We start from the raw sequence: 72,089 nt of genomic DNA on the forward strand, positions 1-72,089 counted from the left end.
GGAATATAGGGCGGTAGGCGGTGCCTCAGGTATGTGGGTCCCAACCCGCGTATAGCCTTAAAGGTCAAAACCAGAACCTTGAACCTGATCCGGGCAGCAATTGGCAACCAATGCAGCTGCCTCAGCACAGGCTGGATATGGGCCCTCCAAGGTGTACCAGTGAGGACCCACTGTGCGTTTTGCACTAGCTGGAGTTTCCGGATCTGAGACAAGGGTAGGCCAGCATAGAGCGAGTTACAGAAATCTATTCTGGAGGTGACTGTCGCATGGATCACTGTAGCCAAGTGGTCAGGGGATAGGTAGGGCACTAGTAGTCTGGCCTGGCGAAGATAGAAAAACACCTGACCCGCTACTCTCTTGACCTGAGCCTCCATCGTCAGGGAGGTATCGATGGTCACCTCCAGATTCCTGGCCTGGGGCACGATGGTAAGTTACGGTCCTGCCAAGGGTGGGTAAGCGCACTACCTGGTCCTGCCGTCTGCCTCCCAGCCACAGGACCTCCATCTTGGAGGGGTTTCAGGTGACTCTGCTCGAACCATTCAGTCACTGCTTCCAAACATCTAGCGAATGGTTCCAGGGGGAGTCCGGGCGGCCGTCCATTAGGAGATAGAGCTGGGAGTCATCAGCGTACTGGTGGCAACCCAGCCCAAAATTCCGTCCCAGTTGGGCCAGAGGGTGCATAAAGATGTTGAATAATGTGGGGGAGAGGACTGCACCCTGCGGTACCCCACAAGGGAGTCCGTAGGGACGCGAGAACTCTTCCCCCACCGCAACCCTCTGGGTCCGGTTCTGGAGAAAGGAGTGTATCCAGTGGAAGGCTGTACTCCATATCCCCATGCCGGTGAGGCGATGGACGAGAAGGTCATAATCCATGATGTCAAAGGCCGCCGATAGGTCCAAAAGGACCAACACAGCCAACCCACCTCTGTCCAGCTGCCGACGGAGATCATCCAAAAGGGCGACCAACACCGTCTCCACCCCGTGGTCAGGACGGAAGCCCGACTGATATGGATTGAGTGCCGAAGTTTCCTCCAAGAATGCCGAGAGCTGGTCAGCTGCAGCACTCTCCACCACCTTGCCCAGGAACGCCAGATGTGATACTGGGCGGTAGTTGGCAGGGTCCTGCGGGTCCAGCGTTGATTTTTTAAGAGAGGGCGAACCACTTCCCCCTTTAGCCACTCAGGAAACTCCCCCGAACTTAGGGAGGAGTTGATGATGTCTCTGAGCTGGCCTCCTATCCCACCTCCCTTGAGGAGCCAGGAAGGGCAGGGATCAAGGGGGCAAGTGGTCGCCCTGACCGAGCTCAGCAACTTGACCACTTCGGGAAGAGAGAGCAGCCTGAAGCCATCAAACCTCACTACCAAAGGCGGCCAACAGGTCTCCAGTTCATTTACTGTATTAATTGTGGCGGGAAGGTCGTGACGGAGTAACAAGACTTTATCCGCAAAATGGCTCGCAAATGACCCGCAGCCGAGTGCCAATTGTCTAGTATTTTGGTGCCCCTCAAGGGCGGTGAGTGATCTAACTACCCTGAATAATTGGGCCGGGCAAGAGCTTGCAGACGCGATTTCTGTGGCAAAAAACTCTCGTTTAGCCACTTTCACTGCCATCTCATATGCCCTCATAAGCGTGCGATAAGATGTTCTTGTAATCTCGTCACGATTCTTCTGCCACACTCGCTCCAGTCGTCTCACTTCCCTTTTTTTCTCCCAGAGTCCCCCGGTATACCAGGGGGCCCGTTTGAATCGAGGGCAGAGAGGACATTTAGGGGCGATCTCATCTATAGCAGCCATCACACGGGACTGCCAGTCCTCCACCAAGGCTGCTAGTGAATCACCAGGAGGCATCGGGTCCCGCAGAGCATTCCGGAATCCAATCGTATCCATAAGTCTCCGCGGGCGGGCAAAAATCTGCCCGCCGCTCAACTGGGGAGGGGGTGGTATCCTGAGCTGAGCCCGCAGGGCATAGTGGTCTGACCACGGCACAGCCAAGGCTGCATCCAGAACCACCTCTATCCCAGCACCAAAAATCAGATTGAGTGTGTGGCCGGCGTGATGGGTAGGGCCAGTAACAAATTGCGAGAGCCCCAGTGTTGCCATGGAAGACACCAGGTCTCCGCCAATTCCTGAGGATGGTGTGTCCGCATGAACATTGAAGTCACCCAGGATTTAAAGCCTGGGAAACTGCAGCGCTCAGGCAGCCGCCGCCTCCAGCAGGCGGGCAGGGCATCCGGCGGTCCGTTGGGCGGATGGTAAACTAGCCAGATGGCCAAGCTCTCGATCGCACCCCATCCAATACCGACACACTCCACTCCCCCGATTTCCGGCCCTGGGAGATCCCTGTAGGCGAAAGCCTCCTGGACCAGGATTGCCACCCCCCTCCCCTCTTGTGGGTCCGAGATTGGTGGAGGACCAAGTAGCCTGGGGGTGCCAGATCTCTCAGGGCCACCAGCTCTCCTTCCTTCACCCAGGTCTCGGTCAGGCACGCAAGGTCTGCCTTCGACTCCGCGAAGCAGTGCTGCAGAGTTGCAGCCTTATTCTTAATCGGCCTTGTGTTGCACAAGACCAGTGTCGGACCCTTTTCTCCCCTAGCCTCCACCCTCACATCCCTGGGGATGGGACAGAGGTTAGAAGGGAATCGAGCGCACCCAGAGTGCCGGCCGGGCCTCCACGGCCGGGCCCTAAACGAGACACCAGCACTCCCAACCCTTCTCTTGTCCAACCTCGTCCCCCAGCCATAACGCCCTTGACCCGTGATCGTTGGGATCCTGGCCCCAGTATGCCCCTCCCAGGGAAGAACTCCCCATCCATAGCCCCACTCTCCGCTCCCCGAGAGAGGATCCTACTCTACTCCTAAGCTAGCTTCTCCTTCCCTAGCTGCACTCCACCTGCCCTAACCCACCCAGCCCACTCTAATATAGTCCCTCCCAACCCCCCCCTCCCCTCACCCACCTACCCTAGCAGCTAGTGGGGTGGGTTTAGCCACCCAGCGAGATCCCGCCTGAAACAGGGGTTCTCTCTGCCCGGTGGGTCAACCTCCCCAACTCAGCTGAGCCTAATTCTATCCCTCATCCTCTCCCGGTGATGACCCCCCAATCACTCCCCTCCTCCCAGCACTGAACTGTTGCCAGAAGGTCAGTCAGAACAATACAACAGAAATAAAAGGGAGTAAAAAAGGAGACAGGTTTCTGTCGTGGCCACCAGATGGAGTTTAAGAGGCAAGAGCCAGAATTAATTCTGGGCGATATTCCGGTTGCCTCTAGGTGGCTGTCAAGAGACCTGGTCTCAGCTCCCTCAGTCTCGTTCCAGCTCTTAAAGGAGAAGCAGCAAGGCTTCTTTGTCCTCCAGGCTACACTTCCACCGGTGAGGGCTCCTTGGTTGCCCCGCAGGCACGAGTGGGTCAGAATGCCACCTAGGGTGCTTTCATACAGAGGTGGAGAAAAGACAAAAACTGGCCACAACTCAGCATACAGGAGTGAAGGGGACTGAGGCACACAGGGAACGCATTCACTCACTGCTGTAACTGCCCTTCTCACTCCCTTCTCTCTTGTCACATCAATGCAGGAGTGCCAACTTGAACACAATGCCATCCCCCAGAAGCCCTTTTAAAAATGTTTTTGACTGGCTAAAGGAGAGTGAATAAAGAGCTGACCATCACTAATTTGAAGAAATTGCTAAGCTCCTCCTCCTCACTAGATTGGGCACAGAGGCCAATTCTGCATACATGGAAAAGGCCAAGAGGGTGGTCTTATGGAAATAGGGATAATCACCACTTTCATATGATGCAGCTGTCAGCCAGGCCCCCTCCCAGGCCTGCTCTCCCAGGCCTGTGTGGATAGGGAAGAGCCATCCCTTCCAGGCCCAGCTTCTATCTGACCTACGGTAGCCCAGAGGGAGCAAAAATGCCCCAGTTGGCTTCACAGTGCTTCTCCATGCCATGGAGCAGACCAGGCCATTTTTTTTTATTTTGTAGAAAGGTGGGGAGGGGGAACCATTCCACCACTGCTTTGTTTCCTGTGGGACATATTTCAGTGCCAGAGCAGATCCGGCACTGAAATGTGTCTCCCGTGAGGACACAAAAAGCTGCAGAGCATGCAGCTCCGCAGCAATGCATCATTGGTTGCTCCTTCCATGCAGAATTGTCCAGAGAGAGTTTTTGCACAAAGGATCTGCCTGCAGCCAATGCACTATTTCCATTTTTTTCTGGAACAGAGAAGGTTTTGCTTTGTTTTTCTTCCAGCCCCATGAGCCATGCCCCAATAGAGCACAACATTGTGTTGAAGCTCTCAAATCGGAGGCATGCTGTATTCCACTGAGCCCTCCCCCCAGTCTAATCTGGACCTCAATAATACCTTCAACTTCTCTCCTTTACTTTGTCACATATAAGTGAATGATTATTCATTCACTCCATTTTGTTAAATACTGCACCTGGGGATATTGTTTTTCAGCCTATTGCTGGGTTATCTGAGTCTTATTGACAAATATTCACAAGGTGTACAATTTATCTGTAAAAACAAAGAACACAGTTCTATGCACTTCCCAACAGTCCTTGCAATATATTAACCATCTCTTTGCACAACCTTAACATGCACAATGGACATTTTTCCTTACATTTTAAAATAAAGGTATAATTTAATTTAATTTAAAGTAGAAATACCAGAAAAATCTCTTCAATTTGAAATGAAAATTCTACAATGGCTTTTAGAAGAAGAGTTGGTTTTTATACCCTGCTTTTCACTGCCCAATGGAGTCTCCAAGTGGCTTAGAATCGCCATCCCTTTGTCTCCCCACAACAGACACCTGTGAGGTAGATGGGGCTGAGAGAGCTCTGAGGACTGCTCTGTGAGAACAGCACTATCAGGCCTGTGACTAGCCTAAGGTCATTCAGCTGGCTGCATGTGAAGAAGTGAGGAATCATGTGGAGAAGCTGGTTGTTCTATTATTCATGTGATCCAAATCCCAAATATGTATGAGGCCTGACATGAACTTCAAGAACAAGTAAGCAACCAGGACACTTTCTAATCTTTTGCCTGCCTTATCTCTTTTCACAGGAAGGAAAGGGTGGCTCAAAAGTTGTCCTCCATCCTTATCTGATCTTATCCTAGGCATGCTTCATCGCTATACACTGTATTCACAATGCATTAACCTCCCTAGCCATTTTGGGGTGGAGTTACCCTTCTAATCCCAGTGATTTCAGTACTGTCCTGACTCCAGGACAGAAATGAGGAGCATCCACAGGCAGAGATTTCTGCATAGCAACACAAGAAGAGCCCTGCTGGATCAGACCAGTGGACCATTTAGTCCAACATCTTGTCTCACACAGTGGCCAGCCAGTTCCTCTGGATGGTCAACAACTGGTCATAAAGGCTGAGACCTCCCTCTGATGTTGTCTCTTGGCTCTGGGATTCAAAGGCCTAGTGTCTGAATGTGGGGGGTTCCCTCAGTCACCATGGCTAGTAGCTATTGACAGAATTATTCTCCGTGAATCCACCTAATCCCCCTTAAAGGTGTTTATTCTTGTAGCCATCACTACATCATCTGACATACCTAAGAGATACCTGTCAAATATAAAATCATGAGAAGAACCTCTCCCCCAGCCCTGAAAAAGGGTATAAAGAGGCCTCAGCCTACTCATTTAGATTCTGATAGGTTTCCTCATCTGTATTATTATTTGTCCTCTTATTTGGGAAAATTTAATCAACAGGAGTCCTTCGGTGATCATGACTCACATACTAATATAGTGTGTTAGTATAAAAATGTATCAGTCAGACAAAACTATCTCTAAATGTAACTCAAAATGCTCATAACTCAACATGTCTGGACATTTTCCTCTTGCTCATTAGGAGCTTAGAGGCTTTAAATCAAGGCTTCCTATAAGCCAATTAAAGTATCATGATTAGGATCACTTCTAGGTATTAAGGCTAATTAACAACCACATGCTACAGTACCCCTATTTTTCTTCCACTGAGGTAATAAAGAGGGATTATTTAAATGGGAGGAAAAGATTAACCACTCCCTTTCTCTCCCCCACCCCATACCTTCAAAGCAATCAAATGGAGCTTCTAATTAGCTTTTTTAAATCCTCAAAAGATCCTAGTGTTTCAGCTGCCCACCATGTTTTGTTCGGCCCTGTTAAAGAGAGTTTCTGAATTGTGAATAATCTGTTATTTTGCCTGACTTTTCAGCAGTTGCTATTTTTGCTCCAAATAGTTGCAGCTGTAAATGAAAATGCTTTTGCATATTCAGGAATGTTTCTATAACTCCATAGAAAGTGCAGCAGCATTTAGAGACACATAAGGCTCTTCTTTATCATTCATAACATCATCAGGAGGCCTGAAAGAACACAGACAGTAATGCAAGTAAGGCCCAGCTGCAAAACTACTATGGGATACTTCCAACCCTCTATTGTAACATTTCAGATAGGAGTTTTGAACTTTTATTTGTCTTCACTTCTTGGCCAAGTGACTTCTATGAGGGGAATGGGATCATACATTTAATATTTTCCACTTCCACTGTTTACCCTGAAAGTTGAAATACTTTTTGTCTATACCCAGGTAGCTGGGTCTAGGAAAGACACTGAGAACATGGAATATCAAGAATCAAACATAAATGCTTCTTACATGAACACTTAATGGGAAATTTGTTGCACACGTTCAACTTGTTTTTTTCTGGATTACTGAGGTGGATACAGTCAGACTGCTCAGAAGTGCTTGGAGCTTTCCTACCACTTAAGAAGCCTTCCCTTTGGTTAAGTGGCCCTTCAGTTGGCCTTACCCTAATTTAGCACTCAAAGAGCCTCACTTGCATTGCTCTGAAATCTTCCCGTTTCTTGAAAACACATGCAAATATATAAATTTTGAAAACACATGCAAATGTATGAAGCTGCTTGCCACTTCTTGCTGTGACCTCAGACTAGGAACCTTTTATGTTATATTTAAGGGCTGCCTCACCCTCCCTGGCCATCTACATTACATAAGGTAAAGGTAAAGGTATCCCCTGTGCAAGCACCGAGTCATGTCTGACCCTTGGGGTGACACCCTCTAGCGTTTTCATGGCAGACTCAATACGGGGTGGTTTGCCAGTGCCTTCCCCAGTCATGACCGTTTACCCCCCAGCAAGCTGGGTACTCATTTTACCGACCTCGGAAGGATGGAAGGCTGAGTCAACCTTGAGCCGGCTGCTGGGATTGAACTCCCAGCCTTATGGGCAAAGCTTTCAGACGGCTGCCTTACCACTCTGCGCCACAAGAGGCTCACCTCTACATTACATATATGCACCCAAATAATGCATACAGTCCTATCCTTCTGTGCCTTCTTCTCTTTCAGCGACTTCTTCCCAGTTTGGAATTGGCTTTATCAGTGCCTCAGGTTTCTCACAGCCTCTTGCCCCCACCCTTAGGTTGCCTCTGCAAGTTTTCCCCATCTTGGCATCTTTTTCAACTTCCCAGTCTCCACCACAGGTGTCACGTTCCTCTCTCTCTCTGTGCTATTGCTCCTCCCTCTTCATTTCCTCAGTCACTATACCAGGGGTAGTCAAACTGCGGCCCTCCAGATGTCTGTGGACTACAATTCCCATGAGCCCCTGCCAGCATTTGCATTTGCTGGCAGGGGCTGATGGGAATTGTAGTCCATGGACATCTGCAGTTTGACTATCCCTGCACTGGACTTTAATTTCTACTGTCCTATGACTAAGCCTCATTCTCCATGCAGCAGTGAAGTACCACTGCCACTCCACACTATGCCTTTAATAAGGCCTACTTACTGAAGACACTGGCTAGAATAAGAAAATTGAGGTGCTGCACCTGAAAGATTCCTCCTCTTCTTCAGCTGACCCTCTCAAGGTCCTGTTCCTCCAGCTCCTTCCAAGTTCCTTTCTTCAGGCAGCTCTTTGTCAACTTTTTGTTGCCTTCACCAGTAACTGTTGAATCTTTACACCCCATCCAACCTTTAATTTAGCCAGGCTCTCCTTCAACCAATTAAACTCCTCTATGCCCTCATCTCAGAAGTTCTAATGTTGAAAGGTACAGGCTGTACAATCTGGGTAGGTGATAAGAGACTCCTCAGGGCCAATGCAGTGAGAACAATGAAGTTTTCACAGTCCTGGGGACAATCTCTGAGTAGGTCTATATGGGAGAAGTCACTCCTTGAGGTATACTGGCCGTAAACACGTATAGGCTTTTAAAGAAATGTAAAGGTCAGTATGAGCACTCTGAAATAGGGCCAAAAGCACACTGGAAGCCAGTGTAGATAGAACAAGACTCCTTCCAACCCACTCCAGTCAACCATCTGGTTGCAGAATTCTGTATCAACCATAGTCTCTGGACAGTTCTCAAGGGGGGGGCATGTACAGTATACTACAGCACACTATAGGCATTTCTTGTCTCCTGGGGACAATCTGAAAGTCCCACCCCAGCATATATAAGCAGCCAGGAGGGACAAGAGTTGTACAAGATGGTGGTAGCTCTCAACATTTCAGGAGTCCAAGTCAGATGTGGTTTTATCTACAAAGTGTTTAGCAAAATGATCACACTTGGCTGCAGAGTAGTCCACCTCATCCTGTGTATGGTCTGTATAACTCTGTCTTTGTTATATGCTGATGCTTAGTTGCCCTGAGTCTTGTGGGAGAACAATGATTGTCTGCTCCCAAGGAAATCTCTCTCTCTCTCTCTCTCTCTCTCTCTCTCTCTCTCATGCTTGTTAGCAGCCCTTATCTTCAAAGGGCTAGCTTGTGTCTTCCACCCACTGGATGTCAGGTACAAGATGCCTGGCTCATGCAAATGTTTTGGATAGATTATTTATTATTGGTCTGGTAACCAGCATTTAGGGTGTAAGAAATCTAGGGCCATTCTGCACGACTTAAATATAGCAGAAGTCTTACCTTTGGTAAATGTCACAAATTCAACGTTCCGCATGATGTTGCACACAATCTGCAACACTCCTGCAACACTCCCGCAAAAAGCGCTTCGTTGTAGCGCTTTTCGGGGAATCGGGAAAAGTGGATTCCCCCTGAAAAAACTGCTACACTTCTGCGCACAAGCTGCAACAAACCAGCGAAAGACACGTGCATTCTCAATGTAGCGGTAGAAAGAAAGTCCCTCCCCCACTCTTGCCCCGAACTTCCAGAGAAGCGATCGCCATCACCAGCAAAAGCAACGAACGAGCAAGGCTTCTCTGGCTAAAGTCCCTCCACAGAAGTGATTTAAAGTAAAACAAAGCTCCCTAAGTTCCCAAGCACAACACAGCCCCCTGTTCAGCACTGCCCATAATTTCAGCCACAAATCACGCCCATGGGAGGGGGAGATGTTTTTTTCTACTTGAAGAGCATGTAAACGATTAATCGCCAGCTCCTACACCAGCAAGGTCTTTCAGATGCAACAATTGAACGCATATTTGTTGCAATGGGTGGGTTTGGTTTTTTAAAAAAAAGTTCTTAAAGGGAAAGGGGATTTTCAGGAGCATGAACACAACAGCCCATTGGCTGTTCCGTTTGATTGACGGCCAGGGGCGGGAAGAAGCGCAGAAAAAAATCGCTTCCTTTGTTGCGATTCCAGCAAGTCCGGAAACCTGTGGGGAATGAATGAAACGCTACTGGGACTTCTATATTCCACTAAAAATAAAGGTATGCAAAATGACGAAATTCCACTATTTAATATAGCGTTTCTACATTCTGTGAACATTTGGCAACATTGGTCCTTGTGTGGAATGGCCCCTAGTCTCAGTTGTGCTTATGCTCTCCAATTCTGTCAAGCTTTGCTGTGTATGTGCATGCTTGAGGCCCATCTGACAGAAACTTAGCCTGCATTTTCTGTGTTTGATGCTTCATGAAAAATTGCCCTGTGAGCAAACTTGGATCTCACATATCATTTCCTTGAGATTTCTTTGAACCTGGATCAAGATTTAACATCACCAGAATTAATTTCAATTCTAAAGGTAAAGCATATCACATTGGCAATGGCTTTTCAGTAAAGGGGTCACTTCTTCAGTTGTGCACAATTAATACTGGTGATGTTAAATTTTTATATTAAGACTACAATTGCAACCACTGAAGAAGTAATAGAAAGTGGGATTGAATACCTGGGACCCCATTCTGGTTGCAAAATTATTTAAATAACCTTAGACTGCACTTAATAAATCTCAAGAACATACCACTTTTTGCCTATTGGTTTTGTTCGCTTTTGGGTGTGTTTCTATGAGAAACCAACAGTGTTTCTTTATATGGAAGAGTAGTGCAAGAGTAGTGCAAAAACAACTGGGATACATTACACTTGAGAACAATATTTTAGAAATGAAGAATTGGAACTCCCACACCTTTATTAACCCTTTCGAGGCAAAAAAAACCTCCTGAACACCCTGGAATGGGCCAGAATGGGCATTAAACAAATAATGGGATGCATTACAGGCACTTAAGAAGAGACCTTTGCTAAATGGGGGAAGGGGAGTGGGTTATATATTTATTATCTGCCATCATGATGTTGTTGTTGTTAGGTGTGAAGTCGTGTCCGACCCATCGGGACCCCATGGACAATGATCCTTCAGGCCTTCCTGTCCTTTACCATTCCTTGAAGTCCATTTAAGTTTGCACCAACTGCTTCAGTGATTCCATCCAGCCACCTCATTCTCTGTCATCCCCTTCTTCTTTTGCCTTCAATTGCTCCCAGCATTAGGCTCTTCTCCAGGGAGTCCTTCCTTCTCATGAGGTGGCCAAAGTATTTGAGTTTCATCTTCAGGATCTGGCCTTCTAAGGAGCAGTCAGGGCTGATCTCCTCTAGGACTGACTGGTTTGTTCACCTTGCAGTCCAAGGGACTCGCAAGAGTCTTCTCCAGCACCAGAGTTCAAAAGCCTCAATTCTTTTATGCTCAGCCATCATGATATTTTGTTTTAATTACATTTTAATGAGTTTTATGGGATTTTATTGTACTTATGGATCTTTGTAAACCACTGTGAGACATTTGAGACCGGCAGCAGATAAGTATAAATATAAATTCTAGAAATGAAAAAGTGGAACTCCCACACATTTATTACCCTTTCCAAGCCAAAATGCCTCTGGAACACCCTGGAACAGGCTGGAACAGGCATTAAACAAATAATAGTGCAACAAAAAATAATGGAATATGTTAAAGGAACTCCAGAACAATATTTTGGGATTCTAAATGCAAATATAGTGTATGATTATTTGCAGCTCCTCTCTCCAGGATGCCCACCTATGTGCCAAGCAAGTTTTGTGAGGCTTCCAGGGAGAGGCGCTGCAAATCTGAAGCTTCTAGTTGTCCCAGGGTTTGTTCTATCCACTCCTGTGAGCAACAACTACCTAGCACTTATTTGCAAACCTCTGCTCAGGTTGGAATGCTGCCTTTTAACTGTGGCATTCTAGAGGTATTTTGTCCTGGAAAGGGTTAATCTGTGAACAATATTTCTGTGTTTTGTTTTCCAAAATATTGTTCTGGAGTTCCTTTAGTACATTCCACTTTTTATGTACTGTTATTTGTTTAATGCCCATTCCAGCCTGTTCTGGAATGTTCCAGAGGCATTTTGGCCTGGAAAGGGTTAATAAAGGTGTGGGAGTTCCCCTTTTAATTTCTAAAATATTGTCCTTGTGTGTCTGTAAAGCATCCTGATGGTTTTTGCAGTACTATTGTTTGATTAATGCCTGTCCTATATTCCAGAGGCATTTTGGCCTGGAATGGGTTAATTAAAATGCGAGTGTTCCACTTTTTCATTTCTAAAATATTGTTCTCAACTGTTTGTAATTCATCCCACTGTTCGTTTGTTTTTTACAGTATTTTTATTTGCTTAATGCCCATTCCAGCTTATGCTGGAGGCATTCTGACCTAGAACAGGTTAATAAAGGTATGAGAATTCTACTTTCTCCAGTATCTGTAATGCATCCCACTGTTTTTGTGGTATTTAGTTTAATGCCTGTTGCAGCCCATTTCAGGCAGTTTCAGCTTTTACCCTGCCCCTATTTTGTGTGTTCTGCTACCTGGAAACATAAAAGTTGTATTTTTTGTTTATTTTCTTTGTAAGTTGTGTGACTTACTTTTGTTGCTTACTTTAAGCTAATTAAAAATCTGGGCAAATGGCATATACAGTTCTAAATAGAGAAAATAATCACCACCATGCTAAACTGCTCCTTTACCGAAAAATTTGCCTCTCTTAACAAAAAAATTCTGGCTATGGGCCTGCCATTCCCCTGTGCTCAGAAGCAGGGTTGGGGGGGGGGGGGGAGTTGAATGCAGGCAGGGTTCTGCTAGGGCCCCAGAAATCCTTAAATCGGACTTGGACAAAGGCATATATTTGTCTAGACAACAGTTTACTTCATATATCTTGACAAACACCATTCGCTTATACCTTCAGACCAATTCATACTTCAGTTGGCAGGACAGCTGTAAATCAACACTGCCAGGGATCTGTTTTACAAGAGGAAATGAGTTTGGTGTTCAGAAAAATATACTGTGCTGTCACTCATCCATCTTTTAAAATCTCCCAAAAGTGCCAAGAATCTTTCTCCCTCCTACGCCTCCCTCCACAAGCTGAAACCGGAGCCCCGGAGAAAGTCCCTTGTTTCTCCGTAGCGATGATTGGTATGACACTGAAGTGCTTGCCTTAGGAGGCCTTGATCAGAGCATTGGGCTGCCCTTCGTTTCAATCCGCATTGGCGCATTCCGCCGGGAAAGGCCTAACACCGGCCTCCCTTCTGATCTTCGCTCCTTTTGGCCCAGGACAGGCCTTTCCTTTGAGCAACTGACAGCCGGCTGTCATCCTCGACGGCGGGTTCGGGCGCCGCAACGGGGCCTGGGTTTGCGTCTGTCGTCGGCGCACGGCCGAGCGAAGAGCACCGCTGTCTGCTGCCGCCGTGCCCGGCCTCTGGTGGGAGAGCAACTGACACGAGGAGCAGTCCGGGCGGTGAAGAGACCGGCGCGTGTTGCGGAGCCCTGGCCGGAATGAGAGCTGCAGCTGGGGCCCAGGGACTCGCCGTCGTCTTCGGCCGCACTGGCTCTCCGCCTCGGTCGGGCGAGGGGACTGGAGAGCAGGAGGCCCCGCCAGGCAGCCGAGGGAGGAGGGAGGCAGCCCCGGGACGGCGACCGGGGAGAATGGCGGGCTCTGGAGAACCGCGGCAATTGGGAAGCCGAGGAACTGTCCGTCATTCCCCTCCACTCTCTGTTGATGGGAAAGAGGTGCATTTCATGACAAAATGGTGGCCTAAATGGTGGGTTTCAATCTGTTTTCCCCGTTTGCTTTTCCCAGCTAATTCAAGGCCGCCGCCTGAAGGTTGGACAATTTCTGGAGCTTTTGAGGTGGAGCCCGGGGAGGGCAGGATTTGGGTTGGGAGGGGCTTCGGCAGGATATAATACCTTCGCGTTGACGCTCCGAAGCAGCCGTTTTCTCCAGGGGAATTGGTGCTATTTGGAGATCACTTATTCCCGGAAATCGCCAGGTCTCATCTGGAGGATGGCAACTCCTATGTAAGTCATGGATGCGACAACATTATTATATTGGTAAATGTATATATACATTAGCATATTGGTAAGCTTATTCATGATCACACTTGATTTTAGGTGTTTAATTGTTTTAATTATTTAATTGACTGTGATGTTTTAATTGTTATTCTATCATGGATTTTTTTTTCTGAACCACCCAGAGCCCACTGGTAAAATGGAAAGGGCAGTATATAAGTTTAATAAACACATTCCCTTCATTTCTCTATGGTGTGGTGGAATGTGCTGCACAGTCACGGACTTGTGATGAGCCTCTCGGGTTTTTAGGCCAGAGACGTTAAGAGGTGGTTTGTCAGTGCTTCTGTAAGTAGAATAAAAGCAATCTGTATGTGGGAGGAAAAAGGTAATATGGGTTTTATGGATATCTCACCGTTGTTCCTATTTTAAGCCCAAGAGAGAAAAATCAATTCAAATGGTTCTTTAAATAAAGTAAGTTAATAACTGAAAGGAGTGGTATATAAATAAAATAAATAAATAATAAAATAAATGTTATGGCAAAAATTAGTTACATTGATAGTAACAGAATATTAGTTATATTAATATCAACCATGTATTTAGGAAAAACATTTTCTGGAGAACCATGTGCAAGATAAGCAGCATCTTGGAAACCCTCAAATTTATACTTCTGTTGATCTATTATTACTTGGAGGCCTTCATTATGAAGTTTTGTCAGGCGCCTAAGACTGTTGCTGGGGAAATAGTACTCATTACAGGATCGGCAAATGGAATTGGAAAACAGATGGCTTTAAATTTTGCCCAGCTTGGTGCCATTCTGGTCCTGTGGGATATTGATGAAGAAGGTAACAAGGAGACAGCTGCACTTGCCGAAAAAAAGGGAGCTTTAGCCGTCTATACCTACAAATGTGACTGCGGCAAACGGGAAGAAATTTATGCCGTGGCTGATCAGGTAATTTTTAAAAAGACTATGGGAATGTATTGCTTATGAATTTAAATAATAATGTTGTAAATGTGAATTATTGAACTGAGAAAATTATCTGGCTGTACACTGAGCATGGACAGAAAAATGCAAAGAAATACACAAGAAGCATGATTTATAAAGCAATTATGGCAGAGTGCTTGGACTTAAAGAATTTTAGCCTGCAGGCATGATCACAGACAGAAGTTTTGGAATAAATGAATCCTGCTTCAGTAATATGATTGGATCAAATGGAAAGTCTCTCTGAATTCAGGATGAACAACATTTGGACCTCCATAAAACTTCACAGTGCAGGGATATCTGCTGAAATTAGTTCGCAACTACGGGGCATTTTTATATGCTTTTTAAATGTATAATCTGGTTCAAACAAACATTTTTCTTGCAATTAGATGGAGAAGAACAACCAACCATATATCATAAATGACATTCTGAAGCACAATCCTATTAGATTGTACTGTTGGAGGGGTTTTTTTTTGTATAAGCAGAGAAGGGATGCTACATAAAGATACAGGCATTGAGAGTCAGATCAGTTTTTCAGAAGAGTTAGGAAACAGACACAAGAATATGCCTGTACTCAAAACAAAATCTAGTACAGGTGCTACAGAATTACAAATATTTTGTTGGTCTTAAAAGTTATTCAAACTTTGTTCAAATTCAATGTGTTTAGAACAGAGTATCTCAAAGTTTCTTTTTTGTTATAGGTTAAAAAAGAAGTAGGAGATGTTAACATTCTTATCAACAATGCTGGTATATTGAATGGGAAGAATTTCATTGATCTTCAGGATTCTGAAATGGAAGAAATACTAAATGTGAACACTAAGGCACATTTCTGGGTAATCTTTTTTTCCTGTGGATAACCATAACATTTCCGTGTATTTCTAAAAAGGTACATAACTGGAATTTGGCTACTTTTGAAAAATTGAGACGTAGTTAGTGGTAGCAAATACTCATGTTTTCTACTTCTTTGTCACCATTTCTCCACTTCCTGATTCCTTCTAATTTTATGCATGCTTAATTTTCTATTGGATTGGTTTTAGTGACTGGCCTGGGTTTTCCCTTTTTGAAATGTATTTGTTTAAATGTATACCAACACCCTGATTTCACTTGGGAGAGCGTTCTACCAGACTGGCACCAGGGGTCAAAAAAACCCTGGCTCTCGTTGACCAATTATACACGGGCAGGAAAGGGTGAGCCAGTGCCTGCATGACAACGGGGCTAATCCCCACTTATGCACAATGTCGGTGCCAGCCCAGCCCCCACTGGCCCAATATGGGCCTCTGATGGCCTGTGGGAAGGGAATGCTGATTTTTCAGCAGTCTCTCTTTTGCCATGGCTGCTATCAGAGTCCAGATCAGGCCAGAATTGTGCATATGGGAAGAGTCCCCCCCACTGCCGTCACCTACAGTATCCCTACAGAGATCATTCAGCTTCATGGTGCTGCAGATCTGAACGGGACATTTTTATACACATACTCCCATGATTTATTTGTTTATTTATAGTTGGATTTATATATGCCGTTCCCCAAAAGGTCTCATGGTGGTTCACAATAAAATATAAAATCGCAGTAAAATCACATAAAACCCCATAAGTACCCATTATTACAATAAAAAGATGGCATTCTATTTTGTGACTCTTGTTCAGGGAGAGGTCAGATGTTAGTTCCATAATTTATATACAATTTATGACCAATTTATATACAATCATGAACAATGGATCTCCACACCATTGGTCAGTTTTGGTTTAATTTCTGTGAAAGAACATAATTTTATGAAATATCATAATTTTATGATTAAGGGTCACCACAACATGAGGAACAGTATTAAAGGGTCGCAGCATTAGGAAGGTTGAGAACCACTGGTTTAGGGACTTAAAGGTAAGACCCAGAACCTTGAACCTGATTCGGTCTTCAATCTGGATCCAGTACAGCTGGGAGAGCAGCGGTCAAATCTGCATTCTTCACATTGTTCCCATTAGGACCCAGTCAGCTGCATTCTGGACCAGTTTAAGTTTCTGGATCAAACGCAGTTAGCCCTGAGTAGAGTAAACTGCAATAGTCTGGAGGTGCCCATTGTATGTTAAGCTTTTTATCTCCAGAAGTACAAGCAGACTTTGTTTTTCATAAAATTCAGTTTTTCTCTGGAACGGCATATGACTGAAAACAGTAAATGTTTCGAAACTGGACACTCCAAATGTAAGTGAGTATAATAATCCAAACAGCTATGTCAGCGTGCAGTGGTAGGATAATCTGCTTGTGCAATTTGTGTAGTTGTAGCTCTCAAGTAAGGTAACCAGATTTTAACATTGGTAAAGCGGGACACCATTGACCCGGGGGGGGGGGTTCTTGATGAAAAATTTGAAGCAACAAAAATGTGCATAGAATGCAAAAAATAGTATTGTAATATATATATATTTAATTTCAACGTAAGTACAATTTGCCAGGTGCCCCAAATGTCCCTCCCAAAGTGGGACAATCTGGTCGCCTTACTCTCAAGTAGAGTGGATATGATTAAAAACATATTTAATAATAATTTATCAATTTATCATAGACTTGCAAAGCTTTCCTACCAGCCATGATTAACTGCAACCATGGTCATGTGGTTAGTATGTCAAGTTCAGGAGCACTAATTGGGGCCAATAAACTCTCAGGTCAGTATACTGTGGAGTTATCTGTGTATGTATATATAGTTTCTAGCTCTGAAGTGTTATTTTATTAACTTACCAGTGTTGGTTAAGGTGGGCAGGTTGGCAACAGCACTTTCCAACAGCTGCTTCTGTTTTGCCAACTGTTTCCTTTCTTAGATGTGATCAATCTGGCCTTGCTGAACCATAATGACATGGCTGGATGTTGTAATGTGTTCTGAGCTGGGGTGTCCTTGAAGACAATCCAAAAACTAGAGCTGGTTCATTCCTTGGGTACATATCTCACCCATCGTAGTACAGCTATAGAAGCCAATTTTCATCTGAGAGCTTCAAAGCTGAGTTGTTTATGACTAAAGCCCTTTATAGCCTAGGATCCATATATTGAAAGAATCTTTTTTGGTTCTGGTTCTGGCAAGTGGAGAAAGCAGGTATGCTTGTCTTCAGAGCCAAGATAAGTTTTGCTTATTTTGTCCTGCTACACTAAACCTCTCCTTGCCAAACTGACCTTTTGTCTATTAGACCAATACACAAGAGTCAGAGAGAGTGAGAGCTGTAATTTGTTTATTTAAACAACACTGGCAATCAAAGGAACTCTCTTCCTCCGAATCTTACTCTTTTAGCCACTAAAACAACTGGGGTGCAAGATCAAAGCAAGCTCAGAAGTGTTATCTTAGAAGATTTTACTGTGATGAATTTTAAATTTCTTTTGTTGGACTGTTTTTATTGGCATTTTTCCTGAAGTCTGCTTTCCATTCTCTGATTACAAGGATCACAGCTTGTAAGTGGGTGTTGGCCGGTGCACAACTGATAGGACACAACTGTAGAGTCCAGGGAAAGTAAAAGTAACCTTCTTTTTTGTGCCAAACTATCAGGGTTTGCTAAATTTTTCTCACTAAAATATCAGAGGGCCTACACCCCTTTTCTCATTGAATACTATCAAACCATACAGATGGGGAAGAAGAAAAAAGCCATTAAACAGCCCTGCATTGAAGAGGTTCTTTTCCAGCCAATTCAGAATGCAACTTTAGTCCCCATTCTATCTCCAGTCAGAGCTCATACTCAGCAGCCTTTAGAACCTGAGACTGTACCACCAGTGTCCAACCCATCAAGTACTTCCTTAAGGAGCATTTCTCAAGTTCCAGAAGCTCCTGTGAATTTGCAGCCCCTTGTGAACCAGCTCGCTCCGGAGGCCAATTTCTCAACATTACAAGCAACATCTTCACATCTGCCCAGATGGCGGTTGGGTTTAAATGAAACAGAATGGGACTGCTCTGCTAATAATCTGGCAATAAAATGGCAATGAGAACACAGTCCCCCTTGCGTCTCCTTCAGACCCTCTCCTAAAAAACAATCATGCATGGATAGATTCAAATGAGTAGCTATGTTGGTCTGTAGTAGCACAATAGAATCTGAGTCCAGTAGCACCTTTAAGAACAACAAAGATTTATTCAAAGATTTATTCAAGAACACAAAAGCTCACGCCTTGAATAAATCTTTGTTGGTCTTAAAAGTGCTACTGGACTCTGATTTTAATCATTCATGGAGTAATGAAAAGCAACAACAGAAAATGTTGTTTATTAGCAAATTTGGCTATTATAATGGGAGAAACAATCAAAATTTTATTTTCTCAATCCAACAAGATTTTATCACAACTAAATCAAATTGACCATCATATCCAAAGTACGGATACCCAGTCCAGATCAAACACGGTGAGTGCGGGGGGTGGGGGGAGTATCGACAACAGACAAAGCCTCACAAGTTAACCCTTGGAAATCACAATTACAAATATGAAAATAATACAATTGTGCTGGACATTGACAACTCTCCATGGAACAGTGGAAGATGGGAAAACAGATCCTAGGTAATAACTGCGATTAGTGAACTCAGCAAGAGATAAAGGTAAAGGTATCTCCTGTACAAGCACCGAGTTATGTCTGACCCTTGGGGTGACACCCTCCAGCATTTTCATGGCAGACTCAATATGGGGTGGTTTGCCAGTGCCTTCCCCAGTCATTACCGTTTACCCCCCAGCAAGCTGGGTACTCATTTACCAACCTCGGAAGGATAGAAGGCTGAGTCAACCTTGAGCCGGCTGCTGGGATTGAACTCCCAACCTCATGGACAGACAGCTTCAGACAGCATTTTTGCTGCCTTACCACTCTGCACCACAAGAGGCTCTTCAGCAAGAGATACAGGACTCTATTGATCTAAAAGTTTTAGAGTACCTATGGAAAGATCCCCAGAAAACAAAGGTACTACTCACCTTATATAAACCAGACATCCCAGGCATCCTCTGGGCCAATAGTCATTATTTAGTCTCCTTCAATATTTACAGGCATCAAGCTTCCACAGACACAATTTTACATGTATTGACAGATAACAGGAACTGTCCAAGAAATTCTTTTAAAGACAAATCAGACTTTGTGACCCTTAGGGGAACACGAGTGTCTGTTGACAAGGACAGCAGCAGACTTTGGGGATGATTCAGGTACAATGATAATCAGCAGTTTAAAGAGCCAGAGATCACCTAATTAGGTGATGAACTGCCTAATTCCTTGGATCTCCAAAACAAATCCCAAAACTTGATCCCATGCCTCACTGGAATTGACCCTGCCTTAGTGTCCTTTACAGCTCCTAATTATTCAGGCAGGGGGTGGGACAAGTTTACACATCAATTGCTGGAGAAACTGTCCAGATCCCTGAAGAATTCTCAGATCCCTGAAGAACAGCAGATTCCAGAGGTGACTGTGAAGATCCCCCTCCCCCCTCAACAGCACCAAATGCAAATCAAGCAAATTCTTATTTACAACTAGATAAGCTGTTAAACTCAAGAACAGTTTGAATTAAAAAAACAAAAACAAATACTGCATAATGACCTACCTTGGGTTATTTTTGACCATCAGTCATCAATGTCACCCTCTAAAAAAAAAACAGATTATGAGGTCTATATTTTATGGTGGTGAATGTCATAATGTATTCTTTGAATTACATCTTATGATGTTGTAGTGATATAACTAACAGTGCATTCAATTACATATACATATTTGCTAGTACAGATAACAGAGTTTAGAATTTGGGTTTAAGATGTCTCCCCATAGTTATAAAATAATTACCTATCAACTAACTTCTGAAATGAAGTATTTTCTAAAAATTAAATGAAGCATATATTATTGTTTATACCTTTGCTGGCATGTGTTTTATCTTCTTATCCTACTTTTCAGATTATTGTGCAAGTAAGTGGGCAGTAACTGGATTTTTGGAGTCTGTTGCTTTTGAATTGCAGGCTGCAGGAAAGAAAGGCATTAAAACTACCATTGTCTTTCCTTATTTTGTTGACACAGAAATGATTCCTGGAGTACAAACAACGTGAGTATTGGATTTTGAATAAAATGTCACCCATAGAACTTTAAAAATCCAACAAACCTGTTGAGCATCCCATGGAATTATTTCACTTGGGGGGGGAGTTTTCACCATTCCCTCTTTCTGCTGTGGACCTCCAAATTCCAGCTCCTTCCTAGAGATTACTTGTCCTCCAGGAGTTGCTTTTAGGTAATCATATGAATTTGCAGGAGTAATAAGGTGGCCAGAAATTCTGTTTCCACTGCATGAATTCCCTTGCAGATCAGCAGAATCCTTTGCAGATCAGCAGAATCCAACACAGAGAATCCTTTTAGATGTGTCCCAACAGGAAATGCTTTTAAAACTCAAATGAAGTGGCAAGGGGTCAATTGGTTCAGGGACAAAAGCAAAAGCTCATTTGAGTGCATGTAACTAATCATGAATTTCACTTAACCCATACCAAAAATAAAATAAAATTCCATCCTGCCAAATAAATGTGTTGTTATTGTTTTCAGGAGACCCTGTCTGTTACCAATATTGGATGTAGAATATGTTGGCAAGACTATTGTGGATGCTATTCTGAGGGATAAGTTTTATCTCCTCATTCCACCACGGATATCTGTTGTTACTCTAAGAATGTAAGAATATGACTCATTTTCCACTTCTGTGGTCATTTAGCATAACTCAGAAGCCAAATAAGATCCGATGGAGTGAAAGAATTCAAAACAGAGCAAAATCTAAATTTCAGTGTTTTAAAGTGTATTACATTAAAACTTTGAAATAGACAACTGAATCTTCAGGGCTTGTTTTCTATTGGCATTTCTGATTACTTTTCTGGAGGATCAGTCTAGAAATATGTCATAATATATAGGTTAATGACCATCATCACTTTTCATGGGTACTTTACCTTGTACATAGAATCATAGACAATCCAAGTATATCCAAATAGACAGGGAACCAATAGTCTTACTTTTGGGAATAGTTTTCAACCCGTACCCAAATACATTTACAGTATTTGCTGGCATATAAGACTACTTTTTCCGCCTGAAAAACATGCCTCCAAGTGGGGGGGGGGTCGTCCTATACGCCGGGTGCACTTCAGTACTGTAATGTAATGTAACAAACTCTATATTTAGAGTGGAAATGTTGGGGGGTCGTCTTATAAGCCGGCAAATACGGTAAATAGGACATCAGATTTAATTTCTCTGATTACATACTAATGTGTATATCCCCGTAAACAACAAAACCCAATTAGGGGTTATTAAGGAAATAGGTAGAAATTACATACTGTCTTTGATTTCCTTCTTTATAGGGATTTACGTTCTTACCAAATATAATTTAACAGAATTTTCTGCAACTTTTTGCCCTCAACATCTTTGTGTTGCCCTGCCTTTCCTGTCCCTTTTTAAAAGCTTTTAAAAGCTAACACACACATGCACTCTGCTCTAACCTAGCTTAAATGTTTTGAGGGCAGACTCACCCTGCCTATTAACATTTGCCAAATACTTCCAATTGGTAGACATCTAGACAGAAACAAGCACAGACACATAACACTAATTAAATGCAAGCGGCAGAGGATATGTTAAGTCCCAATTTTTTTTCATTGTTAAATAAAATTATCTTACATTTCAAAGCAGCAGCACAAGTTACATTAAAGCTTAGAACTAATGTTTTTTCATTGTATCTCATGAAATCACAGGCTATTTGTTCAGGCAGTAAAATGAAAAGGAAAAAAAATGTCAAAAACTTAGCATCTGAGTTCCTATGAAATCTGATGGGCAGTAGGTTCAGGGCAGACAAAAGGAAATGCTACATTACATAGAGAGTGATTAAAATGTGGAATTTGTTGCCAGGGGGTGTAGTGATGACTACAGGAATAAACAACTTTAAAAGGGAATTAGATCGATCAATGGAGGATGTCTATCAAGGGCTACTAGCCATGGTGACTGAGAGGAGTTGCCACAACCAGAGGCATTCAGAGGCACAAATACTCTGAATCCCAAAGCCAGGAGGCAACATCAGGGAAGGCCTTGGCCTCGATGCCCTGTTATTAGCAATCCTTTGGAAATGTTTGGCTACTGTGTAAAACAGGATACTAGATTAGATGGACTATTCGTTTAATCCAGTAGGGCTCTTATATTCTTAAGAAATGTCTTCTTACATTACACATTGTCAATTGCTGTAGGGTGGGGATATGTGTCATTGAAAAACAGAAATTACATACTACAATAATTATAATACAGGTACTAAATGTAAATGTGTGCATGCCCTATTCTCATTTCCTTCCAGTCTTTTCTGAAAAAAGAAATTTGCAAATTTCCATAGGTACTCTAAATCTTTTATATCAATAGAGGTCTTGTATCTCCTGTGTAGATTCAAGGGGGCGGCAGGTTACAGTGGATGAGCGATAGGGATGTGAGTATCCTGCATAGTCCAGGGGGTTGAACTAGATGACCCAGGAGGTCCCTTCCAACTCTATAATTCTACTAGAAAATAAGCCCGCTGTACTCTAAATACAGCGGGCGCTAGCAGCTCATCCCGGCCCCCCCCTCGGCGCGGCCTACCTGGAGGCGAGGGGGACCGGAGTCCAAACGTGTGTGTGATCGGGTGGGGCGAGCGCGGTGGGCGGTGGCGGCTCCGCCGCCGATGCCAAAGCCGCCGCCGCCGGCTCTGCCGCCGCCGGCTCTGCCGCCGCCGGCTCTGCCGCCGCCAGCTCTGCCGCCGCCGCCACAGGCTCCCCCACCGCAGGCTCCGCCACCACTGCTGCCGGCTCCGCCACGCCCGTCCTGGGTGCACGGCAAGGCTGAAACCTGCCTTTGGGAAGCCGAGGCAGGTAATGACGGCGAGCAGCCAGGCAAATGTGCAGGGCGTGGAAGGGGGGGCGGATCGGGAGGCGCTTTGCACTTCCCAATTAATCAATCCGGTGGCAAGGGACCAATTCTGAGCTGCGCCGTGTGCGGCTTGCAATTGGTCCCTTGCCGCCGGACTGACAATTGGAGAACCCAATCGGCAGGCACTTTGCGCCCCTTCGATTGTCAGTCCAGGGCAAGGGGCCTATTGGCACCCTTCCTCATCCCAGACAGGGCCCGCTCTCGGGGCCCTTACTGTTTTATTTAATCCGCTCCGCTAGGAGCGGTTAAAGATGATTCTATGATTCTATCTCTTACTCACTCTGTCTTTGGTTCAATTTCCTAATCTGCAATAAAGTAATAAGAAATTAAATATAAAGAATAATTCTGATGCTGATCAAATATACATTTTATTATTTCCACTCTCAGATATTTCCCAAGAAAAGTAATATTCCTTCTTGCTGAATATTCTGGAATCTTCAGTAACTTTGAGCACTACAAAGGTCAGAAGACAAGGAAAGAGAATAAAATGAATGACTAATTTTGGATTATTCACTTCTCATCACCCAAAGGATATAAAAATGTTATTAAAATGTACAAAAATACGTCTACTACTTGTTGGAAATGTGAACGTGAACATTTTGTCATCTTTAGTGGACATATAAGTCAAACAACCTTTGGATGCAAATACATGCTTTAATCCAGAAGATACTAATTGATATACAACTGAAATCAGAGATACTCCTTTTGGGATTAATGAAAAAAGAATGGGCAGGGGGGGTGGAACAGTTTCTATATGTGATTATAGCAGTGAGACTCTTATATGCTGAACAATGAAAAAGCTTGTTACTGCTCATGATTGAAGAATGGTTGATAAAGATGGTACAATTGGCAAAAATGACTAAACTTTAAATAAAAGACAACTACAGTATTGGTAGCTATTTGTAAACCTTTAATACACTTTCTGTGTCATACAACAAAAACGAAATTATGGCTTATGTCCCTTGAGGACTAAAGGGGGAAATATGAAAGTACAGGAAAAAATGGTTTTAAATTCCTTTATATACTATCATAGTGTAACAGATAAAAATTTGATTTATAATTGCCATAGATAAAATTGGAAGCTCTTGTTTTCTTTTGTTCTTTGTTTCTTTCTCTTTTATTATTTGGTATTCTATATCTTTCTTCTTGTCTATTTTAAACCTGGAATAAAAAGGTTAATAGAAAAAAAAAACACCTTAGATTGAGGGCCAAAATAGATGACAGCATCCTGAAGTCCACACCTACAGATGCTGCCCCTAGGAGACCAATCTGGCCACTGCAAAGAGAGTAAAACCATTACTACAGGAAACACCCACAAAAAATACCAAGTTGACTGAGTTAGCTTTGCAAAGTTTTACTCCTCTTTGTTTCTCTGCTCTGGGTACCTCAGCTATCTTGTTCACCTGAGCTGAGTTACCTCATGCTGCAGAGAAAAGACCAGGTACAGAGGGAAGCTGAGCCTGCCCGCACAGGATTTTTTGTGAAGTGAGATTTTGCAATGCTTCTGGCTTTCTCAGAGCACCTTCCTAGAATGGGAGGCTTGACTACTCTTGCTTTATCCCTGACATGAGAAACAGCAGGCTCCGGTAGCTGTTGAGCAGATCTGAACAAGCTGGCCCTGCAGATAAAATATTAGTCCTGTCCCCATCCTTCCTCCCCCCGCCCCGCTCGGTGAGCACTTAGCTGTCTACTAGGCTATGAGGGTCATACTCTTTCAAGGTGCTTAGTTTTCTGTTGTATGCATACTTACCTGACAATCCCTTTGAACAAAGTAGGACTAATTTCTGAGTGAACAGGCATAGGCCACAGTTTGTGTTTTCACACTCCCTGGATTAGGTGTTGAATTTGGCAGTTTTTCAAGCCATCCAGCCCTATCTTAGTGAAGGAAGGAAAACACAATAATGAAATGGTGTAATAGGGCATGCTACTGTTGTCATAGAATCATAGAGTTGGAAGGGGCCATCTAGTCCAACCCCCTGCTCAACCCAGGATTAGCCCTAAGCATCCTAAAGCATCCAAGAAAAGTGTGTATCCAACCTTTGCTTGAAGACTTCCAGTGAGGGGGAGCTCACCACCTCCTTAGGCAGCCTATTCCACTGCTGAACTACTCTGACTGTGAAAAACTTTTTCCTGATATCTAGCCTATATCGTTGTACTTGAAGTTTAAACCCATTACTGCGTGTCCTCTCCTCTGCAGCCAGCAGAAAGAGCATCCTGCCCTCCTCCAAGTGACAACCTTTCAAATACTTAAAGAGGGCTATCATGTCCCCTCTCAACCTCCTTTTCTCCAGGCTGAACATTCCCAAGTCCCTCAACCTATCTTCATAGGGCTTGGTCCCTTGGCCCCAGATCATCTTCGTCGCTCTCCTCTGTACCCTTTCAATTTTATCGACGTCCTTCTTGAAGTGAGGCCTCCAGAACTGCACACAGTACTCCAGGTGTGGTCTGACCAGTGCCGTATACAATGGGACTATGACATCTTGTGATTTTGATGTGATGCCTCTGTTGATACAGCCCAAAATGGCATTTGCCTTTTTTACCGCTGCATCACACTGCCTGCTCATGTTTAGTTTACAATCCACAAGTACCCCAAGGTCTCGTTCACACACAGTGCTACCTAGAAGCGTATCCCCCATCCAGTAGGCATGCTTTTCATTTTTCTGACCCAGATGCAGAACTTTACACTTATCTTTATTAAATTGCATCTTGTTCTCATTTGCCCATTTTTCCATTGTGTTCAGATCTCGTTGAACTCTGTCTCTATCTTCCGGAGTATTTGCCAGTCCTCCCAATTTGGTGTCATCTGCAAACTTGATGAGTAGTCCCTCCACCCCCTCATCTAGATCATTAATAAATTGTGTACTAACCTATAACACAGAGCTCCTTGCAAGTAACAACTTCACATGTAGAGAGGTTCTAAGCACCCTGAGAGCCAGCATGGTGTTGTGCTTCAAAGTGGAGGTCTCTAATCTGGAGAACTAAGTTTGATTCCCCACTTTTCTACATGCAGCCAGCTGTGTGACTTTGGGCTAGTCATAGTTCTGTTAGAGCTGTTCTCAGAGCAGTTCTTTTAGAGCTCTGTCAGCTCCACCTATCTCACAAGGTGTCTGTTGTCGGGTGAGGAAGTGAATGGTGTCTGTAAGCTGCTTTGGGATTCCTTCAAGTAGTGAAAAGCAGGGTATAAAAACCTAGCTCTTCTCTCTTCCTCTTTGTTTCCTGCAGTACTAGAATTCAACTTCAAGGGAACTTTTTAGACCCCAGCAGTGTAATACATGCACCAAACAATGCAATAAAAATGGTATAATGCACAAAGTACACAATGCAATGAAAACTGCCTAAAATTTTCAGACATCAAACAGCTAACAGCTTACATATCCCACCCTTCTATATGTTAATTTATTTATTATATATGATTTATTGACTGCTCCCTCCCCACATGGGCTTATAATGGTTTATAACAATATAATACCATATAAGATCATCTCTCAATATAATATAATATAATATAATATAATATAATATAATATAATATAATATAATACTAGAAAATAAGCCCGCTGTAATTGGAATACAGCAGGCCGTAGCAGGGCTGTCTAGGTTGGGGTCGCTGCAGGGCGAGAGAACGTACCAGAGGATGGGTGGCGGGCATCCTGTGAGGCGGCGGCGAGTCGTGGGCCCCCCCGCCCCACGGACTACCATATTTAGTGGCCGTGAGGCAGGAACTGTCAGCGGGCGGCCTGTAGTCAGGAAACTGCTGTTGGCTGTAGGCGCGGCTGGGCGACCTTCGGGCGTCGGGTGCACGGGTTGGGTGGTGGCAGCAGCGCAGCACAGAGGCTGTGCCGATGCGGGAGCGCCTTGCGGCAGCGGGTGAGTCCGCAGGACGTTCCCAGCTGTGGGTCCCGGTGGTGAGTTTCAGGCGTCGGGTGGGCATGTTGGATGGGGCGCCGCTCCAGCACAGGGCTCAGCCGGCCGCTCGTGGCAGCTTGGGCCAGCGGGCGAGCTCAGCTGTGTGCTGGCGGGGCGGGTGGCGGGCACGGCAATGGGAGGGCGTCTGGCGGCGGCGGTTTGCACAACGGGCCACTTCCGGCTGTGCGGGCCGGCAGCGAGCCATTGCATGTGGAGCCGGCGCCACGGGCACAGCAGCTGAGCCCTCGTTGTGAGGCAGGGCGGGGCACCTCCCGATTGGTCAGTCCGGCGGCAAGGGACCAATTGCGAGGCGCACTGTGCGCGCCTCACAATTGGTCCCTTGCCACCGGACTGACAATCGGAGGGGCCAACTGGCAGGCGCTTTGCGCCTGCCGATTGGGCCCTCCGATTGTCAGTCGGGGGGAAGGGGCCTATCGGCACCCTTTTCTCATCCCGGACAGGGCCCACCGATGGAGCCCTTACTGCTTTATTTTATCCGCTCCGCGAGGAGCAGTTAAGGATAATAAAATAACACGATAACATTTCTAACTTCTGAAATGTTGTCCTCCTGCCATTTCATCCAGTTTGTCATCCACTTGCTGGTGATTTTCAACTCTTTTGGTGGTAGTTACTTCAGTTATATCTCAGCAGCTTCCCGTTGTTATTGCTTTGCCTCATTCCGCAGGGCTTGCAAAAGGGAGCTCTTCCGCCAGGCATTTGGTTGAGACCAGGCACAACCAACAGCGACTGAAGAGCCTCTGCTCCCCTCCCTCTTAGAACTCCACCAGAGTGCTCTGGACCTCTTTGTACTGTTTACTGTATCATTGTTTACACTGTTTATTGTTACAATAAACAGTATAAACAATGTTATTAATATTATTGTTATTAATATTATTGTATGGTTATTCAGGTGTTATATTATTCATATGTTATTCATATGTTCCATGTAAACCGCCCTGAGCCTCCAGGGAGGGTGGTATATAAATTTAAATAAATACATACATACATACATACATACATACATACATACATACATACATACATACATACATACATACATACATACATACATACATTTTATTCTGTACTAGGTTTTAGAGTTGAATTTCCTAACAGCAGTTGGAAATTTCTCACACCCATGCTGAAAAACCTGACTGGACTTTGGTTTGATTTTGTTTTGAATCACTCTCTTTTCTTAACGTCTTACCTCTTATTATGTGCATTTAAACTGGGCCTGATGGATTTATTCTCTCATTAATAGCAAGAATGATGCCCAAAAACCCATGCTGGATTACATTCTGTCTTCTGACCTCCTGTTTCATTCCGTAGTACCATAGGAGGGCATCACCACTGAGAAGGCCTTATCTGATTAGCACTTGCCAAATCTCAGGTAGAAACATCCACAGAGGCCCTGTCCTCTCACACTGGCTTTAGTGAATGTTGGTGCAGGCAGTCCTTATCATATCCTGAGTCCAGATCAGGATGCATGTGCATAAGACTGCAAAGAAGGAGCTGTGCTAGTCTGTTCAGTCAAATGAAAAAGAAGTTCAGAGGCACCTTAAAGACACAGTTAAATATCAGCCCCTGCCAGTCGCAGGGCACCTCTTCAGGGCCCACTTCATCAAGGACAGCAGCCAACGATGGGGCAAGTATTTCTGGCCACAACTGGTGCCTCAGAATCCTAGAGCAGCCTGGGAGGGAATACAAATGTAATTCTATGCAACTTCAAAATCTTGCAGTTTCATTTTGAATATCTGCAAGAGCAGACCTGCAAACCGGCTCACGGCGGTTTCCAATGGAGCTTTCATGAGATGTTCATTTCTCTCGCCCTCTTTTCCACTCTTTGTTCTCATTGCAAGGAGAAAACTCGACTTCAGACCCTTCCCCCGCCCAGACTTTTCGTTTTAGCCACAAGAAAGGCATCGCGTCGGGGAGCGCCCTCGCCCGCCCTGCCCTCTGACGGGCCACCCCGCTGCTTCGGCCTGGGCGTCGGGAGGGGCGGGGAGACGGAGCGCTTTTAATCCGGGAACCCGAGTCGCTCTCCCTGCTCTCCCCGGGAGCCGTCGAAGAGGAGCGGCACGCGCGGTGAGTGAGGAGCGCCGCCGCATCCAGGCCAGCCGAGCAGGAGAGAGACGCGCCCGCCGGGCCGGGCCGGGCGCGCTGAGCGGCTAAGGCACCTGTCGCCCTGTGGGTGGGACGAAGGGAAGAATGGCGCGCGGGGCAGCGGAGGCCACACTGTTCTCTAGTCTAGCTAAATGTATTGTTTTTGAAGAACGGCCTAGAAACGTCAAGGGAAACATCTGGAATGAGATTTTCAGTCCACTTCTGGGGGGGGGGGGGCAGAGCAGCGCTGAGAGTGAAGGGAGGTGTTCCACAGGCGGTTTCCAGGTATGCCTGTGAACTAACAGCATTTGTCCTTTTCAGGGGGGCAGATCCCTTCAGTCGAATCATGACCACCATACGCGCTGTCTTCGAGGCCCTCCGATGTATAGTTTTGTTCATCTATTACTACTTGGAGGGCCTCATCATGAACTTCTGTTGCTCTCCTAAGAATGTTGCTGGGGAAATAGTACTTATTACAGGATCCGCAAATGGAATTGGAAAACAGATGGCTTTAAATTTTGCCCAGCTTGGTGCCATTCTGGTCCTCTGGGATATTGATGAAGAAGGTAACAAGGAGACAGCTGCACTTGCCGAAAGGAAGGGAGCTTTAGCCGTCTATACCTACAAGTGTGACTGCGGCAAACGGGAAGAAGTTTATGCAGTAGCAGATCAGGTAAGAAATACACGGGCATTGGATTATGAATTAAATCAGCCTTGTGCAATGATAATCATTGCATCAAGTAATGAATTAGAATTATGAAAATATCCGGATGGCCCAAAGCAGAATATTCAGGATAGAATTAGGAGTGGGATTTACTTAATACTTATTCAGTTTTCCATTTCAAAGTTGTAAAAGCAGATAAATATACCAAAACAAAAACAAAACCTGTAGCAATAGTACCAATCAGACACAAGTAGAATATACAGATCAGTCAATGAAGCCTCAATCAACTGGATGCCAAATGGAAAAGTCATTTTTAGTAACCATTTCATAAATCCAGGAGAAAAGTGACTTTTTAACTTCTTGGGCAGGATGCCCTTGATAAGGTTTTTTGCTGGCATTTCGGTTGGCATCTGGGTTCCTAATGGGAATAGATCAGGCCATGAAAAGCTCTGGAATTTACCTAACATCTTGAATGTGCCATAGAAGCAAAGAGTATCTAATTTAACCAACACAGAACATGTTCTATATGAATAACCTCCTCGCACTCGCTAGGAAAATGGCAGTTGCATTCAGCACTAACTATATTGTTTGATTAAGGCGGGATTTTACGGAAATGTCCATTAGTGTAGGTAGGTCAGAGAATATAACTGCACCAAGAAATGAATCAATTCCATGCACCACATATAATTTGTACTCTTTAATGACAATACAAGCCTGTACCCAGGAGCACCCAAGGCTCTTCCTCTGATGTCACTCATTCCAGAACACAGGTATCCCTCCAGCACATCACTTGCATCTTATCTTGTCTGGATTCTACTTGATCAAAGCTTCCAGGCGTTGGCTTGGCACAGAAATCCCTGTTCCCAGTTGCTTTGTTAATGAAATACAGAACTGGTTTCATCTTCACATTGGTAACATCGAAGTACGAAGCTAGAGATGGTCTCACTCAGCAGCTTATTACATCTGTTAGGCCAGCTGTTCCACCGGGCTGTGCCATATCTCATACAATAAGTACCAGGTAAATGATGCAGTGATAACTTTTTGAACCCTGCAGAATGACAACAACAACAAAAATCCTTTCAAAAGTATTATTTCAAAAGATGTAGAGAGATCAGATAAATTCAGCTGGGATGTACAACTGTAGTTCATATCCCTGCATGTTTCAAATCCTACATCTTCATAGGAAACCATGCTGCTTGGTCATCATTGCGACAGTTTCCCATTCATTTGCCTTAGTGTATTATGAAATGCGAGAATACCCATGTCTTCTGTACTATAGAATACTACTATAGAACACTACCAGTATGTCAAACAACGAAACAGCTAATATAAGGCAAAAACTTCATAATGTGCAGTTTCATACATTATGCAGGGTGAAACTGTCAAGCCAATAGATTAATTCTTTTCTTGATAGGAATACAAACCTCTGTGTGCTCATGTATGCATATAGTTGTAGTATCAAGCAAACTACAGTAGAAAGCAAGTGATCACAGTAACATTTTTTTCAGCTGCCATAATAACAAAACTGACTACTAGATGTCTACGCAGGCCTACCCTTGTGCTTGATCCGGAAACTTCAGCTGATGTAGAATGCAGCTGCTAGGGTCCTCACTGGTACGTCTTAGAGTGCCCATATCCAGTCTGTGCTGAGGCAGCTGCACTGGTTACCAGTTACTTTCCAGATCTGGTTCAAGGTTTTGGTTTTGACATTTAAGGCCTTACGTGGTCTAGGCCCAGCATATATGAGTGACCGCCTGTCGCCCTACGCCCCCTGCAGGACATTACATTCTGTGGGTGCTAATTTATTGGTCATCCCTGGCCCCATGGAGGTATACCTGGCCTGGACCAGGGCCAGGGGCTTTTTGGTCCTGGCCCCAACCTTGTGAAACGAAAGAGGCTATGGGAGCTGTGGGCCCTGCAGGAACTTCCATCTTTCCACAGGGCCTGTAAAATGGAGCTCTTTCGCCAGGTTGTTGGTTGAGGCCGGGCAGCAAGGGAAATCAGAGCCCCCCCTTATAGAATCGGAGTAGTGAAATATGTAATACTCTGCTGGTCTCTGCTGAGAAGAACAGTGGCATATAAATGAAATAAATAAAATATTTCAGGCAATTTAGTTTGGAAGGATGATATTAATGGGGCAATTCAAATTTTGGATAGGTCATCAAATTAGACTTTTATTAAGTTAAATGCTTATGCAATTAGTATGTGCTTAGTACTTTTTGAACACTATGGAGTGTTCCACACTATACTTTTTCTCGACACCAAGTGATTTCTATTCAGAAATGAATTTTTTTTTATTTTCTCCTTCTTACTGAATAAGCACCTAAACTGAGTGTCTTGAAGACATGTCAGTTAATCCGTTTCCCTTCCTTTTTACTTACATGCGTAAGGAGAGTAAATGTTTTCAGACTTTGGCTAACTTCAATGAACTGTTTTACATTTGAAAGTGCAGAATCTGTTAAGTGATTTTTTTAACTTTAGTTCCCCATCATTTTATTATGAAAAGTCATTGTGTAGGCATTCTTGTCAATGCTTATTAAAAAACAATTTCAAAATAGATAATACCAATAGGGAACCTATAAGGACTTGTGGTGGTTACCGTATATACTTGCATATAAGCCGAGTTTTTCAGCCCCTTTTTTAAGCTGAAAAAATCCCCCTTGGCTTATATGTGAGTATTTTTTTTAAAGCTGCCAGAAAGTAGGGTGGGGGTGGGAGTCAAGTATACTTACCTGAAGAACAGAAGCAGGAACAAAGCAGCAAGCCCGGGAAGGACAGTGGGAGGGGAGGGAAGAGCAGTCTCTGCCTCACTGCTTTAACAAGGCTAGCACTTGTTGTAGGAAGCTCTGCATAAAGATCTGAAGCCTCTGTCTCAGAGGGAGAGCAGAGAGCAGAAAGAGGAAAGAAATGAAAAGTGGAGGAAACAGAAGGAGCACAGGATTTGATATAAAAAGGCAAGAGGGGTCAGAGGGAAAGAGGGAGGAGGAGGGTGGGAAGAAAAGGGGGAAAAAAGTTCCTGCCCAACAAAGGAGGGGAGGGGAGGGGAGGGGGAAAAGCCACTATCCAAACACCACCCTTGACTTATATGCTAGTCAATAAGGTTTTCAAGCATTTTGTGATGAAATTAGGTGCCTCGGCTTATATGCGGGTCAGCTTATATGCGAGTATATACAGCAATCTCCTCCTGCTTCCCTTTTCTTCCTGGAAGCTCCCATAGCCTCTTCCATGATATCTTCTTTTGTTATCACCTTTTAAAATCTGGTCCACCTCCCATTTCCAGCTTTATTATTTATCTTTTCCAGTGAGTATTGTCTTCTTATGATAAATTCAAAATGCAATAGCCTCAGTTTGTATCTCATTTTTGATGCTAAAGACAGAAGCACCGCCAGATCAGCAGCATGGAATAGAGTCCAACCCTGATTTAACACGTATTTCATCTGACCAGCGAACTCATTCCTTGCCTATATCCAGACATGTTCTTGAGGGTTTCCCACCTGAGGTAATCCTCAGACTAGGAATCTAAATACCAATTATCATAACTTTTCCAAGACCGTGATGGAACTTTAAGAGGGCAAATTGGAAAAGTAACAGAGAATATCTGAATAGGTGTCTTGGATGGGTCCCTCCAACACACAACTACTGCCAATTCTTTGGAGCTTTTATAGCTATGCCAAATAGCTAATTCCTGGAGGATATCAGAAAGAATATATTCCAAGCAGGAGGGATCAGAGCAAGAGGCTGTATCAAAATTTCCTCAACAGCAAAGACCCAGAAGTAGGAGATGAATTACTCCATGAACTTGATGCTACACATAAACAAAAATGGACTGAAGCAACTGCAAATATTGATATCAGACATTCCAGGAGGAAAGCCTGAAGCTTGTTGAAAAAAACTTGGTGCAAGCCAACCTGTCCTCCAAGGAAATCCAGAGGTAACATTAAACAAGGTAGCTGCCTGAGTGGTTCCCAAAGCGTTAAGCATATTTTGAATAAAATTAAATCTCAGAAATCTTAAAAGAACACAATTTTTACATTTTTTTTGTTTTAGGTTAAAAAAGAAGTTGGAGATGTTAATATTCTGATCAACAATGCAAGTATTTGGAGCGGAAAAGATTTTCTTGATATTCCAGACTGTAAAATAGAAGAAACTTTAGACGTGAACTTCAAGGCACATTTCTGGGTAATTATTTTCTTTTTATAAACAACCATGAAACCACTTTGAATTCTTATTCAAAACTAATAATTAATTATTAGAATCTGGCTACTTTTTAGAAATGTAGGAATATTTAGTATTAACTATTGAACACATAGGAAGTCTGTATCTTCACTGGTTTATATAATTTATTTCGTTTATGGCAAAATTCTGTCATGAAAATTGGATTTGCATCACGAACACTTGGTTCAAACAGCATAAATGTTACCTATACACTTGGACATCAACAAATGGACTGCACAGGAACCAAATAGGCTATATCTTATCTAGCTGATGATGGTCCAGTTCATCCTTGCTGTCAAAACATATTCAGGTGCTGACTGCAGTTCAGATCATGAACTGTTACTGGCTAATGTCAAAACAAAACTCCACAACATCAAGAGAACATCAGGGTTAAGGAAGTTCAATGTAAGTAAAATTCTGCTCACATAAGCAGTGGAAGTGAAAAATTGATTTGAACTATTGGATGCAACAGAGAAGATGCCTGACTATGGCAGGAAATTCGATCAACTGTTGTTGAAATACCAGTTACATACCACGTATAAATCCAGAAAAACAATAAAAATGGCTATAAGAATAGCTGAATGTAGAAAAGCAGCAAAAACTGCAAGCAAAAGGGAGGAAGCAAGAAAATTAAATGCAGATTTTCAAAGGGCAGCAAGAATAGACTGAAAAGCTTACTGGAATCAGAAATGCAAGCAATTAGAAGATTACAAAATGGGATACACAATAAATGCTTTCACACAAGTAAAGAGGCTCTGAATGCCACTTGCTGCTTGCAAAAGCATTATCAAAGAAACAAGGGAAGGAACTGACTTATCCACAGAGCATCAAGCACAGGTGGTGGGAATATACAAAAGAAGCCAAGGAGGAAGTCAAATGAGTCTTGAGACAATTGCCAAACAACACGGGCCTAGACACTGACATCATACCCATGGAGCAGCTGAGATGTGTACCAATCAAAATCATTACAGCTTTGTGCCAGAAAAATCTGGAAAACTAATAACTGGCCACAGAAGTGGAAACAATCTGTGCTCATCCCATTACCAAAAAAGGATGACTCAAAAAACTGTTCCAGTTACCATACAATAGCCCTACATTGGTAATCTCATTTAAGCTGTTTCTTTGCATATTCCTTTATTTAATGTAATTATGTTGCTTTTCTTCCCTGGAGACCTAAAGAGGCCAGCTTGGTGCAGTGGTTAGGAGTGCAGACTTCTAATCTGGTGAGCCAGGTTTGATTCCCCACTCCCCCACATGCAGCCAGCTGGGTGACCTTGGGCTCGCCACGGAGCTGATAAAGCTGTTCTGATCGAGCAGTAATATCAGGGCTCTCTCATCCTCACCCACCTCACTGGGTGTCTGTTGTGGGGAGAGGAAAGGGAAGGCGACTGTAAGCTGCTTTGAGACTCCTTCGGGTAGAGAAAAGCGGAATATATGAACCAACTCTTGTTCTAATGATCCTAATCAGGTATGTCAGTATCCCTGCCTGCAATGTTGGAATAATTTCTCTGTCATTTTATACGGTATCCCATTATATTTTTGTAGCAACATCAGATTTAATTATTTTTAATGTGCCTAATAGTATGGCTTTTATATCTATGCCACAGATTTGCAAAGCCTTCCTGCCATCTATGATTGCTTGCAACCACGGACATTTGGTTAGTATTGCGAGTGGAGCAGGACTACTTGGGGAAAAGAAACTCTCAGGTCTGTGTACTGTGAATCTACTTATTGTACATGCAGTTGAATAGAAACTACTTATGTTCTGTTTGGATATAAACAAATATCAGCCCATGAAAAACGAAAGTGTGCCACCTTATGTGAGTACTTGTCAGTAGAAGGATCATATCCAGGTAAAATGTATCTATGTAGTTAAAGGCTGTTCTGATCTGCAACATCCATTCTGATCTGCAACTAGGCTGAGAGAGAGTGAGTAGTCTAAGGTCACCCACACCAGGATGAGTCACACAAATTGCATGGAAGCAAATTTGAATTTTTGCTTCTGGCCCTGGCCCTAACGAGTCCTCTCTTTAAGCCAGGTGGGACAGCAACATGGGTGGACTTGGAAGCTAGAATAGCCATGTAGAGGGCCCTCCTTGGGTTTTAGTCACAAAAAACAAAGTTTAAAGGCTGGCAATATTTATTTGGTTACTTAGCAGTCCCTATGATGGCCATTGAGCTTTCGGAAGCCATTCATTGTTTAAAGATAAAAATCCTATTTCTTTTATCTGGGGAATTTTAACACAGAGAAGCATTATTGAGATCTTGGTGGGCAAAGTGGACTCAAGTGCTTTTTTGACTTGTTGAATGTTAAAATCAATAGTAGCAATAGCACAATATCCAAAAGGTAATTAACAGAACACCTGTATTGCTCAAAGCAACTTTCCTTCACTTTGAGTGATATACCAGCACTTTTACTTCTTGGAAACAAATGACAGACCCTGGAATTTGTTGGGGGTAGAGTAACTGAAGGTAAATTGTAGCTAGTGCAATCAGTCAATCAATTTTCAATGTTCCCCATCTAAGAAGAGAAAGTGAAGTTCCCCCACAAGCTTCAGAGTCATTTCTCCCCTTCCCTGAAAAGAGGATACATGAGGAAGACCCAGCACTGCAAGCTGGGGAGTTAATTTTTACTGATTAATGTTTTGTGTATGTGGGGGGAGGGGTTCTTCTCACCTAGAGCTGCTACCACCTCTGAGTGGACTGCCCCTTCTGAATCACATCTGGGGAAAAGAAGACTGCTTCTGTCTCAGTTTGAGGTGGAAGAAAAAAAAGGGGGGAGGAAGGGGGAGGACACAGTTCAAGCAAGTGCTTGGAGGGGGCATGGTGACAAACTTAAATGAACTTCATGTCCTATAACCATTGGCCCAATTTTAGTGAAATTCCTGGCTGGCCAGCTAACTGGGATAAGGAGTTTTCATTATTCTAAAACTAGTGTTGTAGTTTCCACAATTATTTCAAAGGGCACCCCCCCCCCTCACCCAGACCTAGTCTTGTTTTTCCCATTAATCCTCTTGGCTTCCTCCCTCCTAAAGCTCTCACTGCCCTGAGTCCAGAGGAAACAAGACTGGGATAAAGTGAGGGTTGCTTTCTCTTCTAAATCTTAACCCACCTTTCTTCCCCAATGGGAACTCAAGGGGCTCACAACTTTCTCATTTTATCCATTTTATTCTCACAAGAGCCCTAAGATATAGGTTTAAATCCGTGACTAAAGGAGGTTGGGGGTCCCATCCTTGGCTTTTTCCCAGGATTCCAGAGGATATACCTGCCTGCATTGGTGTGGCATGAGCCACAGAGAGCAGCCATGGCACTTCAGAGCCTGCCTTTTCCTCTGCCTCCTGCTTGGCAAATTTCCTTACCAAGCCACATGCCCCCCACATGGTCATTTTTATTAGCGTGTCCAGTATTTCTGCTGAAAACATCTGGCAACTCGATCTCCCACATGCATGCATACAGATAGACTAGGGCTGCCATTTTACAAATCGCAGGAGGGCTAGAGATGGGGAACTTGGGTGCTGTGACATTGAGTGCATCACAGTGTCATTTCTTGGGGAAATTTGCATGTGATGCATGATTGCTCTAGGTATTGCTGGAAAATTTATGGTTCTACTATAGAATTTTTGAAGATTCCTTGAGCTTCTCTCCCTCACTTCTGGGTTTTTCCTCAAATGACATAGCAGTACACAAGACAATTAGGATTTTAATTGAATGGTCCTTTGCACACCCACGTGCACATGCAGGCACACATACACACACACAAACACCCAGAGCTTTAAAAACTTACTGACTTCAATTTTTTATAATTGCCCTCTTATGATTTTTATATCTCTCCCTTAATCTCTCAGATTATGCTGCAAGCAAAGCTGCGGTAATTGGATTTTTGGAATCAGTTGCTTTTGAATTGCAGGCTGCAGGAAAGAAAGGCATCAAAACTACTATTGTCTATCCATATTATATGCATACACGTCTGTCTGTTGATGTAAAAACAATGTGAGTGTTGGATCTTGATTAACAATTCATTTATAGAAATTTGTAATTCAATACACTTATTGACAAGTCTGTGTGTGAGGGCCCAGAGCTACTTTATAGATGTCCACTGGGATTTTGACTTTTTGAATATGAAAAATGGAAAACTGCCTATATGTTCAGAAGAGGTTAGTAATGCCTCTATGGGAAAGGGAGAGTCCAGAAGTAATTCAGTTCTTTCACTTCAGGCAAAAATGTTCAGACTTGTCTAATCAGCAATTTTCCCCTTCAGATGGCCCGGTCTTCTTCCAGTCTTGGATGTAGAGTATGTTGGCAAGACGATTGTGGATGGTATTCGGAAGGACAAATTTTATTTGTTTCTATTGCCAAGTATATCACTTCGTGCTCTAAAAGTGTAAGTCTATGACTTTTCTCACATTTCCTCCTCTCTGTGAATTGTGTTTCTTCAACAGGTGGTGGTGGGGAACTATTGGTCTAAAAATCAAGCTTCGATATTTATTTTAATATTTGTTATTTGAAAATATTCCCAGGATCCTGGGATTCCCTTCCTTCTTACCTTCAACTAATCAAATGAAATATCTGTAAGCCTCTCTAACCCCCTCCCCTACTTCTGTACTCAGGCAAAAAAAAATGTTTCTTTTGAACACCTAAATGGTCTGGGACCTTCATACCTGTGTGACCACCTTCTACCCTATGCCCCGCAGAGAAATCTAAGATCAAGCATGCAGCACCTAGAAAGGATGCTGAGTGTGAGTGCCCTGCATAGTTCAGGGGGTCAGACTAGATGACCCAGGAGGTACCTTCCAACTCTATTATTCTATGAGTCTATGAACCCCAGAGTTAAATTGGCCTCAACCAGAGTCAGGGCCTTCTATGCCCTGACACTGGCTTGGTGGAATGCTCTTCCAAGTGAGATCAGGACCCTGGGGGACTTAAAAGCAAGAGTTTTTCCACCACCTAACATCATTAATACTGGTCTCCCTACACATACAACATCTACACACCACCCAGTTTAGACATTATAACACTTGTTCCCCTTCCCTCCTTTCGGAAAGAAAGGTTTTAATGTCAACTAATTTTAATGTTTTACTTTTTGTTTATATTTCATGTTGTGATTCACCTTGTTTTCTCGGGGAAGGATAGCATAGACATTCTAAAAATCAAATAAATATATGAAATAATAAACACAAGCCTCTGGCCATCTAACTGAAACTGGAACGTATCCCCATATCTTCCTTGTGCTCTACTGGTTTCCTGTGCTATGTTTTCCCTGACATGGTCTATGAATACTTCTCCTCTACAAAACCTTCCTTATTGGTGTTTGCATCTCTGCCTGCTTTTGAAATACTGTTAGGCTTGGTTCCAATTTCTATTCTTCTGAATTATTTGCTGGCTGGATTTTTGGACCCTCCCTGCCTTGGGAGCTGAATCCTTTCTGAACTTCAGATAGCCCTGTGTGATTGTTTGGAATATTTAATACAGATAGTTGGAGATTATCCAGGGATGTTTTATGATTTTTGATTGCTTGAGTTCATTGATTCTGTAGATCAGTTCTGTGTATTATTCCCTGTAGTCAACTTTGTTATTTTACATAGTACTCCTTCCAAGCTTTTCAAGAGACCTTGTCCTTTTGTCAGTGTATTCCTTTATACTTTAAACATGTTGTTTCCAAGAATAAACATTTAAACAGGATGTAAATCTATGTCAATAGCTACTTTGGTAGAAGAGTTAAGAGGTAGCAGAAGTAATAAACTTTTTTCCATATACTCAGGCTAGTTTTGCATGAACTTGGGCTAAGGTTGGAGAATGGGCAATGGGCAGTGTTTAGTGTTTATGTGTCACACAATAATACATAGTTATGGCTGCCAGCCTGCAAGTGGGGCTTGGAGCTCTTCCAGTATTACAGTTGATTTCCAGACTAGAGAGAGCAGTTCCCCTGGAGAGAATGGCTGCTTTATAGGATGGCCTCAATGGCATTACAACCTGACCCTTCCCAGGGTCCTCTCTCAAATCTCCAGGGATTTTCTAGTCCTAACAGGTCAGAAAAACATTTATCTTCTTTTTAGAACAAAACAGATGTATTCAACTGGAACATCTGACAACTTTAATTACATGCAGGTGTGTTCAGCTGTATGCACTACCAACCCCTGCCTCGGGTGTTCTGAGGAAAGTAGGAGGAAGTTTATATAAATTTGTGTAAAACAGATTATCACTGGATCAGTTATGCTAGTTTAATGGTTCTGTAGGAGTTCACATGAATTTAGTGTTATATAATTTATTTTTCTAGTAATGCACATTTATCCGCAATCAGTAATGTGAGCACTCCAAGGGAAAGCTTATTTCTGGTTTATCTGTTCTAAAATGCAAAATAATTTTAACACTGGCCTTTTCATATTCTTTGATATGTGTATTTTCTCTCTGTATTCCAAAAAAATCATCCTTACATGATAACAGAATATGTACTCGTAGCCTGATTTTCTAAGTGCTTGGGGTTTGTGTATAATCAATGTGACAATTGGAACTTATTTCATAAGTACAATTATTTTATCAGAATTGCATGAACATTGTCTTCCAAATTCAGCTCCCTTTTCACAGAGATGTTTTCATCTGCTTTCTTAAAGCTTTGTTGATTTATACTTCTGTAACACACGTAGTCGTGATGTTCTGGAAATACATTCATTCTACCTTTAAGCATATGTCAATGTTTGCATCTCTCTAACAGCCAAAGACCAAATTTCCTATATTTCCCATGGTGAGGGGAAGAATGTAATACACCCTTTCCCTCCTGCCTGCACAGGTATCAGAATCAATGATGGACCCTCATGCTGCTGGAGTAAAACAAAGATATCTGAGAATACAATCTTGGCTGTCTTGTGTAATATGTAATTTTGCCGTAAGGGTATATCATTGGTGAAAATACAGAAACAGTCATGTATTACAAAGTGTTAATAGTAAGGATTAAGTTGAGTTAATACACTTGAGAATATTTTAAGCAGTAAAATGATTTTTCGTGTCTCAAAATTATTATCAGGCATCCAAATCAACTGCAGTTAAATTACAGCTGGAGAACAGCTGATATTTAAATTCGTCTAGCAAAAACAAAATCATATGACTAATGCTTTTTGTTTCCTCATTTATCCTAAACTGTGGTTGAATTACAAATATATATCATTGTGGAGTTTTTACCCTGGCTCCCCTTTGGCTACCAGGGATATAAAAGAATAGTGAGACGCCTTGCCCAGCATATACTTTACCTTGTCAAGCAGAAAGTTATTTAAAAACTAGGTGTACAGCCTGAATGTTAATAAAGAATGTTATATTCAGGAAAAAAAAATTAAGTCAGAGTAGTTCAGCAGTGGAATAGGCTGCCTAAGGAGGTGGTGAGCTCCCCCTCACTGGCAGTCTTCAAGCAAAGGTTGGATACACACTTTTTTGGGTGCTTTAGGATGCTTCTGGCTGATCCTGCATTGAGCAGGGGGTTGGACTAGATGGCCTGTATGGCCCCTTCCAACTCTATGATTCTATGATTCTATATTCTGTGAAACATGTCAAGGTGTCTTGGCCACCTTATAAGTCATCTTCTAAGAACAATCTGAGAGGAAGATGGAAATAATTCTACTAGATTTGCTTGCACACTCAAAGGCCTTTGATACAACCAACTATAGTACCCTACTGAGTTACCTCTCATCATTGTGGAACTAAAGGGTACTGTATTACAGTTCAGGTCCTGTCAATGGAGCTGGTCTCAGAAGGAAATGCTGGGGGATTTCCTGTTCTACCCCATGGCCATTGACATAGGGTGCTACGGTGTTCCATCTTATCCCCCATGCTATTGACTGTCTATATGAAGACACTAGGAGCGGTCATCAGGAGAAATGGGCTGCAATGCCACCATTATGTCAATGATACCCAGATCTACCTTTCTTTTCCACCTAATCCCAAGGATGCTGTTAATGTTCTGAACTGGTGTTTGAAGACAGTAATTGACCACATGATAGTAGAAAACTGAGGCCCATTCCGCACCAGGACCAATGTTTCCAATTGGTTCCTGCAAGTGGAAACGCTATTTTTAAAAGTGCTATTCGGCGTTATGCATACCTGCCTTTGTGAAATCCAGTAGCGTTTCAATCGTTTCCCACAGGTTTCCGGTCTCGCCAAAAATCCCTAGAAAGGAAGCGATTTTTCTTTTTTGCTTTGTCCCGCCTCTGGCCTTCAATCAAACGAGCAGCCAACGGGCGGCCATTATCATGCTCCTGAAAAACCCCTTTCCCTTTAAGCACAGTTTTTTAAAAAAAAAGAAAAACACATGTTGCAATGAATATGCCTTCATTCCTTGATTCCTTGATTCCTCCTAACGTAGAGACCCATCTAGCTGGCAGCTGGTGTGTGAGCTGCCAATTCATCGTTACCACGCTCCCCCAAGTGAAAAAAAATCCCCCCCCCGTGTACCTGTGCGATTTTTGGCCGAAAATAAAGGGAACTTGCAAAAGACCTGTGTTGTGCTTGGTGACTTGAAGGGAGCTTTAAAGCAGCTCTGTGGAGGGACTGTAGCCGGAGAAGCCTCGCTGGGTGAATGAAGGCTCGCCGGTTCGTTGCTTTTTGCTCACTCCAGAAAAAAAAAATGGCGATCGCTTCACCGGAAGTTTGGAGGAGAGAGCCAGGGGGAGGGACTTTGCTGGAACCGCAACAATGGGAACGCACAGGTCTTTTTTGCTAGTGTTGCAGATTGTTTGCAAGAGTGTAGCGCTTTTCGGAGGGTGAATCCACTTTTCTGGATTCCCCTTTAAGCACTACAATGAATCACTTTTTGCGGATCGGTTTCAGGAGTGTGGGAGATTGTTTGTGACATCGTGCATAACTGCAAATTAGTAGCATTTACAATTTGGAAGCCTTTTGCAACATTGAGGTCGTGCGGAATGGACCTGAAAGTTACTCCTGACAAGACTTAATCCTGTTTAATAGAAAGGCAAACAGGAACTTGAATCTCCCCCAGCCGGGATGGAGTATACTCTCCTTGAAAAGACAAGTCTACACCTTGGGAGTGCTGGCACAGCTGTCCATTTAGAAAACCAGGAGGCACTTTGGATGGGAGTTGGCATCCATTCCTGGGACAGTCAGATCTAGCCATGTTGATCAATACCTTAGTTATATCTAGACTATATTATTGCAGTGTTTTCTACTTGGCACTACTCTTGAAGAATATTCAGAAGTTGTAGCTAGTAGCTATGGCTAGACAGCTGGTCAGGGACAACTATGGGGAACACATATTCCCAGTACTGCAACAATTACACTGACTACTGATCTGCTCCCAAGTCCAATTCAAGGTGCTGGCTTTGTCTTTTAAAATCCTGCATGCCCTGGAATAGGGTGTCTGAAGGACCATATGTTTCTGCCAGGAATTGAGATTGTGGGGAGATTGTGGATTGTAAGCTAAACATGAGCAGGCAGTGTGATGCAGCGGTAAAAGGGCTAATGCCATTTTGGGCTGTATCAACAGGGGCATCACATCAAAATCACCAGATGTCATAGGCCCATTATATACGGCACTGGTCAGACCACACCTGGAGTACTGTGTGCAGTTCTGGAGGCCTCACTTCAAGAAGGACATAGATAAAATTGAAAGGGTACAGAGGAGAGCGACGAGGATGATCTGGGGCCAAGGGACCAAGCCCTATGAAGATAGGTTGAGGGACTTGGGAATGTTCAGCCTGGAGAAAAGGAGGTTGAGAGGGGACATGATAGCCCTCTTTAAGTATTTGAAAGGTTGTCATTTGGAGGAGGGCAGGATGCTGTTTCCATTGACTGCGCGGGAAAGGGTTTAAACTACAAGTACAATGATATAGGCTAGATATCAGGAAAAACATTTTCACAGTCAGAGTAGTTCAGCAGTGGAATAGGCTGCCTAAGGAGGTGGTGAGCTCCCCCTCACTGGCAGTCTTCAAGCAAAGGTTGGATACACACTTTTCTTGGATGCTTTAGGATGCTTTGGGCTGATCCTGCATTGAGCAAGGGGTTGGACTAGATGGCCTGTATGACCCCTTCCAACTCTGTGATTCTGACATGCCTTCACGACTGGCCCACCAATGAAAGGCACTCATTTGGCAAGAAAGGGCTGACCAGAAATATAGATCTGCATGGATCAAATACATTTGTTCTCAGGTATAGCACCTGATTACAGAAGTCAGGAGGCTTCCACTTTGGCATGGTTCTAGAGGCATTGTAAAAAAAAAAAGCTTCCTTGTTTAATGAGGCTTCTGAGGACATTTGAATGGAACTGATATGATGTTTGTGCAGATGTGGGATATTTTAATATTTTAATAGGTATAGTTTGCATCAGTGTTTGTACGTGGCCCTGAGCTACCATCTAACAGTGGAATAGGCGGAGTATAAATATTTAAATATATTAAATGCTGCTTTGTTTTTACTCTTCAGATTGCTTCCTAGAAAAGCACTTTTCCTTCTTGCACAGTATTCTGGAATCTATGAAAACATGGCTGACTACAAAGGTCACAGCACCAAGGAAGGGAACAAAAACGATTGATATCGAGCCAGCCTGGTATGAAAGTCTCAGTGTATCAGACCCAGGTTTGAATCCTCTCTCTGCCATAGAAGCTTGGTGAATGACTTTGGGACAATCTTACACTCTGGGCTTTTCTGCACACGATAAATATAATGAAATGCTTACCTAATGTAGTTGTTATATTCTAGCTGCTCTGCATGACGTCGCTCACATCCAGTATCTGGGCAGTAACCAGCTGGCTACATCCTCCATTTTAAAGCACGAGTTGGGGAATCGCATAAAGTGGATTCACCAACCTAGCACAAGTTACCAAAGAGCAACCATCAGGCAACCAGCAAAGGGAAGGTATGGAAGCTCAAACGTGCTAGAGTCGCCTGCCTGGTCCTGCCCTCACACCCGCCTCCCTCTCCCTTGTTCCTTGGGAAAGGAATTTCTTTTTTAAAATGGCTAACTTACTGGAGCAATGAATAGCCGGACATGCGTGCAGGTGATGTAACACAAAGTTTTTGTGAAAGTTTTTTTTTGAAAGTTTTTTTTGCCCAAAAAACTCATGAACAATATTAAATTTTAGATGTATTAAAGGACTTGTGATCCCATAAGGGGTGGCATTAAAAAAAGCACTATGCATCTATAATTCCATGCATAGGCATTGCAATGGAGAAGTATGCTTTTAAAAAAATTGTACTTTGCCATTCAGCTGGCATAATGCTATTTCTACTGATATACAGAAATGCCCTCTCAGTCATCTTTAACCACTCCTGCAGTTAAATAAAGCCCTAAGGTCTATTGGGGAGGAGTTAGGGTGGGCTCTGTCCATGATAAAAACTCAGAGGGGCGAATCAGGAGCCGCTTTGCGGCTCCTGATTCGCCCCTCCAAGTGCCACTCAAGGGCCATTCGGCCAATGGGGAGGCACGCAAAGCACCTTCCAATTGGCCCCTCACCAGGACAGACCAAAATTCCATTCACCCAGCCCAGTCTGGCTGCCAGTCTGCTCCTGACCACCGCAGGGAGAGGAGGTCAGTAGAGCTGCCAAGGGGGATGAGAACAGAGGCTGTGTTTGGTGTAGTGGTTAGGAGTGCGGACTTCTAATCTGGCATGCCAGGTTTGATTCTGTCCTCCCGTACATGCAACCAGCTGGGTGACCTTGGGCTCGCCACAGCACTGATAAAACTGTTCTGACCGATCAGTGATATCAGCGCTCTCTCAGCCTCACCCACCCCACAGGGTGTCTGTTGTGGGGAGGGGAATGGGAAGGCGACTGTAAGCCGCTTTGAGCCTCCTTCGGGTAGGGAAAAGCGGCATATAAGAACCAACTTCTTCTTCTTCTTCTTTTTGCCCCAAGGCTGTCCTAACTGTCAAGTCCAGCTGCAAATTGCCTCAGAACCCTGACAGAGCTGGCAGGAGGCTGCAGAGTGCTCCCCCTCCCCCCTTCAGGCCTGCTGCGAAGGAACCTCTGACAGGCCCTGACTGAGGGGAGGGAGGCATTTTCCTTCAGATAGCAACGCAGGGGAGCCTGAGGGCCTTCCTTTTGAGGGGGGGACTTTCCCCTTCTGCCAAACAGTTGTCTGACCAGGAGGCCACAGAAAAGCCCCTTCTCACTTAAAACACTGCTCTGGTCGGGGGTTAGACACAGCCAAGCCATATGCCTTTCTTCTTTGCAACTCTCTGCAGATTTGAAGTCACTGCACAGCATTATTCTGCAGAAGAAATTGGCTCTTTTATCTCCTGTTTCATCTGCACAACAACCCTGTGCAGTAAGCCTCAAGTCTTTCAATTCAACAACAACCTGTGTGGGAGGCCTTAAATGTTTCTTTTCTACCACAACCCTGCCCAAAGTAGCCCTTTCTGCCTGGGGAGCTGATCTTTATACTCTGCAAGTGAGCTGTAATTCCAGGAGCTCTCCAGGCCACACCTGTAGGTTGGCTAATATTTCCCCTGGGTTGGAAATATTCCTGGAGGTTTGGAGGTGGGACTTCAAAATCGTACAACGCCTCATTTTTGCCTGCAGTTGTGAGGGAGTGGTGCAGGGGTGTCCCTCCTGGCCTTTGGGTTATGGCCAGCCCTTACCAGCAACTGTTTGTATTCTGGGGCTCAGACAGGTAGACTAGCATCAGTCCTGTGAGTCTGGAAAGTGCAGGAAGATCTAAATAAATATTTACAGCCTGAAACTGTAAATAGAGAACAAGTAAATGTCTGGAGACATATGGTAACTGAAATGACTTATTGGCCTGGCAAATAACCTTGGCCTTGCAAATAAAAAAACACTATTAAAAACCTTACTAAGGTCAAGATTGCTGTGCACAGAGAGCCTTCCTCTTAGGGTTGCAAGCTTCCCTGTGAGGCTCGCTACCCCACCTCCCTGCAGAGGAGAGGAATGGGAAGGCGACTGTAAGCCGCTTTGAGCCTCCTTCGGGTAGGGGAAAGCGGCATATAAGAACCAACTTTTCTTCTTCTCATATGGAGTCTGCTATAGGGAGAGAAAAGGAAGACGATTGGAAAATGCTTTGAGACACCTGAGGCCTGCTGGGTCACTGCAGCCCAGTCCCAGTTCTCTCAGATCTCTCACAACCCCACATACCTCACAGGTTTACTATTGTGGAGAGATGAATGGAAAAGGTGTTTGTAAACCGCTTTGAGATTCCTTTGGGTAGTAAGCAATAGGGTACAAAAATCCATTCTTCTAAGGAGCAACCATGAAAGAAGCATGTGGGCACATAACATTTTACCAACAGTGAAAACATGGGAGAAGAAGGAACAGGGTGGACACCTGTGTACTGTGACTACCCCATGTGTATTAGGGCAGAGGGGCATTTCGGTGAAAGTGGCCTAATTCACACAAGAAGGGAAATGATGCAGAACTGGGAGGAATTGGTTGCAATATAATCTTCCCCTAAGAGTCTCCGGTCTGATTTTCCCTTCACATATCTGAGGACATGGCTTTGGAAAGCTCATCTGTAACCACTATGCCAAAATTCCCAAGAGTCAGTCCTCTCCCACACTCAATGAACATTCCACACCACAGGTTCTTGACACCCATATCTCCACACCCATGGCCTCATTTGCCACCATACCACCACAACCTCCCACACAACACACACATTCAACTCCATGCCCTTACAGACTGGACAACTCCTCCCCTTCCTCTTCCCACTGCCAAGCTCTAGCGCCCGTTGTATTCTTGGATACAACGGGCTTTGCCCCTAGTTGTGATGATAAAACATAAAAGGTGAGCATAACTTTATAAACTGCTTTGAACCCTAATGTGAGGCTTAAACATCAAAACTCCATAAATAATGCATCCTAGGCTATGAGAGTCTTGTGACTTCTTGGTCAGTAATGTCATTGATTGTGGCAGGGGGGGGTAAGTTTTAAATATTAATTTGTAACCTGTTTTCTTTGTATTTCACTTGTTGTATAAACAATTAATTGTTCTACACATGTCGATAATCCCTACTAAAGAAAGTAAAAGCTCCCTTGTTATATTTGTCTTTATTTCATTGTGAAGTATTGTTCATTTCATATCTAGTAAAAGAACTGAATGGTCAAGCAACTTACAGCTTAAACATGATATCTCAGTGCCAGCACAATCCCACAGTACCCTCTGCCATTGTACCACAGACACTTTTGCCTGCTCTGTGGAAGGAAAAAATGTGAAAGGAAAGTCTCTCATCCCGGCAGGGGCAAAGCGATTGTACCTGAGAGAATGGCAACTTTGCAGAGTTTCCTCCATCACCATGTGGGATGGTGCTGATGTCCCCATGAGTGGCATACAGGAATGTAGCCAACTAGTACATAATGATGCAACCATATTCTCCTCCCCAAGATGCTGCTCATCTATAGAACATCAAAGGATGGAACAGCCCCCTTTACTACACAGAGCACTAGAGTGTGATTGGAAGGAATGATCTGACAATTATAAGAGTACATTGAAAAATTAGGGTGGGGTCAGTAGGTGAGACAAAGAAAACCAATAGAAACATTATATAGAAGAAGGCAGCTCAAAGTCTGCTTCCAGAAAAAAGATTGGGGTGAAAGTTGTCTCAAATTTTTATTATAAGTACATATGAAGGGAATTGGAAAAAAATAATATTAATCTTTCCTAAAATGTCTATTCAAATGTATTTAAATGATTGATTTCCCTTTGGAGAAAGAAATCACCCTGCATTTTATGATTTTGCCTTGCTCGAATTCCCACCATGCTGGGCTGGCCAATTTGTCTCTTCTTCTACCAAATCTAACCTTAAAGTAAGTTGGAAGAAAGTGATTTTTGCAACTGCATTCATGTTGGACTAACCTCTGGCTCTTAGCAAATTGACCAGGTTAGCAAAGGTCAATTGAACCCCAATGAAGATAGGAAACATAATTTCCTTCAAGACCACAGCCTTTCCAATAACTGTTATCTCTATCTTCTCATAGTGCAGTTTCAATTTATTCACAATTAGCCATTTAATTACACTAGTCATGCAAGATTTATATATATATATATATATATATAAGAGAGAGAGAGAGAGAGAGAGAGATGGGTGTTGTTAACATACTGATGAAACCCAATTTCCAATTCCCAAATCATCCAAACTATTTTACAGAGAGGTTAAATAGCATGGAGGACAGGAATTGTGCCCTGAGAAACCCCACATGACAAATCCCACATTGATGACAGTCGGTCTCTGATGGCAACCTGAAGCTGGGAATGAGAAGCTCCTATCCCATGCTTGAAAACCCACGTTTCTGTAGCCATTTGTTTTTCCAAAGAAGATAATAATACATCTATGAAATCTAAATAAAAACTCGACAAAATCAAAATGAAGGGACCCAGGAGATCCCTTCCAACTCTATTATTCTATGATGTTTGTGTTTTGTATTTTGAAAAAATAGGCTTTGTAGAAGATGCAGAAGAAAGTTATGAACCCTACACATGCATGGCACACACAAAACAAGTGTTCCTTTTTACACCCAGTTTATATAGGGAAGAATCTAATGGCAGGGATGAGAGCTGTTGATTCAGAGACTTACTACCAATCAGAGTCCACAAGACTGAATAAATAAGTTTCTTTGCGCACAGAACTACAGGGCTGTGGAGAGAGAGAGTCTATTATTTTAGTGCAATATCTCAGTGTTGATTTTTTGAACAGCTTTGTTCTCTGGGATCTTTTCAAGTTCTTCTTATGTTCAAAGCATGTCTTCTTATACACACATACACCTTTTCATATATTATTTGGCATTAGAAATGACACCAACTTGTGTTTAATGCATCATCACAAATCTTTGTCAATATTGATTATGATGTCAAAATCTTTACTTTCAAGAGCATGTTTGGTCTAAAAGTCTCTGGAAGGGGATGAGCACCCTCTAGTGAAAAAGGATTGACATTAAAGCAGATAGGAAGAATTAACAAGGCACAATGCCAAGGGAAGCCCAAAAAGGCAACTACTATGAAGCACAATAGGGCTAGTCCTCCCCTGTGTTTTAGTAAGAACTTCCCATCACAATGCTCCAGTAATGGCCCTTTTCTCTGTACATTTTTAGTAGTCCGTGTGTCTGTCCTTCACATTCTGTTTGGCTTTCTTCTCACCTAGGCAAGAGCTCTGCTTTTCACTGGGGCCGTTTCTCCCCACGTACCCCTGAGGAGAAATGGTCCCATCAAAAAGCAGAGCATAGGTAATATATATTACTGGCTCATATTCATGGTGAAATGTGATAACTGTGATATTTTGTTCAGATACTGACTGGCAATCACTGAAGAAGACACTGAAAGTGTGGTAAGCAAACCTGGGACCCCGATCACCCTGTTCTGCTTGCTCATATCTGGAATTTATGGATACTGATACATTGAAAATTAAAAATATATATTCATTTAATAAGAAAAGACTATTACATTTGTGCCATTTTGATTTTGATTTTTGACTTCTAAGTGTCAAATGCAGCATGTAGTGTTCAAAACGTTTACAAAATTTAAAGTATTTAAAACTATATCTTTTTTCTTTACACTACTTATTGCTGGATTCATCCTACAGATTACTCTGTGGATAACAGTGTAATAATATAGACAATTGTTGTTGAACTTGGACTTCAACTTTCGAAGAAACAGAGTTTACTTTAAGGTTATGCAAACAGAAACAGGCTTGATTCCCACTGAGAAGCCCCTTTAGGTCTCCAGGGAAGAAAAGCAACATAATTACATTAAAATTGGGGTAGTCAACCTGTGGTCCTCCTGATATTCATGGACTGCAAATCCCATGAGCCCTTAAACATCTGGAGGACCACAGATTGACTACCCCTGCATTAAATAAAGAAATATGTAAAGAAACAGCTTAAATGAGATTACCAATAGCAGAGAGGAAGCTCACCTTGTGTCCCTGAGTGATCCATTCTTCTTCTTCTTTATTTATTGGATTTATATCCTGCCGCTCTCGGAGACCAGCTTGCAGCGGGTTACAAAAAACAATCCAGCCAATAAAACCCCATAAAATACCCATTAAAACCCCAAGAAATTACAGTTACAAAAACCCAAGATGGCAAAACAACTCTCCAAACAGGAAGGTCCTTACGAAGGTGGCATGGGGGAAACCAAACTGCACCAAGCTGTCTGGTGCAAAGTCCCAAGGGGGACCCATACCCTTTGTTCTAGCACTGACCCCGACCATAAACCCTCTTTCAGATGCATCAAAAATTATCATTCACTTCTGTAAATTTGGGTCTATTATTGGAGGGAGGGCAAATTCTCTGGCGTGACAATTTGAATTCTCCTGCCTCTCTCCGCACTTTTGGGTGTCATAAACCATTATATCGTTCAGCTTTCTCTGTCTGAGAAACCAGTTGGATGCACAATGCACACTGGTTCCCTTTCTGCAGGACTCCAGAAGGCAGTGCTGTTCTTTCCCTCACAGTATTTCCACAGGACTCTGTGTTATCTCACATGGCATTCCATTTTTAATATGCATTATCAAAGTGAGTATTCCCCTGCTGTTCCACAGTTACATGAAAATATTGGAAAGTTCACCCGTGTTTGTATGAGACATCAACAGAATGTCACCCGAAGAAGTCACGGCTGATAACCAGATCTATTTATCCTTTTCTTCTAAACCAGGAGTGGCTGCCTTTTTCAGATGCCTTGTGTCAGTAATATGATGCATGAATGCTAACTAGCAGTGCTTCACCCATGCTCTCCCACTCTCTATATTGGACAAAGAGATGTCCCTATCCAAAGAATAAATAGAAATAAATCTCACATTAATTAAAACCAGGTTCAGATTTTTTCTGCTTTAATATATTAAGCTTCTTTCACATCTCCTTGATCTCTAATGTGTCTCTTTCCAGTTTCAAAATTTTGATTTCCTTTAGTAATTATTTCGTGGTAGTTTTTGGTTTTGATCTTCTGCTCTTCGTTAATGTGTCAGGATATTATCCATCTTCTCTTTCATCTTCTTTTTAAGGTAGCATTATAGCTTATCAGTCTTCCCCTTGCATACACTTTACTTGCTCACAATACATCCTTATATCATGATAGGAGCTAATTTTCTGCCCCCAAGCATTTCTCCCTAGGGCAGTCTGCACTTACTTTCTTTATTCCATTGTCAATCCTGTTGAATTCAGATTGCTTTGAACTCGGGTCTTCCTCTCTCCCCCCCTTCCCCATTGAAACAGGAAAGTCTTCTGCACGTACAAGGGCATTGTAAGCGGAGAAAGGGGCGGGGCAAGTCCACGATAAAAACTAAGAGGGGCCAATCGGGAGCCACTTGCCCCGTCGTGGACTGCAGGGTGAGAGGGCCAGGAGAAGACGCTTCACTGCTGGTAAAGGAGCAGGGCCACCACGTCTTTGACACGGCGGCCCTGCTCCTTGCCCGCCGCCAAAGCCGGGACCTGGGCCGGGGGTGGCCGAAAGGCACCCCTTGCGACTGAGCTGACGACTTGGAAAGCGTGCAGTGCCTCACGAGCCGCGTTCCCCCCACACCGCCATTACAAGGTTGACCGCCGCTCCCACAGCCAGCCGCCCACCATGGGCTGCCTGGTGGAGGTGGCAAGGGGGTGGAGCCGGCGATTGGGGGGAACTTGCGGCTCTACCGAGTGGCCTCGTCAGCCTGGGAGCAGCCCGGGGCTGGGAGCCTTCGCCCACAGCAAAGGAACAGTCCCGCCGCGTCACTGATGCACTGGACCTGTCCTTTGCCACCCACGAAGCCCGCCAGCCAGCTGGAAGCTGCCCGCCCGAGCCAGCACCATGATGAGCCCGAGGAGCCCCGCCCAGCAAGCACGCTACATACAAAGTAAGACGATGCATGGCCTACCCAACCATTTGCACCTTGGGAGGGCCTGCACCCCCCCGCCCCCCCCCCACACCGCTCTTCTGCTGGCTGCCCCCCAGCCACCCCCGCAATCCACCACTGCTCTGCCACCACTTCCTCACCCCCCCAGGCGGCGAGCCACCCACGCACCCACCCACCCACCACAGCTTCCGCTGCCCCACACACACAAGTGGCCCCTGCACTCCCCCCACTCCGCCACAGATTCCCCGACCCGACACACCCACCCACCCACTGCCCTCTTCCCCCAGCCACCCACCCACAGGTCGTCCCCGCGATCCGCCACCCCTTCCCCCACCCCAATCACCCACGCACCCACCCCTCTCTACCCCATGCTCTTTCCCCGCCAGCCCACTCCCAATTCGCCCCCCGTCGCAACTCACCCCCAACCCCCCTCGGGCCATTCACACACACCCCTCCTTCCCCCCGTCCCATCCCATTCCACCTTCCTCCCTCCCTCCCTGCCTTCCTTCCTTCCTTCCTTCCTTCCTTCCTTCCTTCCTTCCTTCATTCCTTCCTTTCTTCCTGCCTTCCTCTGTTTCTCTCTCTCCTTTCTGCCTCTCTCTGTCTCCCTCTTTCTCTCCCTCTCAGTTTTCTTTCTTTCTTTCTTTCTTTCTTTCTTTCTTTCTTTCTTTCTTTCTTTCTTTCTTTCTTTCTTTCTTTCTTTCTTTCTTTCTCCTATCCATCCCTTCACTCACCCCTTGCCCTCCTTTCTCGCTCCCATCCCTCCTTCCCTCTTCTACCTTCCTTTCCTACATTCTTCCTCCCAATTCACTAGCACCCGCTGTATTTTTCCTACAGTGGGCTTAATTTCTAGTGATAAAATAAATAAATAATCACTTTCTGACTGGGATATAAGGACTCAGGGATCTCCATTCCTAATTGCATGCGACAAAGGGACCCTTGGCTCTCAAAAGTTTATACCCTGGAAATCTTATTGGTTTTTAAGGTGCTACTGGAAAACTTTGCTTTTTCTACTGGGACCAGCACAGCTACCCATCTGAAACTATGGACATACGGAGATATTGAATCAGACCATTACTCCACCAATGTCAGTCTTGTCTACTTAAACTGGCAATGTCAAAAGCAGATTTCTCACCTCACCTTTGAACTGGAGATGCTGGGGACTGAACTTGGAAACTTCTGCATGCCAAGAAGATGTCCTATTGCTGAGCTGCAGCCACTCCCCAGATGGAGTGACCATCACTGGTTTTCCCTCTTTTAAAGAGTCCTGCCATTAGAGAAATGGAGAGTGAACTTTGTAGAGACTAAAGTTCTTCTGCAATGACCCTGATATAGACTAAGATATCTGCAAGGGCCCGGCAACTTGCTCGGATAGGGCAAGGATGCTAATGTGTCTTGGGGGGGGGGGTAGTCTTTTGCCGAGGGACGTCACTGCTGCCGCCTGAGCCCCTGCTCTGCTTGCTTTCCCGCCGACGCCCCTGACTTCCACTGGGGGGGGGGGTGCTACCAGCAGCAGCTGCACAGTGCCACACCAAGGGGGAGTCCCAGCCATGGCGGCTGCTGGAGAGCACCAAAGGTGAGCCGGTGGCAGAGTGGCAGGGCAGCCCCCAAGGCAGCAGCTGGGGAGGAGGACAAGGAGGAGCCGCGGCCTGGTACCGACTGATCCAAGGACCGGTCCCTGTCCCCAGACCGGGGGTTGGGGATAGCTGCTGTAAATGATGTTGATGTTTTAGTTAAGTGTTAGGTTATGGAGCTGCCTGTGTACAAGAAAAGACCTATCACCCAGGACCTGTTTGTCAGAGATTATCCAAGATAGATATTATTATATCAGATAGGGAATGTATCTGATAATGAACTGATAAGAACAGATTCTGCAATTGATCTTATGAATAATACATTGGACTGGTTTCAGCTGAAATGTTTTTGCATCAATCAGCGATGTCAACAAACTTCAATGCCATCTTTGAAATCCTAGTTGCAACATAAGATTGCCAATCTCCAAGTGAAGTTTTACTGGAAGTACTACTGATCTCCATATTACAGAGCACAGTTCCTCGACAGGAAATGGCAGCTTCAGAGACTGTATGGGATTCCAGCCCAATAAGAGCTCCCTCTCTCCATACAGACACAACCCTCAAATCTTCAGGAATTTCCCAAGTTGGAGCTGGCAATTGTAGCACATGGAAATGCTGAATAAGAATTCATTGCCAAGTTCAGCATAATTTATTCCTTACTCTGAGGCTTAATAGGGACCAGGGTAATCATAATCTGTGCTGTGTGTTAATTGCCATCAAGTTGCAGCTGACTTACAGTGACCCTAGAAAGGGGCTTTCAAGGCAAATGAGAAGCAGAGGTGATTTGCCATTGCTTTCCTCTGCAGTCTTCCTTGGTGGTCTTCCAACCCTACTTAACCACCAAGATCTGATGAGATCAGGCTATGGGGCTGTCAAACTACATGGACTACAATTCCCACAAGTATTTGCTGGCAGGTGGCTCATGGGAACTGTAGTCCATGGACATCTGGAGGGCCGCAGTTTGACTACCCCTGGCATGATGCTAGTCTGATTTCATTAGACCTAGAAGCTAAGCAGGGTTAGCTGGTTAGTACATGGATGGGGGGGGGGGGGGAGTACCAAAGAAGTCCAGTGATGCTATGCAGAGGCAGACAATGGTAAACCACCTGTTGCTCTCTTGCCTTGAGAACCCTATGAGAGTTGCCATAAATCAGCTGCAAAGCAAACAAACAGCAACAAAACCCCTCTGCAACATCCCATTTCACCTTGCACTGGCTTACGCAGTTTGCATATCTGATAAGATTGGAAGGTGTCTGCATCTCACATGTGTTCTAATGGAGTTTGTTACTTTTTGGATTAGTTCTTGTTTCTAATCTGTTGTCAAGTGATCAAGGGGGCCAAGCCAATATGTCCAGGTCCCAATAAAAGATCTAAAGTCTGTGTTTATGCAGGTGCAAACTTAGGTGTGATTTTTCTGGGGAAAGCATGATGGGGAAATACCACATGTGAAACTTTGAATTGATCTAAACTGACAAGAACAGAGGCTACACTTGATCTTACTCAAAAGGCCAAGAAGCTATCTACCTCTGTATCCTAACATATTAACCGTTCCTAAATTGAGACAGTGGTATATGATTGCACCCTGCAACACACTCTCCACAGTTCAGATGAAGGGTCATTTTCTCCAAATACCTCCACACCAGCATTACTGTGATTGCCTAATGGTGAAACTTCACTCATTATTCTATGCCTTCTTTTGTCCTAAATATGAAGCAAAAAGAGATTTTTAAAAAAAGAAATGGATGCTGAAATAGTCATCCTTTTCTGATACTGCAAGATTCACCCTGGTTTTGAGCAGTTTGAGCCTGGTTTTGAGCAGTAATCAGGCCATGGTCCAGGCAGAATCTTCACTACTGAAACCAAACCTTCTCTCAAAGGATTATGGGGAAAGTTTATATCCAAAATATGATCTCTTTCATGTGTTGGACCCATCCTTATTTGAGAGCGGTCCCAGGCAGTCAGGAGGCTATAAAATGTTCAGCATAAATGTTGAAACCTATGTTTCTCCTGCACCACACACCACAGCACTTTCACCGACTCAGTTGCAGAGGGTAGCAATGTTGGTTTGTACAGTCAGATTTAAGTTTAATAGCACCTGAGAGACCAACAAGATTTTAGAGGGCTAAGCTTTTGAGAATCAGAGCTTCCTTTGCCATGAGTTTTGATTCTTGAAAGCTCATACTCTCTAAATCTCAAAAACATATGGCTCCAAAATCTTATTAGTCTCTAAGGTGCTACTGGACTCGAAATTAACTGTTTACCAACTCAGACAGGGTGTCTCCTTAGGATTGCCAGGCTTCAGCCAGCAAACCATAGGAGCAGCAAGGGGGTGGGACCTTATGTAACAGTGTCACACCAGTGTGCTATGTTACTTCTGATAAAAACTGAAAGTGATGTCATGGGACACTCTAGGGACTGCAAAAGATTCTATGGTAAAAATGAATTCCCTTCCTTATTTCAACCTGCTGGTGCTTAAGGTACCAGCAAGCAAATCAGTGGATTATCAAGAGGGTGGCTCTGACTTTTACAGAATAGAGTGGTACAATTTCTTCTTATGACTCTGTTAAAACCAAGCAGGATTGCACCTACTTGCCACTGCTGTTCATCAAGTGTCTTTGCTAGCAGGTGCGCTGCACTCACACGGAGGAGGCATTTATATGTAGCTATTCAGAAACACTCCTCTTTAATATCTCATCAGATACTAATTTGCAGCACACTGCCTGGCCAAAATAGACATTGTATCTCAAACAAAAAATGGACATCAGAAAGGTCCCTCCCTTCCTTTCCACCTCCCCATCCATCTGAAATCTAGATATAAAACAGATGCCCAAATTACTCTGACCCATGGGAGCAGAACTGGAGTACTCAAGAGGATTTTTAGTTTTTAAATGCTAAATTACTGTTTGTAAATGTTTTATATTTACTTTGTATATGTGTTTTTCTTGCTGTTAGCTGCCCTGAGCCTCTGTCAGGGCGGGGCAGCCAATAAATCTAATAAATATAAATAAATATAAATAATACTAATAAATACACTGTCTGCTTCCAAACATGAATAGAACCCTTGATGCCATATGCCACGTCAGACTCGGGACCTACCTGGATGCTCAACCTAGATTCTGTGGGGCTGTTTCACTAATGGGTTCCTCCCCACTCAAAAGATATGCATACCTGTGGGACATTAGGCTGGATGAAAACTGGCAATTAATCTTATCAATTTCTCAATATCTAATTCCTTTCATACCCACGGATCTTAATTAACAATTCCTAACACTTCGATAGCTTCCCATGTCATCAAGAACCATTGACACCCTTACGTTTACTCAAATAGAGTAATCACTGTTCTTGTTTGCCTCCTGGGATACCACTGAGGTTGCTCCCAGAACATTATCCACACCTGGACAAACCCATCACATGTCTCTAATGGGCACTGTAACACACAGGAAATCTTATCAATGCATCGTTAGGGCTAGCATACCAGCATAGTCCGAAGAACAATTTCCCTATAAAATAGAGCACCGAACATCTATCTGTATGTGTGTTACTGGATCTGATACAGACATTCCTACTTGCATATAGGTCTCTCTTTTCTTGCCATGAGGCACTGGCCATTTACTCCTATACCCACAGACTTTCCTCTCCGTGTCGTGATGATAAATATTGTCTGTTTTCTCCATTATACCTTTTTAGCCCTTGTTTTCCTTAGACAACCTTGTGTTCGTGTTTTACATGTTTTGTGTGCTTGTCTCTATTAATTTAATTCTCTATAATCCAGAAAACTTCCAGTTTACCCTTGACTGGTTTATTTAAAGTTTCTTAAGGGAACATTCCAATATACATGTGGAGATCCCATTGTTACCCACCTCTCGCAAAGTCTCCAATTAAATCACTAATTTCCCCAGTTAAATCATGAGCTCTCCAGCTTGGGAAACATTTTCTGTGCAGGGACAAATCAAGACTGTATATGTGCAGGCCAGCTGTGGAAAAAACTTTTAAGCTAAAAAGAACTGAAGAGGTACCCCTTCCCTCAGTGTGCATTTCCTGTCAAAACGATCACATACCGTTAAGGTGAAATGCTGCTTTCTCTCAGTTCTCTTGAGCCAGTAGAAAGGTAAAATATACCATTGTGGTGGAAGAAGTCCTCACAGCAAGGCAGGAGGGAGAGAGTGTGTTCTTGCATAGAAGACACTCAATGAACAATAGTTACAAATAAGTGCAACCCTGTTTTCATTACTCTGTGCACTTCTACACTGGAAGAATAACAGACTACTTACCAGGAAGTGGAGTGAACTCATTAGTTGAGGAAAGAATGCAGGATAGGTTTTCCAACAGCTCATTTCCTTCTAGCATTTATATTTACAGCATAGTGGTGAAGAAACATATCTGTCAAAGACCACATGGCAACTTTGCAGATGTCAGTCTATGAAACATCATGCAATAAAGCTACAGAGGGAGCCTAAGCTCTTGTTAAGTGAGCCTGAATGGAAAAAGGACAGGAGACACCAGCAAACTGATAACAAAGTTTTATCCTTGTAACTATCCAATAAGAAAGAGTCCGAGAGAAGGCCAAGAACCCATTTCTAGGACCCAAGTGACAAACAAAGAATTATCTTTGTGAAAATTGTTGATCCTTTCCAATAAACCTTTACAAATGTCTTGAATAAACAAGGCTTTTTCTGCTTTAGATGAGAAATTTTGAAAAAGAAATACTAGCAGATAGACTGTCTGGGAAAGGTAAAAGCACGAAACCACCTTAGGGTGGAAATTAATACTAGTCCTCAAAGTTACCTTGTCTGGAAAAAAATGGAGTGAACAAAGAGTCTGCCGTTAGTTCTGCCAACTCACCCACTAATACAGGAAACCTTCATAGATCAATGGTTTAAGGGAAGGCAGTGGTGATAAGAATAAGGCAAACTAGGGAAATTGCTGGATAAAGGCACTGTTTTGAAATCTGGTGGGAAAAAAACAGAACGACTTTTGAACAGAATGAGGAAGGCTGAAATGGCTGCTTTTATTGTTGTTATTGTCCGTGTCCGACCCACTGCAACCCCATGGACAATGATCCTCCAGGCCTTCCTGTCCTCTACCATTCCCTGGAGTCCATTTAAGTTTGCACTGACTGCTTCAGTGACTCCATCCAGCCACCTCATTCTCTGTCGTCCCCTTCTTCTTTTGCCCTCAATCACTCCCAGCATTAGGCTCTTCTCCAGGGAGTCCTTCCTTCTCATGAGGTGGCCAAAGTATTTGAGTTTCATCTTCAGGATCTGGCCTTCTAAGGAGCAGTCAGGGCTGATCTCCTCTAGGACTGACCGGTTTGTTCACCTTGTAGTCCAAAGGACTCACAAGAGTCTTCTCCAGCACCAGAGTTCAAAAGCCTCAATTCTTTGACGCTTGGCCTTCCTTATGGTCCAACTTTCACAGCCATACATTGCAACTGGAAATACCATAGCCTTGACTAAACGCACTTTTGTTGGCAGGGTGATGCCTCTGCTTTTTAGGATGCTGTCTAGATTTGCCATAGCTTTCCTTCCCCAGGAGCAAGCGTCTTTTAATTTTTTGCTGCAGTACCCATCTGCAGTTTTTTGCTGCAGTACCCATCTGCAGGAAAATAAAATCTGTCACTATCTCCATTTCTTCCCCATCTAGAAGAGCGAGTTAAACCAGACTTAAGGAAACCAAGTAGTTAAACACGATAAGGGAAATTAATTGTGACTAACCCCTGACCAAGTGGAGTAATGGAATGGGTGGGAATGAGTAAACAAACCCTGAGTCCAGGGACTTTGAAACACATCCCTCAGAGAGTGTAGAATAGCTGGAGAAGAATAGGTATATTTTTGTGTTGATCCCACATAGCTTATCTTATGTTCTTATGTATCTGATACTCCGCCTAAAGCTCTAAATCTTTATTGGGTGAAACTGATCCTGGATCCAAAGTCACCTAGTGTGGAGATTGATCTGGCAGGAATTTGGAACTAATATCCGAAGGAGAGCCTTCAACTTCCCTTTCAGAATAGACAAACTGCTGAACAACTGGATCATGGAAAGATTGCGAGGCAGAAGACTTGTGAGTACAGTGCAGAACTGAAGGCCACAGCTGAACCAAGGGGGCACATACATCACTCCATCTGGAACGGTGTTCTAGATACAGTGCATATGGGAAGGTTGCCATGGAACTGGAGGAAAAACCAATGATCGACATGGGTTGTAGGCAGGATGCTTTACAGTAGCGATCCCCAACCTGTGGGCCGCGGACCACATGTGGTCCTTCGACTAATTGGAGGTGGGCCCCGAAGGACGCCTTCTCCACCTCCGGCCCCTTACTTCATCCACCCCCCAGCCCTTTACAACACACTTCATTATTGTGGCGTGTCTGTATCTTATTTTGAAGGGATGTTTAAATATTACCATAGCGATCAGAGAGCGCTAGAACAGTGGTTGAGAGTAGAGGAATAAACTAGCCCCCCACCGGGCCTCAGTAAAAGGCGTTGAGTGGTCCCCGGTGATAAAAAGGTTGGGGACCACTGCTTTACAGAACTGGTTTGGGTTTTCTCAAAACCTTAGGAAGAGGAGGCAATTCCAAAAGAAGCTTACTCTCTGAAAACAATTCCTCCAGCTCAGGTGAGGCGATGGTATACAAGGTCCTCATCCAACAGTATTGGTTCCTCATCCAACAGCATGTCCTCATCCAACAGTATTGGTTCCAAGGGTATCAGTTCTGGAATTAAGAGTACTCACTCTACACTCTACACTCTACACTGATCTTCAAAAAAGGGAGGAAGGATGACCTGGGAAAGATCTTCAAAAAAGGGAGGGAGGATGACCCGGGAAACTGCAGACCAGTGAGTCTGACCTCTGTTGTGGGGAAGATAATGGAGCAGATATTAAAGGGAGCGATCTGCAAACATCTGGAGGACAATTTGGTGATCCAAGGAAGTCAGCATGGATTTGTCTCCAAGAGGTCCTGTCAGACCAACCTGGTTTCCTTTTTTGACCAAGTAACAGGTTTGCTGGATTGTGGAAATTCAGTTGATGTCGTTTACTTGGATTTTAGTAAAGCTTTTGATAAGGTTCCCCATGATGTTCTGATGGATAAATTGAAGGACTGCAATCTGGATTTTCAGACAGTTAGGTGGATAGGGAATTGGTTAGAGAACCGCACTCAAAGAATTGTTGTCAATGGTGTTTCATCAGACTGGAGAGAGGTGAGTAGCGGGGTACCTCAGGGCTCGGTGCTCGGCCCGGTACTTTTTACTAGATCTAGATGAGGGGGTGGAGGGACTACTCATCAAGTTTGCAGATGACACCAAATTGGGAGGATTGACAAATACTCCGGAAGATAGAGACAGAGTTCAATGAGATCTGAACACAATGGAAAAATGGGCAAATGAGAACAAGATGTAATTTAATAAAGATAAGTGTAAAGTTCTGCATCTGGGTCATAAAAATGAAAAGCATGCCTACTGGATGGGGGATATGCTTCTAGATAACACTGTGTGTGAACGAGACCTTGGGGTACTTGTAGATTGTAAACTAAACATGAGCAGACAGTGTGGTGCAGCGGTAAAAAAGGCAAATGCCATTTTGGGCTGTATCAACAGGGGCATCACATCAAAATCACAACCTTTTTATCACCGGGGACCACTCAACGCTTGACAATTTTACTGAGGCCCGGTGGAGGGGGGGGTAGTTTACTCTTCTACTCTCAACCACTGCCCTAATGCTCTCTGATCGCTATGGTAATGTTTAAACATCCCTTCAAAATAAGACACAGACACGCCACAACAATGAACATAAGGAACATTTTATTTTCATGGAAATTTTAACGCATGACAATGGCAAATCAATGGGAACCCTGAACTTGTTTCTCTGCAATGAGATAGTCCCATCTGGGAGTGATGGGAGACAATGACACCCGAAGTGTGTTGTAAAGGGCCGGGGGGGGGGGGGAGAAGGCATCCTTCGCGGCCCACCTACAATTAGTCGACGGACCACATGTGGTCCGCAGCCCACAGGTTGGGGATCACTAGTATACGGCACTGGTCAGACCACACCTGGAGTACTGGGTGCAGTTCTGGAGGCCTCACTTCAAGAAGGACATAGATAAAATTGAAAGGGTACAGAGGAGAGCGACAAAGATGATCTGGGGCCAAGGGACCAAGCCCTATGAAGATAGGCTGAAGGACTTGGGAATGTTCAGCCTGGAGAAAAGGAGGTTGAGAGGGGACATGATAGCCCTCTTTAAGTATTTGAAAGGTTGTCACTTGGAGGAGGGCAGGATGCTGTTTACATTGACTGCAGGGGAAAGGGTTTAAACTACAAGTACAATGATATAGGCTAGATTTTAGGAAAAAAAATTTCACAGTCAGAGTAGTTCAGCAGTGGAATAGGCTGCCTAAGGAGGTGGTGAGCTCCCCCTCACTGGCAGTCTTCAAGCAAAGGTTGGATACATACTTTTCCTGGATGCTTTAGGATGCTTAGGGCTGATCCTGCGTTGAGCAGGGGGTTGGACTAGATGGCCTGTATGGCCCCTTCCAACTCTATGATTCTGTGATTCCCTGGACAACCAATGAGCAAATTATTTTTATGTGCTTGAACTTAGATTTCAATTTTATAGAGGGAGGTGCTGTTGCATTACACAGAACTGGAACCAGAGATCAAGATCAACATTGAGGTGGATCAAAAGCCAGGACTGAGCAGTGAGATGAGATAGGCTTGGCATGAACTGTATATTCCCATAATTTTGATTGATGGAGTATTGAAGCTGGGTAGGGCGTATTCCCAAAGAGCTGCCATGGGCTAGGAAGACCTGTTGTTCTTGGCCTTGGGGGTGAATTGTTGGCAATGCTAGGATACCTCAACATTGTGCAAAAGTGTCAAAAATAATGGACAGAGGTTCAGAGATGACATCTGCAAGTTCTTTTAGTACTTTTGCATTCAGTTCATCTGGCCCAGAAGACTTTGTTTCATTTAAAGAAACTAGGTGTTTGTGGACTGCTTCAACAGTGATCCTAGGCTACCATTCCCATCCCCCGTGTTGTGTTACATTTTTGACACATTGATCACTATTTCCCTCACAAGAGAGGACTGAGGAGAAATAGAATCATAGAATCATAGAGTTAGAAGGGGCCATACAGGCCTTCTAGTCCAACCCCCTGCTCAATGCAGGATCAGCCCAAAGCATCCTAAAGCATCCAAGATAAGTGTGTATCCAACCTTTGCTTGAAGACTTCCAGTGAGGGGGAGCTCACCACCTCCTTAGGCAGCCTATTCCACTGCTGAACCACTCTGACTGTGAAAATTTTTTTCCTGATATCTAGCCTATATCGTTGTACTTGAAGTTTAAACCCATTACTGCGTGTCCTTTCCTCTGCAGCCAACGGGAACAGCATCCTGCCCTCCTCCAAGTGACAGACAACCTTTCAAATACTTAAAGAGGGCTATCATGTCCCCTCTCAACCTCCTTTTCCCCAGGCTGAACATTCCCAAGTCCCTCAGGAGTTAATAGGAGTTAAGCAGTTCAGCCCTCTCTTCATCATTTATTATAATTTCACTTTATTGTCCTTACAGTGGTCCTACGGTGTCCCTATTCTTTTTCTTGCTTGAAATATAACTAATTAAGCCTTTTTTGTTATGTTTAGCATTTCTTGCTAGCCTAAGCTCATATTGAGCTTTAGCTTTTCTTACACTCCCCCTACAATTATTGTTTATTTGTTTATACTTATCCTTGGTAATAAGGCCTTCCTTCCATTTCCTAAATGACTCTTTTTTTATTCCTCAAATCATTTGACAACTGCTTATGGAGCCAACTTGGCTTCCTTAGGCTCCTTCCAACTTTTCTTCTCAAGTGAATTGTTTGTGATTGAGCCTTCAGTATTTCACTTTTAAGAAACTCCCAGCCCTTTTGGACTCCCATCTCTTTAAGTCTTTCTGACCATGGGACTCTATGCAACATACCTTTACATCTGTGAAAATCAGCTTTCCTCAAGTCCAGTCTATACGTATGACTATGTAAAGGTTTTCTCTTTCCCACAATTGAAAATTCAAAAGCACATGGTCACAGCTGCCAAGTGTGCCCACTACTTCCACCTCATCTACCAGTTCTTCCCTATTGATGAGAATCAAGTCTAAAATAGCATAGCTCCTGGTTCTCCTCTCTACTTTTTGGGAAATGAAGATCCTTTTCACATGCATTACTGCCAAGCCAGTTATTTCATCTTCTTTACCAGTGTAGTCAATTGTTTTCTTCCCCAAATGCTGAATTTTGCATTTGTTTTTATTAAATTTCACTTCAGCAGTTTCATCCTAGCATTCTAACTTATCCAGGTGACCTGGAATTTTATCTCTATCATTTAAGGAGTGAATTATCCCTCCCAGTTCATCCCTCACATCTGCATATGCGATAAGATAGCTTCACTCAAACCATTGATTAAAATGATGAAGATAATATTGGACCCAGAACACAGCACTGCAATATCCACTTGAAGTCTTGCTGTATGTAGTTGAAATTTAACTGCTGAATATTCTTTGAGAATAGTTCTGCCAGACAGTTGTGATTCCACATCGTGGTATTATCATGTAGCCTTCATTTAACCAGTTTGATAACCAAAATTTGGTTGCTTCTACATAGTGAATTAATTTTGGTTGGGCATCAAAACTAAAGAAGATTTTTTTGGAACAGCTACACAAATGTTCTTATCTTATCACTTTTTTCCAGGTTTCTCCCTTGCTTTACTCTGATTTTTCCAACACTCATTTTGATACAGTCTTTTGGGACAATTGCAGGCAATGTCACAGTGACCAAAACACAGATGCCTTCAGGAGATACACCAGTGAGGCCAGAACTCCAGAAACCCTCCCACAGTTGTTTCCCAGGCACCAAGAATACAGAACATCACAGAGTTCCATCTGTACTGTGTGGCTAACAGCCACTGATGGACCTTTGCTCCCAATGGCATATTTAGGGTGGGGTAAGGAGGGCACATGCCCTGGTGCCACATTAGGGGGGGGCACTGAGCCTTTGCAGCATGGCTCCACACTGGCCATGCAACAGCCCATCATTGGCGCCCACCCCATCCAAGTCCCACTGGCCACCTCCAGACGTACACTGATCCCAGTTAGTGAAGGGAGTACAATCCATCACCCCCCTCACCCCACACCTCTCAGGAAAGGTGAGATGAGGTACATTGCTCACTGGCTGTCTGGGTGCAAAGCCATGCAGGAGCCTCCCACCCTGCAGAATGGAGAACAACTACTGCCTGGGGAACAAAGGACAGCCAGATGGCCATGTTGAGTCTCCTGCCTGGGCTGGCAGCAGTGACTTGCGCTCCTCTTGAAGACATGGAGGTTCCACTTGGCAAATTGATCTAGCTTTCAAGATGGCAATGAAATAGAAACACTGTTTGCATCGCTCCATGAGTTTTATTTAAATACAGCAAAATGATTTAAATACAACACAATGCCAGGCACTGTGGAAAAATACCAACAGATACTGGCTAAAAACATATTAAGGCAAAAGCTATATGTTATTAATAACATATATTATTGTGTTATAGTATAAGAGCATTTTAAAACAAAACTAGAGTTCCTATTCTATATTAAATGGAACACAGGGTAAGTCACTGAGGTTGGTGATTTCATTTATTTCCTTCTACAAATAGCTGCTGTAACCTAATGGCCATTGAGCAGAATTTAGCTATCTGGTGGCATACAGTAGCATTTCCTTCCCATAGAAAAAACCTTCTGCACAGTGTAACCCAACAAACCTATCCTGGGTGATCAGAGATTTGTTAGGATCTGGCCTGCAAAATAAGGTAGACCACTCTGTGACCCTCTATGACTATTTTGCTCTGCACTGTATAGATAAAATCTCTCGCACATGTTCTAATTTGCACTCTATGCTAGCAATGAATGTGGACAGGATCCTTGGAAGTTTGAGGCCAACTTTTGCCCTTCCTGAAAATAAATAGATTCAGGTAGATAGCCTTGCTGGTGTGGTGGCTAGGAGGGTAGACTTCAAATCTGGTGAGTCGGGTTTGATTCCGTGTTCCCCCACATGCAACCAGCTGAGTGACCTTGGGCTTGCCACAGCACTGATAAAACTGTTCTGACAGAGCAGGAATATCAGGACTCTCTCAGCCTCACCTTCCTCACAGGGTGTCTGTTGTGGGGAGAGGAAGGGGAAGGTGAATGTAAGCCACTTTGATACTCCTTTGGGTAGAGAAAAGCGGCATATAAGAACTAAATCTTCTTCTTCTTCTTCTTCTTCTAAAGCAGTAGAACAAAGTTAACTGGGCAATTATAGCCGAGAGTCTAGTTGACATGGTGTCATTAATGTTGTTAGGACCAGTGATTGTGTTTTTGGGTGTATGTGGCAGTAAAAATGACATCTGGGTTTATTGCAGGCTCTGGTGCCAATGTACACGGAAAGCTGTTTCAAATGTACCTAAATGTGTGTACAGCTACACATACTAGTCTCTCAGATCCTGTTTGCACCCAGAGTCGAACTTGTTGACATTAAGACTACCACTGAAGTCAAACTCCTGTATTTGTATGCTGATTGATGGCCATTCACAAGATTTTGATAACTGCCTTAATCCTATCTCTACTATAACTGCCAAGTTAATTATGTATTTGAGCTCTACCTAATCTTCCCAGCAATTAAAGGCTCCCTGCCCTCTCTCTACCTTTATGTATGGTTGAGGAAATTCTGTTTCATTATATCTGAAGAAGTGTGCTTGCACACAAAAGCATATATCTTTAGCCATAATAATGCTGAGATTGTGAGTAGATGATGCACCAACTATGGATTGGCCCTCAGTGGGTCATATGCCCCCAATAAGAAAAGGGTACTCCCCCAAATGAGAGGCTTCTCTGCCATCCTGCTCATCCTCTTCCTCCTTACTGCCACTTCCATCCAGTGAGCAGGGTGGAAGAAGAGCTTGCTGATGGTAAGTCTTCCCAGCTGGAGAGCCTGGGGCAGCCCTTTTTGCCCAGCTAGATATCCTTCCATCCCCCTCCCAGCCTCCAAGCACTATGGGGTGAGAGTTGGCCTGCTGGCCTCCACCATGGTTGAAGGACCTGTGGTGGTGCTCCTTTTTGCCCAGCTGTTCCCCTCCTAGCCTCCAAGTAGTGAGGTGGGGAGAGCTGGGTGCCCTCCCCATCTACATAGAGTGGGAAGGAGGGTGGCCTGGTTCAGCTGCACATTGCTACCTCAATAGGTAGGGTCCCTAATTAGGAGATGTCCACAAGATATCATTAATACTTCCTTAAAAGAGGTGTTATTCACCCCATCCATGTAACAAAAACCCACCCTGGTACCAGGAGATCTCAGTAATGATCAACCAGCCTCAGATGTCCCATTTCTGAGCAAGGTGATTGTTAGAGACCCAGGCCTGGGTTCCCCTGGGACACTCTTCATTGCTTGAACAGTACCCAGCCCATGGGTCCTCCTCCAGGTTAAATGCACCCAAATAAAGCAGACCTCTGTAAAATTATATAAAAGTTTTTTTAAAATATCCCTATACAGCACAGTCTCTCTAGCGGGGGTGTGAAACATAAGGCCTGGAGGCTGGCAGGCTCTTATTTGGCTCATGAGTAACTGGTGTGATGGAGAGAACAGGAGGCTGTTTGCAGGGAGTGGGGGGGGGGGAATAGACAGAGCCATTCCAATTGTCGTTCCAGCATAGCAGAACACCATCTTTTGCAGCAATCAAGCAGAACCCCTCTGCTTCAGTGGTAAGTGCCGGAGCTGAAACAATTCCACAGGGCCTGCAAAAAGGAGCTCTTCCACCAGGCATTTGGTCAAGACCAGTGAACAAACCCCTAGCCATCAACCAGAAGGCCAAAGCCTGCACTAATAGAAAATGGGACCATAGTGCAGACAGACTGAACTGTTGTTTATTGTTATTGAGTAGTATTGTTATATTACACTGTTTGATGCAAGTCCCACTGTTATAGACTGTTCCATGTATTGTTCTTAGGTTATTATGTAAACCGCCCTGAGCCCATGGGGAGGGCAGTATATAAATATAATAAATAAAAAATAAAAATAAATAAATAAGTTTATTGAATGTTTTCTGTACTGGACTGCATACGTGACTTATAACGTTAGCTACCCTGAGCCGAAAGTGGCTTTAGACAGTGGCTGGCTGGGGGGGCGTGGGCATGATGCTAGGTGACAGCTTTATTATTATACAAAACTTCTACATATTTTGGCATACAATCTTTAACTGGGGAATCAATAAAAAACATAGTTGTACATTAGATACAAACAATCGAAGGTCCCTCCAATAGCAAATTATTCCACAGTATAAAATTAATATGAATGTAAAAGACCAGATAAAATTACATACCTCAAAAGGTCATATATTAGTTAGAATGTAGAATGAAATATACATGAAGCAAGATGCCACAAATATAAATATATAAAGCAAATATTGATAGAGAGATCACTTTGTACTGAACCTGTCACCAGCTATCTGTATGCCAAGGGCTAAATCAGTCAAATCTGAGGACACTTAAATCCAGTGACTGAAGCTATGAACAGGCAACACAGATCTTTCTACAAACCTGAACAGAGGCCAGGTTGCAGAAAAATGTGGAATCTAGAAATAGAATAAATTATTGTGTTTTTTTTAATCCAAAAATGAACCTTTAAGTAACTGAGTTTCTCAGTAGCTGTTAATAAGCAGCCACAGGGGGAGAGGACAGGATCATAGAAACATATAATAACAGAGTTGGAAGGGACCTCCTGGGTCATCTAGCCATCTAGTCCAACCCCCCACACAATGCAGGACATTCACAGAATCAGCCTCTCTGTTAGATGGCTATCCAGCCTCTGTTTAAAAATTTCCAAAGATGGAGAACCCACCACATCCCAAGGAAACCTGAGAAACTGCTCTGTCAGGGTTCTGGCCTGTCCCTCTTGGACAAGAGAGAACAAGTCTGCTCCATCCACTATATGGCAGCCTTTTAAATACTTGAAGATGGTTATCAGATCACCTCTCAGTTGTCTCCTCTCCAGGCTAAACAGACCAAGCCCCCCCAACTTTTCCTCATACGTCTTGGTCTCCAAACTCCTCACCAGCTTTGTTGCCCTCCTCTGGACACGCTCCAGTTTGTCTACATCCCTCTTCAACTGTGTTGCCCGAAACTGAACATAGCACTCCAAGTGAGGCCAAACCAGAGCAGAGTAAAGCAGTATCATCACCACCTGTGATCTGGACATTATACTTCTTTTTATTCAGCCCAAAATCCCATTCGTTTTTTTAGCCACTGAGTCACACTGCTGACTCATGTTCAATGTATGGCCTACAGACTCCTAGATCCTTTTTGTACATACTACTGCCAAGACTACTCCCCCATCCTATATTGGTATATATGGTTTTTCCTACATAAATTCTGAACTTTACATTGGTCCGTATTGAATTTCATTTTATGGAGTTTAGGCCAGTTTTCGAGCCTATTAAGGTTATCCTGTATCCTGATTCTGTCTTCTGTTGTGTTTGCTACCCCTTGCACAGGGGATACTTTTACCTTTATCCTACTGATGTTGCTTTAAGGGGGGCTAATATCTGTAGTTGGGAGATATGTGATTCCAGGAGATCGTCATGCCCTACCTGGTGACTAGCAATCCTAGAAGGAGAGAAAGAAGCAGAAAAAGGGGAGAGGCTATGGGGGCTTTCAGGAAAGGAAAAGAGAAATAATGGGGAAGGGGAAAATGAGATGCCTCTTGGAGTAAACACACACAATCTGTGTCAGCACTCCCACAGCCTCCCACAGGCAGGCAAGGACTTGTGGGCACTCCTACAACCTCCCACAAGTCCTTGTCCACAAGTCCTTGCCTGCCAGTTCCTACTTGTTAAATTCTATTTCTGAATTGAGAATGACTCAGCATTTTAAGAGATTAGCTGAGCAAGAACACAAGTCTCACCTCAAAATGTAAAATCTGCAATTTTAGAATCCATTCATCCTTTGTAGCAAGGTTTTTTCCCCATTATGATGGTATGATTTATATAAACCCATTAAAATGAAATCAGTGGGTCCATGTTCTTTTTCAATAAAATGTTGTACCAAAGGACACAATTGTTTTGTAAAATATGTTACTTCTATTATCAGGTATTGGTATTTTAAATTTTCTAGACATCTTTCATACAGATACTTTATAGAAAGACCATCCGATGGCATCAATAACCCTTTGTGAGTAGCATGTTATATAGTTGTTTAAGACATCTTTTTGTCAAAGGTATAAATTAAACTTTTTATGTTTTGAGTTAGATTAGATTAGAATATGTCCACATTTCAAATGTCCTGTAATGGTTAGTTGAAAGTTCTTAGGAACACAAGTATTGGTCAGCTTGGTGTAGTATTTAAGAGCGGTGGCTTCTAATCTAGTGAGCCAGGTTTGATTTTCCACTCCTCCACATGCAGCCAGATGGATAACCTTGGGCTAGTCACAGGTCTGATAGTGCTGTTCTCACAGAGCTGTTCTCTATCAGAGCTCTCTTACCTGCTTCACAAGGTGTCTGTTGTAGGGAGAAGAAGGGAAGGTGATTGTAAGCAGCTCTGAAACTCCTTCAGGTAGTGAAAAGTGGGGTATAAAACCCAACTCTTCCCCTTCTTCTTCTACTATGAACCAGTTTGTATTTTAAATTAAATGTTCTTTTAAAAGAGATTTTTTCTTGCAAAGCAGAACATCATTTAGCACATTCCAGTTTATATGTACGCTTTTTAACTGCATAATGTCATGATTATAAATCAAACTGACACTAATTCTCTCGAGATGTGTTTTTGTTATTCATCAATAAATCATCTCTTCTACAGGCTACAGCTTGAAACAGAACTGAAGCATATATAAAAATTCCTCCACTGAAAAAGGCCAAGAAAAACTTGTTTGCTTTTACTGGAATTTTTAATCATTCATTATTTGTAACATGTTAAAGCATACATATCTATCTATCCACTTCATAGTGCTTCTTGTGTTAAGAAAACACTAAAGTATAGAAAACACTAAATAGAGTTTAAGAAAACACTAAACCAGGCCACATTTGAATGGCTGCAAAAACCTTAACAGATGAAAACATTACATTGCTAAAAGAGTGACAGGTCTGCCGTAGTCTTCTAATAAAAAATAGGTAATGTCTCTATATGATCTCTATTTTGGAGCAAAGGAAGAATTAAAAGATGTCTAGGCTCAGAAAAGTATGATAATCATTCAAAGGTCATGTGATCCAGAGTTGTCTATACTTCCTACACCACAGTTGCAGAGAATGGTATCTTAAAATACCTTCCTTGCAAAACTCTCGATGATAGAATTAAAAATAATTCTGGAATACTGAAAAAGACCCAAACCTGAATCCCAAAATTAAATTACCAGAGCTGAATACTGATATTTATACACTTCTGTTTGGACCTCCTGAGATGGAAGCTTGATTTGCAGAGGTTGACCAACTCCACTGCAGTTCAGGGAATGCAGAGTCAGAAGAAACCCTACTCACTACTCATCCAACACACTGAGGCCCAGAGAGGCAGGATGAGAGACAACCAATAATAAAGGGTACC

The 72,089-nt window shown here is 43.6% G+C and overlaps 2 protein-coding genes across 4 annotated transcripts; both read left to right on the forward strand.

The window, feature by feature from the left end:
• The first annotated feature begins 12,635 nt into the window (after window positions 1-12,635).
• Window positions 12,636-24,396, forward strand: LOC143844756 (epidermal retinol dehydrogenase 2-like). Of its 3 annotated transcripts, none has more exons than XM_077352357.1 (7): window positions 12,636-13,206; window positions 14,054-14,402; window positions 15,134-15,265; window positions 16,979-17,078; window positions 20,414-20,438; window positions 20,927-21,049; window positions 23,690-24,396. In XM_077352357.1, exons 1-7 carry the CDS (start codon window positions 12,941-12,943, stop codon window positions 23,799-23,801), a joined length of 1,107 nt encoding a protein of 368 aa, XP_077208472.1. In that variant the 5' UTR covers window positions 12,636-12,940; the 3' UTR covers window positions 23,802-24,396. The 3 variants fall into 3 exon arrangements, with proteins under 3 accessions (XP_077208472.1, XP_077208471.1, XP_077208473.1); XM_077352356.1 differs by having other exon boundaries at window positions 12,640-13,206; window positions 20,294-20,438; XM_077352358.1 differs by having other exon boundaries at window positions 13,063-13,462; window positions 20,294-20,438.
• A 4,591-nt stretch (window positions 24,397-28,987) lies between these two features.
• LOC143844757 (epidermal retinol dehydrogenase 2-like) lies at window positions 28,988-48,178 on the forward strand. Its single transcript, XM_077352359.1, has 7 exons — window positions 28,988-29,293; window positions 29,633-29,984; window positions 34,023-34,154; window positions 35,798-35,897; window positions 38,036-38,180; window positions 38,449-38,571; window positions 44,610-48,178. The coding sequence occupies exons 2-7, from the start codon at window positions 29,658-29,660 to the stop codon at window positions 44,716-44,718; spliced, it is 936 nt and encodes a 311-aa protein (XP_077208474.1). The 5' UTR covers window positions 28,988-29,293; window positions 29,633-29,657; the 3' UTR covers window positions 44,719-48,178.
• Window positions 48,179-72,089: the final 23,911 nt, after the last annotated feature.

This window comes from Paroedura picta, chromosome 9, assembly GCF_049243985.1.
Source record: "Paroedura picta isolate Pp20150507F chromosome 9, Ppicta_v3.0, whole genome shotgun sequence".
Lineage (NCBI taxonomy): Eukaryota > Metazoa > Chordata > Lepidosauria > Squamata > Gekkonidae > Paroedura > Paroedura picta.

Excerpts from the sequence above, each read along its gene's own strand:
- LOC143844756 (XM_077352356.1), top strand. The coding sequence starts at position 12,941 with ATGAGAGCTGCAGCTGGGGCCCAGGGACTCGCCGTCGTCTTCGGCCGC. Across the intron at positions 14,403-15,133 it reads TTTATGCCGTGGCTGATCAG|GTTAAAAAAGAAGTAGGAGA; the intron begins GTAATTTTTAAA and ends TTTTTGTTATAG. Across the intron at positions 21,050-23,689 it reads TCTGTTGTTACTCTAAGAAT|ATATTTCCCAAGAAAAGTAA; the intron begins GTAAGAATATGA and ends TTCCACTCTCAG.
- LOC143844757 (XM_077352359.1), top strand. The coding sequence starts at position 29,658 with ATGACCACCATACGCGCTGTCTTCGAGGCCCTCCGATGTATAGTTTTG. Across the intron at positions 35,898-38,035 it reads TGGGGAAAAGAAACTCTCAG|ATTATGCTGCAAGCAAAGCT; the intron begins GTCTGTGTACTG and ends TTAATCTCTCAG. Across the intron at positions 38,572-44,609 it reads TCACTTCGTGCTCTAAAAGT|ATTGCTTCCTAGAAAAGCAC; the intron begins GTAAGTCTATGA and ends TTTACTCTTCAG.